General features: G+C 46.2%; 1 protein-coding gene across 1 annotated transcript; it reads left to right on the top strand.

The window, feature by feature from the left end:
* Nucleotides 1-33,799: 33,799 nt before the first annotated feature.
* On the top strand, nt 33,800-70,666 carry cdk4 (cyclin dependent kinase 4). Its single transcript, XM_070869659.1, has 8 exons — nt 33,800-34,013; nt 44,458-44,715; nt 49,302-49,437; nt 54,848-55,015; nt 56,591-56,700; nt 58,967-59,017; nt 59,420-59,555; nt 69,047-70,666. The coding sequence occupies exons 2-8, from the start codon at nt 44,495-44,497 to the stop codon at nt 69,134-69,136; spliced, it is 912 nt and encodes a 303-aa protein (XP_070725760.1). The 5' UTR covers nt 33,800-34,013; nt 44,458-44,494; the 3' UTR covers nt 69,137-70,666.
* The last annotated feature ends 1,423 nt before the right edge of the window (nt 70,667-72,089 follow it).

The following is a 72,089-nucleotide window of genomic DNA, read 5'->3' as shown; positions in this document are numbered from 1 at the left end:
GAACACCTGTAATGTGCAGAATCTGACAGATCGAAAGAGCACCTGTAATATGCTGAAACTGACCGATAGAAAGAGCACCTGTAATTTGCTGAAACTGACAGGTAGAAAAAACAGCTGTCAAGTGCTGAAACTGACAGATAGAAAGAACACCTGTAATGTGCTGAAACTGACAGATAGAAAGCTCACGTGCAATGCGCTGAAACTGACAGATAGAAAGAACACTTGTACTGTGCTGAAACTCACAGATAGAAAGAACAGCTGTAATGTGCAGAATCTGACAGACAGAAAGAGCACCTGTAATGTGCTGAAACTGACAGAATGAAAGAACACATGTAATGGACTGAAACTGAGAGATAGAAAGAACACCTGTAATGTACTAAAACTGACAAGTAGAAAGAACACCTGTAATGTGCTGAAACTGACAGATAGAAAGAACAGCTGTAATGTGCTGAAACTGAGAGATAGAAAGAACACATGCAATCTGCTGAAATTGACAGATAGAAAGAACACCTGTAATATGCTGAAACTGATAGATAGAAAGAACACCTGTAATGTGCTGAAACTGATAGATAGAAAGAACACCTATAATGTGCTGAAACTGACAGTTAGAAAGAACACTTGTAATGTGTTGAAACTGACCGGTGGAAAGAACACCTGTAATGTGCTGAAACTGAAAGATAGAAAGGACACCTGTAATGTGCTGAAACTGACAGATAGAAAGAACACCAGTAATGTGCTGAAACTGACAGATAGAAAGAACACGTGTAATATGCTGAAACTGACAGATAGAAAGAACACCTGTAATGTTCTGAAACTGACAGAATGAAAGAACACCTGTATTGTACTGAAACTGAGAGATAGAAAGAACACCTGTAATGCACTAATACTGACAGATAGAACGAACACCAGTAAAATGCTGAAGCTGACAGGTAGAAAGAACACCTGTAATATACTGAAACTGACAGATAGAAATAACACCTGTAATGTGCTGAAACTGATAGATAGAAAGAACACCTGTGATGTGTTGAAACTGACAGGTAGAAAGAAAATCTATAACGTGCTGAAACTGAAAGAGAGAAAGTACACCTGTAATGTGCTGAAACTGACAGAGTGAAAGAACACCTGTAATGTGCTGAAATTTCAGATCGAAAGAACACCTGTAATGTGCTGAAATTTCAGATAGAAAGAACACCTGGAATGTACTGAAACTGACAGACAAAAAGAACACCTGTAATGCGCTGAAACTGTTAGATAGTTAGAACACCTGTAAAGTGCTGAAACTGACAGATAGATAGAACACCTGTCAAGTGCTGAACCTGACAGATGGAAAGAACAGCTGTAATGTGCTGAAACTGACAGATAGAAAGAGCACCTGTAACGTGCTGAAACGGACAGATCGAACGAACACCTGTAATATGCTGAAACTGATAAATAGAACGAATACCTCAAATGTGCTGAAACTGAAAGATAGAAAGAACACAAGTAATGTACTGAAACTGAGAGATAGAAAGAACACCTGTAATATGCTGAAACTGAAAGATAGAAAGTACATCTGTAATCTGTTGGAACTGACAGATCGATAGAACACCTGTAATGTCCCAAAACTGAGAGATCGAAAGAGCACCTGCAATGTGCTGAAACTGACAGGTAGAAAGAACACCTGTAATGTGCTGAAACTGAAAGATAGAAAGAACACCTGTAATGTGCTGAAACTGATAGATAGAAAGAACATCTGTAATGTGCTGGAACTGATAGATAGAAAGAACACCTGTAATGTGTTGAAACTGACGGGTAGAAAGAACACCTATAACGTGCTGAAACTGAAAGATAGAAAGGACACCTGTAATGTGCTGAAACTGACAGATAGAAAGAACACCTGTAATGTGCTGAAACTGACAGATCGAAAGAACACCTGTAATGTGCTGAAATTTCAGATAGAAAGAACACCTGGAATGTACTGAAACTGACAGATAGAAAGAACACCTGTAATGTGCTGAAACTGACAGACAGTGAGAACACCTGTAATGTGTTGAAACTGACAGATAGAAAGAACATCTGTAATGTGCTGAAACGTACAGATAGAAAGAACACCTGTAATGTGCAGAATCTGACAGATAGAAAGAGCACTTGTAATATGCTGAAACTGACCGACAGAAAGAGCACCTGTAATTTGCTGAAACTGACGGGTAGAAAAAACAGCTGTCAAGTGCTGAAACTGACAGATAGAAAGAACAGCTGTAATGTGCTGAAACTGACAGATAGAAAGCACACGTGCAATGCGCTGAAACTGACAGATAGAAAGAACACCTGTAATATGCTGAAACTGACAAGTAGAAAGAACGCCTGTAATGTTCTGAAAGTGAAAGATAGAAAGAACACCTGTAATGTGCTGAAACTGATAGATAGAAAGAACACCTTTAATGTGCTGAAACTGACAGATAGAAAGAACACCTGTTATGTGCTGAAACTGACAGTTGGAAAGAACATTTGTAATGTGTTGAAACTGACCGGTGGAAAGAACACCTGTAATGTGCTGAAACAGACAGATTGAAAGAACACCTGTAATGTAATGAAACTGAGAGATAGAAAAAAACCTGTAATGTGCTGAAACTGATAGATAGAAAGAACACCTGTAATGTGTTGAAACTGACAGGTAGAAAGAACACCTATAACGTGCTGAAACTGAAAGATAGAAAGGACACCTGTAATGTGCTGAAACTGACAGATAGAAAGAACACCTGTAATGTGCTGAAACTGACAGATCGAAAGAACACCTGTAATGTGCTGAAATTTCAGATAGAAAGAACACCTGGAATGTACTGAAACTGACAGATAGAAAGAACACCTGTAATGTGCTGAAACTGACAGACAGTAAGAACACCTGTAATGTGTTGAAACTGACAGATAGAAAGAACATCTGCAATGTGCTGAAACATACAGATAGAAAGAACACCTGTAATGTGCTGAAACTGACAGATAGAAAGAGCACCTGTAATGTGCTGAAACTGACAGATAGAAAGAACACCTGTAATGTGCAGAATCTGACAGATAGAAAGAGCACTTGTAATATGCTGAAACTGACCGATAGAAAGAGCACCTGTAATTTGCTGAAACTGACAGGTAGAAAAAACAGCTGTCAAGTGCTGAAACTGACAGATAGAAAGAACAGCTGTAATGTGCTGAAACTGACAGATCGAAAGAACACCTGTAATGTGCTGAAATTTCAGATAGAAAGAACACCTGGAATGTACTGAAACTGACAGATAGAAAGAACACCTGTAATGTGCTGAAACTGACAGACAGTAAGAACACCTGTAATGTGTTGAAACTGACAGATAGAAAGAACATCTGCAATGTGCTGAAACATACAGATAGAAAGAACACCTGTAATGCGCTGAAACTGACAGATAGAAAGAACACCTGTAATATGCTGAAACTGACAAGTAGAAAGAACGCCTGTAATGTTCTGAAAGTGAAAGATAGAAAGAACACCTGCAATGTGCTGAAACTGATAGATAGAAAGAACACCTGTAATGTGCTGAAACTGACAGATAGAAAGAACACCTGTTATGTGCTGAAACTGACAGTTGGAAAGAACATTTGTAATGTGTTGAAACTGACCGGTGGAAAGAACACCTGTAATGTGCTGAAACTGAAAGATAGAAAGGACACCTGTAATGTGCTGAAACTGACAGATAGAAAGAACACCAGTAATGTGCTGAAACTGACAGATAGAAAGAACACATGTAATGTGCTGAAACTGACAGGTAGAAAGAACACCTGTAATGTGCTGAAACAGACAGATTGAAAGAACACCTGTAATGTAATGAAACTGAGAGATAGAAAAAAACCTGTAATGTGCTGAAACTGAAAGATAGAAAGAACACCTGTAATGTGCTAAAACTGACAGAGAGATAGAACACATGTAATGTGCTGAAACATACAGATAGAAAGAACACCTGTAATGTGCTGAAACTGACAGATAGAAAGAGCACCTGTAATGTGCTGAAACTGACAGATAGAACGAACACCTGTAATATGCTGAAACTGACAGACAGAAAGAGCACCTGTAATGTGCTGAAACTGACTGGTAGAAAAAACAGCTGTCAAGTGCTGAAACTGACAGATAGAACAGCTGTAATGTGCTGAAACTGACAGGTAGAAAGCACACATGCAATGTGCTGAAACTGACAGATAGAAAGAACACCTGTAACGTGCTGAAACTGATAGATAGAAAGAAAACCTGTAATGTGCAAAATCTGACAGATAGAAAGAGCACCAGTAATGTGCTGAAACTGACAGATAGAAAGAACACCTGTAATGTTCTGAAACTGAAAGATAGAAAGAAAACCTGTAATGTGCTAAAACTGAGAAATAGAAAGAACACGTGTAATGTACTAAAACTGACAGACAGAAAGAACACCGATAAAATGGTGAAACTGAAAGGTGGAAAGAACACCTGTAATGTGCTAAAACTGACAGATAGAAAGAACACATGTAATGTGCTGAAACTGACACGTAGAAAAACACCTGTAATGTGCCGAAACTGACATATAGATAGAACATCTATAATGTGCTGAAGCTGACAAGCAGAAAGAACACCTGTAATGTGCTGAAACAGACAGATAGAAAGAACACCTGTAATATGCTGAAACTGACAGATTGAAAGAACACCTGTAATGTAATGAAACTGAGAGATAGAAAAAATCTGTAATGTGCTGAAACTGAAAGATAGAAAGAACACCTGTAATGTGCTGAAACTGACAGAGAGATAGAACACATGTAATGTGCTGAAACTGACAGATAGAAAGAACACCTGCAATGTGCTGAAACTGACAGATAGAAAGAACACCTGTAATGTGCTGAAACTGACACATAGAAAGAACAGCTGCAATGTGCTGAAACTGACTGATAGAAAGAACACCTGTAATATGCTGAAACTGACAGATTGAAAGAACACCTGTAATGTGCTGAAACTGACACATAGAAAGAACAGCTGTAATGTGCTGAAACTGACTGATAGAAAGAACACCTGTAATATGCTGAAACTGACAGATTGAAAGAACACCTGTAATGTGCTGAAACTGACACATAGAAAGAACAGCTGTAATGTGCTGAAACTGACTGATAGAAAGAACACCTGTAATATGCTGAAACTGACAGATTGAAAGAACACCTGTAATGTAATGAAACTGAGAGATAGAAAGAACAGCTGTAATGTGCTGAAACTGACAGATAGAAAGAGCACCTGTAATGTGCTGAAACTGACAGATAGAAAGAACACCTGTAATGTGCAGAATCTGACAGATAGAAAGAGCACCAGTAATGTGCTGAAACTGACAGATCGGACGAACACCTGTAATATGCTGAAACTGACAGACAGAAAGAGCACCTGTAATGTGCTGAAACTGACTGGTAGAAAAAACAGCTGTCAAGTGCTGAAACTGACAGATAGAACAGCTGTAATGTGCTGAAACTGACAGGTAGAAAGCACACATGCAATGTGCTGAAACTGACAGATACAAAGAACACCTGTAACGTGCTGAAACTGATAGATAGAAAGAAAACCTGTAATGTGCAAAATCTGACAGATAGAAAGAGCACCAGTAATGTGCTGAAACTGACAGACAGAAAGAACACCTATAAAATGGTGAAACTGAAAGGTGGAAAGAAAACCTGTAATGTGCTAAAACTGACAGATAGAAAGAACACATGTAATGTGCTGAAACTGACACGTAGAAAAACACCTGTAATGTGCCGAAACTGACAGATAGATAGAACATCTGTAATGTGCTGAAGCTGACAAGCAGAAAGAACACCTGTAATGTGCTGAAACAGACAGATAGAAAGAACACCTGTAATATGCTGAAACTGACAGATTGAAAGAACACCTGTAATGTAATGAAACTGAGAGATAGAAAAAAATCTGTAATGTGCTGAAAATGAAAGATAGAAAGAACACCTGTAATGTGCTGAAACTGACAGAGAGATAGAACACATGTAATGTGCTGAAACTGACAGATAGAAAGAACACCTGCAATGTGCTGAAACTGACAGATAGAAAGAACACCTGTAATGTGCTGAAACTGACACATAGAAAGAACAGCTGCAATGTGCTGAAACTGACTGATAGAAAGAACACCTGTAATATGCTGAAACTGACAGATTGAAAGAACACCTGTAATGTGCTGAAACTGACACATAGAAAGAACAGCTGTAATGTGCTGAAACTGACTGATAGAAAGAACACCTGTAATATGCTGAAACTGACAGATTGAAAGAACACCTGTAATGTAATGAAACTGAGAGATAGAAAGAACACCAGTAATGTGCTGAAACTGACAGATAGAAAGAACACCTGTAATGTGCTGAAACTGACTGAGAGAAAGAACACCTGTAATGTGCTGAAACTGACAGAGAGAAAGAACACCTGTAATGTGCTGAAACTGACAGATAGAAAGAGCACCTGTAATGTGCTGAAACTGACAGATAGAAAGAGCACCTGTAAAGTGCTGAAACTGACAGATAGAAAGAACACCTGTAATGTGCAGAATCTGACAGATAGAAAGAGCACCTGTAATATGCTGAAAACTGACCGATAGAAAGAGCACCTGTAATTTGCTGAAACTGACAGGTAGAAAAAACAGCTGTCAAGTGCTGAAACTGACAGATAGAAAGAACAGCTGGAATGTGCTGAAACTGACAGATAGAAAGCACACGTGCAATGTGCTGAAACTGACAGATAGAAAGAACACCTGTAATGTGCTGAAACTCACAGATAGAAAGAACACCTGTAATGTGCAGAATCTGACTGATAGAAAGAGCACCTGTAATGTGCTGAAACTGACAGATCGAACGAACACCTGTAAGATGCTGAAACTGACAGATAGAATGAACACCTGTAATGTGCTGAAACTGACAGAATGAAAGAACACATGTAATGGACTGAAACTGACAGATAGAATGAACTCCTGTAAGATGCTGAAACTGACAGATAGAATGAACACCTGTAATGTGCTGAAACTGACAGATAGAAAGAACACCTGCAATGTGCTGAAACTGACAGATAGAAAGAACACCTGTAATGTACTAAAACTGACAAGTAGAAAGAACACCTGTGATGTGCTAAAGCTGACAGATAGAAAGAACACCTGTTATGTGCTGAAACTGATAGATAGAAAGAACACCTGTTATGTGCTGAAACTGACAGTTAGAAAGAACAGCTGTAATGGGCTGAAACTGACAGATAGAAAGAACACATGCAATCTGCTGAAATTGACAGCTAGAAAGAACACCTGTAATATGCTGAAACTGACAAGTAGAAAGAACGCCTGTAATGTTCTGAAAGTGAAAGATAGAAAGAACACCTGTAATGTGCTGAAACTGATAGATAGAAAGAGCACCTGTAAAGTGCTGAAACTGACAGATAGAAAGAGCACCTGTTATGTGCTGAAACTGACAGTTAGAATGAACACTTGTAATGTGTTGAAACTGACCGGTGGAAAGAACACCTGTAATGTGCTGAAATTGAAAGATAGAAAGGACACCTGTAATGTACTGAAACTGACAGATAGAAAGAACACCAGTAATGTGCTGAAACTGACAGAGAGATAGAACACATGTAATGTGCTGAAACTGACAGATAGAAAGAACACCTGCAATGTGCTGTAACTGACAGATAGAAAGAACACATGTAATGTGCTGAAACTGACAGGTAGAAAGAACACCTGTAATGTGCTGAAATAGACAGATTGAAAGAACACCTGTAATGTAATGAAACTGAGAGATAGAAAAAAACCTGTAATGTGCTGAAACTGAAAGATAGAAAGAACACCTGTAATGTGCTAAAACTGACAGAGAGATAGAACACATGTAATGTGCTGAAACTGACAGATATAAAGAACACCTGCAATGTGCTGAAACTGACAGAGAGAAAGAACACCTGTAATGTGCTGAAACTGACACGTAGAAAGAACAGCTGTAATGTGCTGAAACTGACTGATAGAAAGAACACCTGTAATATGCTGAAACTGTCAGATTGAAAGAACACCTGTAATGTAATGAAACTGAGAGATAGAAAGAACACCTGTAATGTGCTGAAACTGACAGATAGAAAGAACACCTGTAAGGTGCTGAAACTGACAGAGAGAAAGAACACCTGTAATGTGCTGAAACTGACAGATAGAAAGAGCACCTGTAATGTGCTGAAAGTGCCAGATAGATAGAACACATGTAATGTGCTGAAACTGACAGATAGAAAGAAAACCTGTAATGTGCTGAAACTGAGAGACAGAAAGAACACCTGGCATGTGCTGAAACTGAGAGATAGAAGGAACACCTGTAATGTATTCAAACTGACAGAGAAAGAACACCTGTAATGTGCTGAAACTGACAGGTAGAAAAAACAGCTGTTAAGTGCTGAAACTGACAGATAGAAAGAACAGCTGTAATGTGCTGAAACTGACAGATAGAAAGAGCACCTGTAATGTGCAGAATCTGACAGATAGAAAGAGCACCAGTAATGTGCTGAAACTGACAGATCGAACGAACACCTGTAATATGCTGAAACTGACAGACAGAAAGAGCACCTGTAATGTGCTGAAACTGACTGGTAGAAAAAACAGCTGTCAAGTGCTGAAACTGACAGATAGAACAGCTGTAATGTGCTGACACTGACAGGTAGAAAGCACACATGCAATGTGCTGAAACTGACAGATAGAAAGAACACCTGTAACGTGCTGAAACTGATAGATAGAAAGAAAACCTGTAATGTGCAAAATCTGACAGATAGAAAGAGCACCAGTAATGTGCTGAAACTGACAGATAGAAAGAACACCTGTAATGTTCTGAAACTGAAAGATAGAAAGAAAACCTGTAATGTGCTAAAACTGAGAAATAGAAAGAACACCTGTAATGTGCTGAAACTGACATGTAGAAAAACACCTGTAATGTGCCGAAACTGACAGATAGATAGAACATCTGTAATGTGCTGAAGCTGACAAGCAGAAAGATCACCTGTAATGTGCTGAAACAGACAGATAGAAAGAACACCTGTAATATGCTGAAACTGACAGATTGAAAGAACACCTGTAATGTAATGAAACTGAGAGATAGAAAAAAATCTGTAATGTGCTGAAACTGAAAGATAGAAAGAACACCTGTAATGTGCTGAAACTGACAGAGAGATAGAACACATGTAATGTGCTGAAACTGACAGATAGAAAGGACACCTGTAATGTGCTGAAACTGACACATAGAAAGAACAGCTGCAATGTGCTGAAACTGACTGATAGAAAGGACACCTGTAATGTGCTGAAACTGACAGAGAGATAGAACACATGTAATGTGCTGAAACTGAAAGATAGAAAGAACACCTGTAATGTGCTGAAACTGACAGAGAGATAGAACACCTGTAATGTGCTGAAACTGAAAGATAGAAAGGACACCTGTAATGTGCTGAAACTGACAGAGAGATAGAACACATGTAATGTGCTGAAACTGAAAGATAGAAAGAACACCTGTAATGTGCTGAAACTGACAGAGAGATAGAACACCTGCAATGTGCTGAAACTGACAGATAGAAAGGACACCTGTAATGTGCTGAAACTGACACATAGAAAGAACAGCTGCAATGTGCTGAAACTGACTGATAGAAAGAACACCTGTAATATGCTGAAACTGACAGATTGAAAGAACACCTGTAATGTGCTGAAACTGATAAATAGAACGAATACCTCTAATGTGCTGAAACTGAAAGATAGAAAGAACACAAGTAATGTACTGAAACTGAGAGATAGAAAGAACACCTGTAATATGCTGAAACTGAAAGATAGAAAGTACATCTGTAATCTGTTGGAACTGACAGATCGATAGAACACCTGTAATGTCCCGAAACTGAGAGATCGAAAGAGCACCTGCAATGTGCTGAAACTGACAGAGAGAAAGAACACCTGGAATGTGCTGAAACTGATAGATAGAAAGAACACCTGTAATGTGCTGAAACTGACAGATAGAAAGAGCACCTGTAATGTGTTGAAACTGACAGGTAGAAAGAACACCGATAACGTGCTGAAACTGAAAGATAGAAAGGACACCTGTAATGTGCTGAAACTGACAGATAGAAAGAACACCTGTAATGTGCTGAAACTGACAGATAGAAAGAACACGTGTAATATGCTGAAACTGACAGATAGAAAGAACACCTGCAATGTTCTGAAACTGACAGAGAGAAAGAACACCTGTAATGTACTGAAACTGAAAGATAGAAAGAACACCTGTAATGTACGAATACTGACAGATAGAAAGAACACCTGTAATGTGCTGAAACTGACAGATAGAAAGAACACCTGTAATGTGCTGAAACTGATAGATAGAAAGAACACCTGTAATGTGCTGAAACTGACAGATAGAAAGAGCACCTGTAATGTGTTGAAACTGACAGGTAGAAAGAACACCAATAACGTGCTGAAACTGAAAGATAGAAAGGACACCTGTAATGTGCTGAAACTGACAGATAGAAAGAACACCTGTAATGTGCTGAAACTGACAGATAGAAAGAACACCTGTAATGTGCTGAAACTGACAGATCGAAAGAACACCTGTAATGTACTGAAATTTCAGATAGAAAGAACACCTGTAATGTGCTGAAACTGACAGATAGAAAGAACACCTGTAATGTGCAGAATCTGACAGGTAGAAAAAACAGCTGTCAAGTGCTGAAACTGACAGATAGAAAGAACAGCTGTAATGTGCTGAAACTGACAGATAGAAAGAAAACCTGTAATGTGCTGAAACTGAGAGACAGAAAGAACACCTGGCATGTGCTGAAACTGAGAGATAGAAGGAACACCTGTAATGTATTCAAACTGACAGAGAAAGAACACCTGTAATGTGCTGAAACTGACAGGTAGAAAAAACAGCTGTTAAGTGCTGAAACTGACAGATAGAAAGAACAGCTGTAATGTGCTGAAACTGACAGATAGAAAGAGCACCTGTAATGTGCAGAATCTGACAGATAGAAAGAGCACCAGTAATGTGCTGAAACTGACAGATCGAACGAACACCTGTAATATGCTGAAACTGACAGACAGAAAGAGCACCTGTAATGTGCTGAAACTGACTGGTAGAAAAAACAGCTGTCAAGTGCTGAAACTGACAGATAGAACAGCTGTAATGTGCTGACACTGACAGGTAGAAAGCACACATGCAATGTGCTGAAACTGACAGATAGAAAGAACACCTGTAACGTGCTGAAACTGATAGATAGAAAGAAAACCTGTAATGTGCAAAATCTGACAGATAGAAAGAGCACCAGTAATGTGCTGAAACTGACAGATAGAAAGAACACCTGTAATGTTCTGAAACTGAAAGATAGAAAGAAAACCTGTAATGTGCTAAAACTGAGAAATAGAAAGAACACCTGTAATGTGCTGAAACTGACATGTAGAAAAACACCTGTAATGTGCCGAAACTGACAGATAGATAGAACATCTGTAATGTGCTGAAGCTGACAAGCAGAAAGATCACCTGTAATGTGCTGAAACAGACAGATAGAAAGAACACCTGTAATATGCTGAAACTGACAGATTGAAAGAACACCTGTAATGTAATGAAACTGAGAGATAGAAAAAAATCTGTAATGTGCTGAAACTGAAAGATAGAAAGAACACCTGTAATGTGCTGAAACTGACAGAGAGATAGAACACATGTAATGTGCTGAAACTGACAGATAGAAAGGACACCTGTAATGTGCTGAAACTGACACATAGAAAGAACAGCTGCAATGTGCTGAAACTGACTGATAGAAAGGACACCTGTAATGTGCTGAAACTGACAGAGAGATAGAACACATGTAATGTGCTGAAACTGAAAGATAGAAAGAACACCTGTAATGTGCTGAAACTGACAGAGAGATAGAACACCTGTAATGTGCTGAAACTGAAAGATAGAAAGGACACCTGTAATGTGCTGAAACTGACAGAGAGATAGAACACATGTAATGTGCTGAAACTGAAAGATAGAAAGAACACCTGTAATGTGCTGAAACTGACAGAGAGATAGAACACCTGCAATGTGCTGAAACTGACAGATAGAAAGGACACCTGTAATGTGCTGAAACTGACACATAGAAAGAACAGCTGCAATGTGCTGAAACTGACTGATAGAAAGAACACCTGTAATATGCTGAAACTGACAGATTGAAAGAACACCTGTAATGTGCTGAAACTGATAAATAGAACGAATACCTCTAATGTGCTGAAACTGAAAGATAGAAAGAACACAAGTAATGTACTGAAACTGAGAGATAGAAAGAACACCTGTAATATGCTGAAACTGAAAGATAGAAAGTACATCTGTAATCTGTTGGAACTGACAGATCGATAGAACACCTGTAATGTCCCGAAACTGAGAGATCGAAAGAGCACCTGCAATGTGCTGAAACTGACAGAGAGAAAGAACACCTGGAATGTGCTGAAACTGATAGATAGAAAGAACACCTGTAATGTGCTGAAACTGACAGATAGAAAGAGCACCTGTAATGTGTTGAAACTGACAGGTAGAAAGAACACCGATAACGTGCTGAAACTGAAAGATAGAAAGGACACCTGTAATGTGCTGAAACTGACAGATAGAAAGAACACCTGTAATGTGCTGAAACTGACAGATAGAAAGAACACGTGTAATATGCTGAAGCTGACAGATAGAAAGAACACCTGCAATGTTCTGAAACTGACAGAGAGAAAGAACACCTGTAATGTACTGAAACTGAAAGATAGAAAGAACACCTGTAATGTACGAATACTGACAGATAGAAAGAACACCTGTAATGTGCTGAAACTGACAGATAGAAAGAACACCTGTAATGTGCTGAAACTGATAGATAGAAAGAACACCTGTAATGTGCTGAAACTGACAGATAGAAAGAGCACCTGTAATGTGTTGAAACTGACAGGTAGAAAGAACACCAATAACGTGCTGAAACTGAAAGATAGAAAGGACACCTGTAATGTGCTGAAACTGACAGATAGAAAGAACACCTGTAATGTGCTGAAACTGACAGATAGAAAGAACACCTGTAATGTGCTGAAACTGACAGATCGAAAGAACACCTGTAATGTACTGAAATTTCAGATAGAAAGAACACCTGTAATGTGCTGAAACTGACAGATAGAAAGAACACCTGTAATGTGCAGAATCTGACAGGTAGAAAAAACAGCTGTCAAGTGCTGAAACTGACAGATAGAAAGAACAGCTGTAATGTGCTGAAACTGACAGATAGAAAGCTCACGTGCAATGCGCTGAAACTGACAGATAGAAAGAACACCTGTAATGTGCTGAAACTCACAGATAGAAAGAACAGCTGTAATGTGCAGAATCTGACAGACAGAAAGAGCACCTGTAATGTGCTGAAACTGACAGAATGAAAGAACACATGTAATGGACTGAAACTGAGAGATAGAAAGAACACCTGTAATGTACTAAAACTGACAAGTAGAAAGAACACCTGTAATGTGCTGAAACTGATAGATAGAAAGAACAGCTGTAATGTGCTGAAACTGAGAGATAGAAAGAACACATGCAATCTGCTGAAATTGACAGATAGAAAGAACACCTGTTATGTGCTGAAACTGACAGATAGAAAGAACACCTGCAATGTTCTGAAACTGACAGAATGAAAGAACACCTGTAATGTACTGAAACTGAAAGATAGAAAGAACACCTGTAATGTACGAATACTGACAGATAGAAAGAACACCTGTAATCTGTTGGAACTGACAGATCGATAGAACACCTGTAATGTCCCGAAACTGAGAGATCGAAAGAGCACCTGCAATGTGCTGAAACTGACAGAGAGAAAGAATACCGATAATGTGCTGAAACTGAAAGATAGAAAGAACATCTGTAATGTGCTGGAACTGACAGATAGAAAGAACACGTGTAATATGCTGAAGCTGACAGCTAGAAAGAACACCTGCAATGTTCTGAAACTGACAGAATGAAAGAACACCTGTAATGTACTGAAACTGAAAGATAGAAAGAACACCTGTAATGTACGAATACTGACAGATAGAAAGAACACCTGTAATGTGCTGAAACTGACAGATAGAAAGAACACCTGTAATGTGCTGAAACTGATAGATAGAAAGAACACCTGTAATGTGCTGAAACTGACAGATAGAAAGAGCACCTGTAATGTGTTGAAACTGACAGGTAGAAAGAACACCGATAACGTGCTGAAACTGAAAGATAGAAAGGACACCTGTAATGTGCTGAAACTGACAGATAGAAAGCACACGTGCAATGTGTTGAAACTGACAGGTAGAAAGAACACCGATAACGTGCTGAAACTGAAAGATAGAAAGGACACCTGTAATGTGCTGAAACTGACAGATAGAAAGAACACCTGTAATGTGCTGAAACTGACAGATAGAAAGAACACCTGTAATGTGCTGAAACTGACAGATCGAAAGAACACCTGTAATGTGCTGAAATTTCAGATAGAAAGAACACCTGTAATGTGCTGAAACTGACAGATTGAAAGAGCACCTGTAATGTGCTGAAACTGACAGATAGAAAGAACACCTGTAATGTGCAGAATCTGACAGGTAGAAAAAACAGCTGTCAAGTGCTGAAACTGACAGATAGAAAGAACAGCTGTAATGTGCTGAAACTGACAGATAGAAAGCTCACGTGCAATGCGCTGAAACTGACAGATAGAAAGAACACCTGTAATGTGCTGAAACTCACAGATAGAAAGAACAGCTGTAATGTGCAGAATCTGACAGACAGAAAGAGCACCTGTAATGTGCTGAAACTGACAGAATGAAAGAACACATGTAATGGACTGAAACTGAGAGATAGAAAGAACACCTGTAATGTACTAAAACTGACAAGTAGAAAGAACACCTGTAATGTGCTGAAACTGATAGATAGAAAGAACAGCTGTAATGTGCTGAAACTGAGAGATAGAAAGAACACATGCAATCTGCTGAAATTGACAGATAGAAAGAACACCTGTTATGTGCTGAAACTGACAGATAGAAAGAACACCTGCAATGTTCTGAAACTGACAGAATGAAAGAACACCTGTAATGTACTGAAACTGAAAGATAGAAAGAACACCTGTAATGTACGAATACTGACAGATAGAAAGAACACCTGTAATCTGTTGGAACTGACAGATCGATAGAACACCTGTAATGTCCCGAAACTGAGAGATCGAAAGAGCACCTGCAATGTGCTGAAACTGACAGAGAGAAAGAACACCTGGAATGTGCTGAAACTGACAGAGAGAAAGAATACCTATAATGTGCTGAAACTGAAAGATAGAAAGAACATCTGTAATGTGCTGGAACTGACAGATAGAAAGAACACGTGTAATATGCTGAAGCTGACAGATAGAAAGAACACCTGCAATGTTCTGAAACTGACAGAATGAAAGAACACCTGTAATGTACTGAAACTGAAAGATAGAAAGAACACCTGTAATGTACGAATACTGACAGATAGAAAGAACACCTGTAATGTGCTGAAACTGACAGATAGAAAGAACACCTGTAATGTGCTGAAACTGATAGATAGAAAGAACACCTGTAATGTGCTGAAACTGACAGATAGAAAGAGCACCTGTAATGTGTTGAAACTGACAGGTAGAAAGAACACCGATAACGTGCTGAAACTGAAAGATAGAAAGGACACCTGTAATGTGCTGAAACTGACAGATAGAAAGCACACGTGCAATGTGCTGAAACTGACAGATAGAAAGAACACCTGTAATGTGCTGAAACTCACAGATAGAAAGAACACCTGTAATGTGCAGAATCTGACTGATAGAAAGAGCACCGGTAATGTGCTGAAACTGACAGATCGAACGAACACCTGTAAGATGCTGAAACTGACAGATAGAATGAACACCTGTAATGTGCTGAAACTGACAGAATGAAAGAACACATGTAATGGACTGAAACTGACAGATAGAATGAACTCCTGTAAGATGCTGAAACTGACAGATAGAATGAACACCTGTAATGTGCTGAAACTGACAGATAGAAAGAACACCTGTAATGTACTAAAACTGACAAGTAGAAAGAACACCTGTAATGTGCTAAAGCTGACAGATAGAAAGAACACCTGTTATGTGCTGAAACTGATAGATAGAAAGAACACCTGTTATGTGCTGAAACTGATAGATAGAAAGAACACCTGTTATGTGCTGAAACTGACAGTTAGAAAGAACAGCTGTAATGGGCTGAAACTGACAGATAGAAAGAACACATGCAATCTGCTGAAATTGACAGATAGAAAGAACACCTGTAATATGCTGAAACTGACAAGTAGAAAGAACGCCTGTAATGTTCTGAAAGTGAAAGATAGAAAGAACACCTGTAATGTGCTGAAACTGACAGATAGAAAGAGCACCTGTAAAGTGCTGAAACTGACAGATAGAAAGAGCACCTGTAATGTGCTGAAACTGACAGTTAGAATGAACACTTGTAATGTGTTGAAACTGACCGGTGGAAAGAACACCTGTAATGTGCTGAAATTGAAAGATAGAAAGGACACCTGTAATGTACTGAAACTGACAGATAGAAAGAACACCAGTAATGTGCTGAAACTGACAGAGAGATAGAACACATGTAATGTGCTGAAACTGACAGATAGAAAGAACACCTGCAATGTGCTGAAACTGACAGATAGAAAGAACACATGTAATGTGCTGAAACTGACAGGTAGAAAGAACACCTGTAATGTGCTGAAACAGACAGATTGAAAGAACACCTGTAATGTAATGAAACTGAGAGATAGAAAAAAACCTGTAATGTGCTGAAACTGAAAGATAGAAAGAACACCTGTAATGTGCTAAAACTGACAGAGAGATAGAACACATGTAATGTGCTGAAACTGACAGATATAAAGAACACCTGCAATGTGCTGAAACTGACAGAGAGAAAGAACACCTGTAATGTGCTGAAACTGACACGTAGAAAGAACAGCTGTAATGTGCTGAAACTGACTGATAGAAAGAACACCTGTAATATGCTGAAACTGTCAGATTGAAAGAACACCTGTAATGTAATGAAACTGAGAGATAGAAAGAACACCTGTAATGTGCTGAAACTGACAGATAGAAAGAACACCTGTAAGGTGCTGAAACTGACAGAGAGAAAGAACACCTGTAATGTGCTGAAACTGACAGATAGAAAGAGCACCTGTAATGTGCTGAAAGTGCCAGATAGATAGAACACATGTAATGTGCTGAAACTGACAGATAGAAAGAAAACCTGTAATGTGCTGAAACTGAGAGACAGAAAGAACACCTGGCATGTGCTGAAACTGAGAGATAGAAGGAACACCTGTAATGTATTCAAACTGACAGAGAAAGAACACCTGTAATGTGCTGAAACTGACAGGTAGAAAAAACATCTGTTAAGTGCTGAAACTGACAGATAGAAAGAACAGCTGTAATGTGCTGAAACTGACAGATAGAAAGAGCACCTGTAATGTGCTGAAACTGACAGATAGAAAGAACACCTGTAATGTGCAGAATCTGACAGATAGAAAGAGCACCAGTAATGTCCTGAAACTGACAGATTGAACGAACACCTGCAATATGCTGAAACTGACAGACAGAAAGAGCACCTGTAATGTGCTGAAACTGACTGGTAGAAAAAACAGCTGTCAAGTGCTGAAACTGACAGATAGAACAGCTGTAATGTGCTGAAACTGACAGGTAGAAAGCACACATGCAATGTGCTGAAACTGACAGATAGAAAGAACACCTGTAACGTGCTGAAACTGATAGATAGAAAGAAAACCTGTAATGTGCAGAATCTGACAGATAGAAAGAGCACCAGTAATGTGCTGAAACTGACAGATAGAAAGAAAACCTGTAATGTGCTGAAACTGAGAGATAGAAAGAACACGTGTAATGTACTAAAACTGACAGACAGAAAGAACACCTATAAAATGGTGAAACTGAAAGGTGGAAAGAACACCTGTAATGTGCTAAAACTGACAGATAGAAAGAACACATGTAATGTGCTGAAACTGACACGTAGAAAAACACCTGTAATGTGCCGAAACTGACAGATAGATAGAACATCTGTAATGTGCTGAAACTGACATGCAGAAAGAACACCTGTAATGTGCTGAAACAGACAGATAATAAAAACACCTGTAATATGCTGAAACTGACAGATTGAAAGAACACCTGTAATGTAATGAAACTGAGAGATAGAAAAAAACCTGTAATGTGCTGAAACTGAAAAATAGAAAGAACACCTGTAATGTGCTGCAACTGACACATAGAAAGAACAGCTGTAATGTGCTGAAACTGACTGATAGAAAGAACACCTGTAATATGCTGAAACTGACAGATTGAAAGAACACCTGTAATGTAATGAAACTGAGAGATAGAAAGAACACCAGTAATGTGCTGAAACTGACAGATAGAAAGAACACCTGTTATGTGCTGAAACTGACAGATAGAAAGAAAACCTGTTATGTGCTGAAACTGACAGACAGAAAGAACACCTGGCATGTGCTGAAACTGAGAGATAGAAGGAACACCTGTAATGTATTCAAACTGACAGAGAAAGAACACCTGTAATGTGCTGAAACTGACAGGTAGAAAAAACAGCTGTTAAGTGCTGAAACTGACAGATAGAACGAACACCTGTAATGTGCTGAATCTGACAGATAGAAAGCGCACGTGCAATGTGCTGAAACTGACAGATAGAAAGAACACCTGAAATGTGCAGAATCTGACAGATAGAAAGAGCACCAGTAATGTGCTGAAACTGAGAGATCGAACGAACACCTGTAATATGCTGAAACTGACAGACAGAAAGAACACCTGTAATGTAATGAAACTGAGAGATAGAAAGAACACCTGTAATGTGCTGAAACTGACAGATAGAAAGAACACCTGTAAGGTGCTGAAACTGACAGAGAGAAAGAACACCTGTAATGTGCTGAAACTGACAGATAGAAAGAGCACCTGTAATGTGCTGAAAGTGCCAGATAGATAGAACACATGTAATGTGCTGAAACTGACAGATAGAAAGAAAACCTGTAATGTGCTGAAACTGAGAGACAGAAAGAACACCTGGCATGTGCTGAAACTGAGAGATAGAAGGAACACCTGTAATGTATTCAAACTGACAGAGAAAGAACACCTGTAATGTGCTGAAACTGACAGGTAGAAAAAACATCTGTTAAGTGCTGAAACTGACAGATAGAAAGAACAGCTGTAATGTGCTGAAACTGACAGATAGAAAGAGCACCTGTAATGTGCTGAAACTGACAGATAGAAAGAACACCTGTAATGTGCAGAATCTGACAGATAGAAAGAGCACCAGTAATGTCCTGAAACTGACAGATTGAACGAACACCTGCAATATGCTGAAACTGACAGACAGAAAGAGCACCTGTAATGTGCTGAAACTGACTGGTAGAAAAAACAGCTGTCAAGTGCTGAAACTGACAGATAGAACAGCTGTAATGTGCTGAAACTGACAGGTAGAAAGCACACATGCAATGTGCTGAAACTGACAGATAGAAAGAACACCTGTAACGTGCTGAAACTGATAGATAGAAAGAAAACCTGTAATGTGCAGAATCTGACAGATAGAAAGAGCACCAGTAATGTGCTGAAACTGACAGATAGAAAGAAAACCTGTAATGTGCTGAAACTGAGAGATAGAAAGAACACGTGTAATGTACTAAAACTGACAGACAGAAAGAACACCTATAAAATGGTGAAACTGAAAGGTGGAAAGAACACCTGTAATGTGCTAAAACTGACAGATAGAAAGAACACATGTAATGTGCTGAAACTGACACGTAGAAAAACACCTGTAATGTGCCGAAACTGACAGATAGATAGAACATCTGTAATGTGCTGAAACTGACATGCAGAAAGAACACCTGTAATGTGCTGAAACAGACAGATAATAAAAACACCTGTAATATGCTGAAACTGACAGATTGAAAGAACACCTGTAATGTAATGAAACTGAGAGATAGAAAAAAACCTGTAATGTGCTGAAACTGAAAAATAGAAAGAACACCTGTAATGTGCTGCAACTGACACATAGAAAGAACAGCTGTAATGTGCTGAAACTGACTGATAGAAAGAACACCTGTAATATGCTGAAACTGACAGATTGAAAGAACACCTGTAATGTAATGAAACTGAGAGATAGAAAGAACACCAGTAATGTGCTGAAACTGACAGATAGAAAGAACACCTGTTATGTGCTGAAACTGACAGATAGAAAGAAAACCTGTAATGTGCTGAAACTGACAGACAGAAAGAACACCTGGCATGTGCTGAAACTGAGAGATAGAAGGAACACCTGTAATGTATTCAAACTGACAGAGAAAGAACACCTGTAATGTGCTGAAACTGACAGGTAGAAAAAACAGCTGTTAAGTGCTGAAACTGACAGATAGAACGAACACCTGTAATGTGCTGAATCTGACAGATAGAAAGCGCACGTGCAATGTGCTGAAACTGACAGATAGAAAGAACACCTGAAATGTGCAGAATCTGACAGATAGAAAGAGCACCAGTAATGTGCTGAAACTGAGAGATCGAACGAACACCTGTAATATGCTGAAACTGACAGACAGAAAGAGCACCTGTAATGTGCTGAAACTGACTGGTAGAAAAAACAGCTGTCAAGTGCTGAAACTGACAGATAGAACAGCTGTAATGTGCTGAAACTGACAGGTAGAAAGAACACGTGCAATGTGCTGAAACTGACAGATAGAAAGAACACCTGTAACGTGCTGAAGCTGACAGATGGAAAGAAAACCTGTAATGTGCAGAATCTGAAAGATAGAAAGAGCACCAGTAATCTGCTGAAACTGACAGATAGAAAGAACACCTGTAATGTGCTGAAACTGAAAGATAGAAAGAAAACCTGTAATGTTCTGAAACTGAGAGATAGAAAGAACACGTGTAATGCACTAAAACTGACAGACAGAAAGAACACCTATAAAATGATGAAACTGAAAGGTGGAAAGAACACCTGTAATGTGCTAAAACTGACAGATAGAAAGAACACATGTAATGTGCTGAAACTGACACGTAGAAAAACACCTGTAATGTGCCAAAACTGACAGATAGATAGAACATCTGCAATGTGCTGAAACTGACAAGTAGAAAGAACACCGGCAATGTGCTGAAACAGACAGATAGAAAGAACAACTGTAATGTGCTGAAACTGACAGATAGAAAGAACACCTGTAATGTGCTGAAACTGACAGAGAGAAAGAACACATGTAATGTGCTGAAACTGACAGAGAGAAAGAACACATGTAATGTGCTGAAACGGACAAATAGAAAGAACACCTGTAATGTGCTGAAACTAACAGGTAGAAAGAACATCTGTCATGTGCTGAAACTGACAGATAGAAAGAACACATGTAATGTGCTGAAACTGACAGGAAGAAATAACACCTGTAATGTGCTGAAACTATCAGATAGAAAGAACACCTGTAATGTGCTGAAACTGTCAGATTGAAAGAACACCTGTAATGTGCTGAAACTGACAGATAGGTAGAACATCTGTAATGTGCTGAAACTGACAGATAGAAAGAACGCCTGTAATGTACTGAAACGGACTGATAGAAAGAACACCTGTAATGTGCTGAAACAGACAGATAGAAAGAACACCTGTAATGTGCTGAAATGACAGATAGAAAGAACACCTGGAATGTGTTGAAACTTATAGGTAGAAAGAACACCTGCAATATGCTGCAACTGACAGATAGAAACAACACCTGTAATGTGCTGAAACTGACAGATAGAAAGTGCACCTGTAATGTGCTCAAACTGACAGATAGAAAGAGCACCTGTAATGTGCTGAAACTGTCAGATAAAAAGAACACCTGTAATGTGTTGAAGCAGACAGAGAGAAAGAACACCTATAATGTGCTGAAACAGAAAAGGCTAAAAAACACCTGTAATGTGCTGAAACTGACAGATAGAAAGAACACCTGTAATGTGCTGAAACTGACAGATAGAAAGAACACCTGTAATATGCTGAAATTGACAGATAGAAAGAGCACCTGTAATGTGCTGAAATTGACAGATAGAAAGAGCACCTGCAATATGCTGAAACTGACAGATAGAAAGAACACATGTAATGTGCTTAAACTGACAGGTTGAAAGAACACCTGTAATGTGCTGAATACTGACCGATAGGAAGAACGCCTGTAATGTGCTGAAACTGACAGTCGAAAGAACACCTGTAATGTGCTGAAACTGACAGATAGAAACAACACCTGTAATGTGCTGAAACTGACAGATAGAAAGAACACCTGTAATGTGCTGAAACTGACAGATAGAAAGAACACCTCTAATGTGCTGATACTGACAGATAGAAAGAACACCGTAATGTGCTGAAACTGACAGACAGAAAGAGCACCTGTAATGTGCTGAAACTGACAGATAGAAAGAACACCTGTAATGTGCTGATACTGACAGATAGAAAGAACACCTGTAATGTGCTGTAACTGACAGACAGAAAGAGCACCTTTAATGTGCTGCAACCGATAGATAGAATGAATAGATGTAATGTGCTCAAACTGACAGATAGAAAGAGCACCTGTAATATGCTGAAACTGACAGATAGAAAGAACACCTGTAATGTGCTGAAACTGACAGATAGAAAGAACACCTGTAATATGCAGCAACTGACCGATAGAATGAACACCTGTAATGTGCTGAAACCGACAGGTAGAAAGAACACCTGTAATATGCAGCAACTGACCGATAGAATGAACACCTGTAATGTGCTGAAACTGACAGATGGAAAGAGCACCTGTAATGTGCTGAAACTGACAGATCGAAAGAACACCTGTCATGTTTTCAAACAGAGAGATAGAAAGAACACCTGTAATGTGCTGAAACTGACAGATAGAAAGAACACCTGTAATGTGCTGAAACTGATAGATAGAAAGAACACCTCTAATGTGCTGAAACAGACAGAGCGAAAAAACACCTGTAATGTGCTGAAACTGACAGATTGAAAGAACACCTGTAATGTGCTGAAACTGACAGATAGAAAGAACACCTGTAATGTGCTGAAACTGACAGATGGAAAGAACACCTGTAATGTGCTGAAACTGACAGATAGAAAGAACACCTGTAATGTGCTGAAACTGACAGATAGAAAGAGCACCTGCAATATGCTGAAACTGACAGATAGAAAGAATACATGTAAGGTGCTTAAACTGACAGGTAGAAAGAACACCTATATTGTGCTGAATACTGACCGATTGAAAGAATGCCTGTAATGCGCTGAAACTGACAGTAGAAAGAACACCTGTAATGTGCTGAAACTGACAGGTAGAAAGAACACCTGTAATGTGCTGAAACTGACAGGTACAAAGAACACTTGTAATGTGCTGAAACTGACAGATAGAAAGAACACCTGTAATGTGCTGAAACTGACAGATAGAAAGAACACCTGTAATGTGCTGAAACTGACAGACAGAAAGAACACCTGTAATGTGCTGAAACTGACAGATAGAAAGAACACCTGTAAAGTGCTGAAACTGACAGGTAGAAAGAACACCTGTCATGTGCTGAAACTGACAGATAGAAAGAGCACCTGTAATGTGATGAAACTGACAGATAGAAAGAACAGCTGTCATGTGCTGAAACTGACAGGTAGAAAGAACACCTGTAATATGCTGAAACTGACAGCTGGAAATAGTGCCTGTAATATGTTGAAACTGACAGATAGAAAGAACACCTGTCATGTGCTGAAACTGACAGGTAGAAAGAACACCTGTAATATGCTGAAACTGACAGCTGGAAATAGTGCCTGTAATATGTTGAAACTGACAGATAGAAAGAACACCTGTAATGTGCAGAAACTGACGGGTTGGATATCCTCAGTACATGGAGGACCCTGCTAGGTCGGGGCATGAGTGCAGCGTGCGGGGAGCTGGGGAATGTGTGAAATGTCCATGACTCTGCCAGCTTGAGTCCTGGGTCATTTTAACTCCATGTTACAATTTTCCAGGACTGAATCCCGCCCCAAGCCGGTGTGAATGATGAGGAGGCTGGTGGGCGGGAGTGGGATTTTGTGTGACAAAAGGCTGTCACCAGGGACCCGGAGAATGGTCCAATTAAAATTGCACCCATTTAGCAGTGACTGTAGTTTACAATAACAACAACTTGCATTTATATAGCGCCTGTAACTTAGTAAAACGTCCCAAGGCGCTTCACAGGAGAGTAAATTGAACAGAATTTGACACTGAGCCACATGAGGAGATATTAGGGCAGGTGATCAAAAGCTTGGCCAAGAGGTAGGTTTTAAAGAGCGTCTTAAAGGAGAAAAGAGAGGCGGAGAGGTTTAGGGAGGGAGTTCCAGAGCTTGGGGCCCAGGCAACAGAAGACACGGCCACCGATGATTGAGCGATTATAATCAGGAATACTCAAGAAGGCAGAAATAGAGGAGCACAGATATCTCGGGGAATTTTGGGACTGGAGGGGGTTACAGAGATAGGGAGGGGGGCAAGGCCATGGAGGGATTTGAAAACAAGGATGGGAATTTTAAAATCAAGGCGTTGCTTAACGGGGAGCCAACGGAGTGATGGGTCGGTCACATCCAGTGGGGAAGAGAAGTCTTGGCGGCAGAGAAGTTCGGTAAATTGGAAGATAGATTTGAGTGGAATTCCGGTGCTCACTGATGGAGGTAAAGAGCAGGCATGGTTGGGGGATGGGCAGTGGACTCAGGTAGCTGACCTTGCAGCAAGGAATCGCACTTAGGACTAAAAAATGCACCCACTATTAGGGCCAGGGGAACTTACATAAAAACATAAGAAATAGGAGCAGGAGTAGGCCATTTGGCCCCTCGAACCTGCTCCACTATTCAATAAGATCATGGCTGATCTGATCATGGACTCAGCTCCACTTCCCTGTCCGCTCCCCATAACCCTTTACTCCCTGATCGCGCAAAAATCTGTCGATCTCCGTCTTAAATATATTCAATGACCCAGCCTCCACAGCTCTCTGGGGCAGAGAATTCTCTGGATTTATAACCTTCTGAGAGAAGAAATTCCTCCTCATCTCAGTTTTAAATGGGCGGCCCCTTGTTCTGAGACTATGTCCCCTCGTTTTAGTTTTCCCATTGAGTGAAAATATCCTCTCTGCATCCACCTTGTCGAGCCCCCTCATTATCTTATAAGTTTCAGAAGATCACCTCTCATTCTTCTGAACTCCAACGAGTATAGACCCAACCCATTCAACCTATCTTCATAACTTAAACAGTGGAAGGGAAGAGATTGGGGGAGAAAGAGTGAAGGATGGTGACGAAAGGCCAGGGATAAAGTCGTTCAGCAGAGCAGCTCCCTCGGGAGCTGCCACCCTGGGAGCCATCTTGGAATACCACATGCCCGACACGAGACTCCCAAAGCAAGCGCTTTACTCGGAGCTTCGACATGGCAAGCGAGCTCCAGGTGGGCAGAGGAAACATTACAAGGACACCCTCAAAGCCTCCCTGATAAAGTGCAACATCCCCACCGACACCTGGGAGTCCCTGGCCAAAGACTGCCCTAAGTGGAGGAAGTGCATCCGGGAGGGCGCTGAGCACCTCGAGTCTCGTCGCCGAGAGCATGCAGAAAACAAGTGCAGGCAGCGAAAGGAGCGTGTGGCAAACCTGTCCCACCCACCCCTTCCCTCAACAACTATCTGTCCCACCTGTGACAGGGACTGTGGTTCCTGTATTGGACTGTTCAGCCACCTGAGAACTCATTTTTAGAGTGGAAGCAAGTCTTCCTCGATTTCGAGGGACTGCCTATGATGACGATGGGTGAGCGGGACTCGGTGCGAGTTAGGACAAGGGGGCAGCCGAGTTTTGGATCACCTCTAGTTTACGTTGGGTAGAATGTGGGAGGCCGGCCAGGAGTGCGTTGGAACAGTCAAGTCTGGAGGTAACAAAGGCATGGATGAGGGTTTCAGCAGCAGATGGGCTGAGGCAGAGTCAGACGATGTTACGGAGTTAGAAGTAGGCGGTCTTAGTGATGGCACAGCAATGAGGTCGGAAGCCCATGTCGGGGTCAAAGAGGACACCAGGATTGCAAACAGTCTGGTTCAGCCTCAGACAGTTGCCAGGGAGAGGGATGGTGTCAGTTTGGTGAGGCATACTCTCTGTTCTGGTGTTGTTGGCATAACTATTGCCCACTGGAGGCCCCGACCTGCGTAGGAGCACCAGCGGCAGGCCGGGGACATAAAAGGAGCGGCGTGGAGGCCTTGGGACCAGCGTGGAGGCATACTACTCCAGGGAGCAGTGCGAGCTGGTGCAGGGGGGCGACGGCAGCGAAGAGTGACGTCATCAAGGTCCAGGTCGGTGATTGGAGCGTGAGCGGCAAGGTCAGGGCGAAGGAGCGGTGAGAGACTGTGGAGGGGCCCAGGAGAGGCGTGAGTTCAGGGCCCAGAAGAGGCAAGGACCCAGGGGCAGCACGGGCCAGCCCACACTTCGATATGTGTGCACACTAGGTCCGTGCAGCAGAACTGGTCTCCAGTTGTCCTGGTTAACCCTTGCCACTGGACCAAGACCTAGCTCTGTCAAGCCCGTGTGGTCACTGGTGTGCAATGGTCACCACACGTTAAAAAAATCCACGCACAGGCATCTTCCACCCTTCAGGATGTAGTTCAGGATCTGGAATATTAGGTCCTTCATTGAAACATCTGTGAACTCATCCTTTTTGGGCGTGGAAGCAAGTCATCCTCGATAGAGGGACTGCCTGTGATGAAGATGCCCACTGATGTTAGTTCCCAGGGCAATAGTATAACCTGTTTGCTCACATGTAATGGTCTTCACCCCAAAAGACATGATCAAACATTCGGGGAAAAATTCACATCAAGTGAATTGCAATATGATTAATGCGTGAGAGAAAGCAAGCAATGAACTTGCATTTGATTAGCACCTTTCACATTCTCAGGATGTCCCAAAACATCTCACAGCCAATGAAGCACTTTTGAAATGCAGTCACTGTTAAAATGTAGGCAAACTCTGAATTCCATTGCTGGGTGGGTGGGGGTTAGTGGGTGGGGGGAGGGTAGTGGTGGGGGTGGGGGGTATTGGGTGTGTGTGTGGGGGGTGGGTAGTGGGTGGGGGGGTTAGTGGGTGGGGGGCTAGTGGGTGGGGGTAGTAGGTGGGGGGGTTAGTGATTGGGGGGTAGTGAGTGGGGGGTAGTGGGTGGTGGTGTGTAGTGGTGGGGGTGGGGGGTATTGGGTGGGTATGTGGGGGGTGGGTAGTGGGTGGGGGGGTTAGTGGGTGGGGGGGATAGTGGGTGGGGAGGGGGTAGTGAGTGGGGGGAGTTAGTGGGTGGGGGGTAGTGGGTGGGGGTAGTGAGTGGGGGGAGTTAGTGGGTGGGGGGTAGTGGGTGGGGGTAGTGATTGGGGGGAGTTAGTGGGTGGGGGGATAGTGAGTGAGGGTGTATTGAGTGGGGGGGTAGTAGGTGGGGGTTGGGTAGTGGTGGTGGGGGTGTAGTGGGTGAGGGTGGGGGAGTTAGTGGGTGGGGGGAGGTAGTAGTTGGGGGTGGGTAGTGGGTATAGGGTAGTGGGTGGAGGGAGTTAGTGGGTGGGGGGGTAGTGAATGGGAGGTAGTGGGTGGGGAGGTAGTAGGTGGGGTGGGTAGTGGGTGGGGGGAGTTAGTGGGTGGGGATGGGGTAGTGAGTGAGGGTGTATTGAGTGGGGGGTAGTAGGTGGAGGTTGGGTAGTGGTGGTGGTGGTGTAGTGGGTGAGGGTGGGGGGGGTAGTGGGTGGGGGTGGGGGGGTAGTGGGTGGGGGGGTTGTGGGGAGGGGGGTCGTGGGTGGGAGGGTTAGTGGGTGGGGGGTTAGTGAGTGGGGGGAGTTAGTGGGTGGGGGGGTTTATTGGGTGGGGAGTAGTGGGTGGGGGGGGGGTTAGTGGGTGGGTGGGGTGGGATGGGGGGGAGTCAAATGGAATAGGAAAGGGATAGCTGGAGTTGTACTTGATGCAATGGAAGATTGTGGTTGTCCGAAGCCAGTCTTCACAGCCCCGGGAGATGACTGGAGGAGTTCCTCGGGGAATTGTCCTTAGTTCAATCATCTTCGTCAATGACCTTCCTTATTCTGGGCCTCCCCAGCCAGGGGAAATTGCTTCTCTGGCCTTCATTGCATGGGGGATGGAGTATAAAAGCAGAGACGTCTTATTGAAACTTATAAGATAATGAGGGGGCTCAACAAGGTGGATGCAGAGAGGATATTTCCGCTCATAGGGGAAACTAAAACTAGGGGGCATATTCTCAGAATAAGGGACCGCCCATTTAAAACTGAGATGGGCAGGAATTTCTTCTCTCAGAGGGTTGTAGATCTGTGGAATTCTCTGCCTCAGAGAGCTGTGGAGGCTGGGACATTGAATATATTTAAGGTGGAGATAGACAGATTTTTGAGCGATAATGGATTAAAGGGTTATGGGGAGCGGGCAGGGAAGTGGAGCTGGGTCCATGATCAGATCAGCTATGATGGTATTAAATGGTGGAGCAGGCTCGAGGGGCCGAATGGCCGACTCCTGCTCCTATTTCTTATGGTCTTATGTTCTCTCCATTGACCCTATCAACTCCTTTAATCATGTTAAACACCTCGATCAGTTCAAACCCTTAATATTCTGTACTCGAGGGAATACAAGCAATGTTCTCTTTAATATATTTAAAGTAGTTGGTAGAAGGATTAGAGGGGAGATGAGGAAATAAAATGTCACCCAGAGAGTGGTGGGGGTCTGGAACTCACTGCCTGAAAGGGTGGTAGAGGCAGAAACCCTCACCACATTTAAAAAGTACTTGGATGTGCGCTTGAAGTGCCGTAACCTACAGGGCTACAGACCGAGAGCTGGAAAGTGGGATTCGGCTGGGTAGCTCTTTTTTGACCGGCGCGGAATTTTTCTATGATTCTATGATGCTAATTTTTTTCCGGGGTGCGTGGCCCCTTTAAGGGGCTGCGCGGCCTGTTCAAATTACCGCGCGCGCACGGCGTTTCCTATTTAAAAGCCGGTGAGCTGGCGGTATGAGTGCTGCAGAGTGCAGCTTATAGGGAACAGCGAATGTAAGCCGAGGCTATGCAGCCTGTCCTCATAATTTCACCAAGGAGAAAATAAAACAATTTGATTACTTTGCGAAAGAATGCAGAGGTTTAATAACCTTCGGGTCAATTCTGTTGCCGTCTTATTTGCACGAAAATGATTGACGTCCTCAAATGATGCAAAAGGCACACAACTGACCGTGTCCCTTTCATCCACTGCTCTGGTTAGGCCCATCACTCAAGAGCTGTCAGCCCGAGATTGTATATATCTGTGTACAGCCTTGACAACAAATACCGAGGTACAGAGTGCACAGCCGATAACTCCAGACTCGACCAGTCTGTTATTGGTGTGTACTTTCCATTAACAATTGATGAATGCAGGATGTCATGATAACAGCACAGTCTCAGAGCTAAGAACTCAGTTTGTGTTAATTACAACTCGCGTTCTGACACTTAACATGTTTTATTTTGGCTGACAGATTTAAACAGCAAGGGCTTCCTTATTACAATACTTCACCAGCACTTGAATGAATAAGAACATAAGAACATAAGAAATAGGAGCAGGAGTCGGCCATTTGGCCCCTCGAGCCTGCTCCGCCATTCAATAAGATCATGGCTGATCATCGGCCTCAACTCCACTTTCCTGCACTGTCCCCACATCGCTTGATTCTTTAGTTTTCAAAAATGTATTGATTTCTGGCTTAAGTGCCTTGATGTCAGCTGTGGCTCAGTGGGTAGCACACTTGCCTCTGAGTCAGAAGGTTGTGGGTTCAAGTACCACTCCAGGGACTTGTACATGAAAAATTTAGGTTGACAGTGCAGTGCTGAGGGAGTTCTGGTGCTGTCGTTTGGATGAGATGTTAAACTGAGGCCCTATCTGCCCTCTCAGGTGGATGTAAAAGATCCCATGGCACTATTTTGAAGAAGAGCAGGGGAATTATCCCCGGTGTCCTGGGGCCAATATTTATCCCTCAATCAACATAACAAAAACAAATTATCTTGTCATTGTCACATTGCTGTTTGTGGGAGCTTGCTGTGCGTAAATTGGCTGCCGCATTTCCCGCATTTCCCACATTACAACAGTGACTACACTTCAAAAGTACTTCATTGGCTGTAAAGCGTTTTGAAACGTCCAGTGGTCGTGAAAGGCGCTATATAAATGCAAGTCTTTCTTTTTGAATATACTCAACGACTGAGCCTCACAGCCCTCTGAGGTAGAGAATTCCAAAGATTCACCATGTACATTTAGTAACGCAGGTTGCAATCAGCTTTTCCCTTGCTCCCCACTGAAGTTTTTTTTCTATATTTCCATCTCAGATTCGTTCGTGAACCTTCTCGTTTCATCTTTAAGTGCTAGATTGACTTAAGCGGTAGCACTCTACCCTCCGAGTCAGAAGGTCATGGGGTCAAGCCCCCACTCCAGGACTTGTGAACATAATCTAGACTGACATAAATAGAGAGAAACTGTTCCCATTGGCAGAATGGCCGAGAACCGGAGGACACAGATTTAAAATGATTGTAAGAACCAAAGGCGACATGAGGAAAAACTTGTTTACGCAGCGAGTGGTTAGGATCCGGAATACACTGCCTGAAAGAGTGGTGGAGGCGGATTCAATTGTGGCTTTCAAAAGGTTCGATAAGCATCTTGGGACAATTTACTACAACAACAACAACTTGTATTTATATAGCGCCTTTAACGTAGTGAAACGGTCACGATGCTTCACAGGAGTATTATGAGACAAAAAATTAGTACACCGAGCCACATAAGGAGAAAGTAGGGCAGGTGACCAAAAGCTTGGTCAAAGAGGTAGGTATTAAGGAGTGGCTTGAAGGAGGAAAGAGAGGTAGAGAGGTGGAGAGGTTTATGGAGGGAGTTCCAGAGCTTAGGGCCTAGCCAGCAGAAGTCACGGCCACCAATGGTGGAGCGATTATAATCAGGGATGCTCAAGAGAGCAGAATTAGAGGAGCGCAGACATCTCGGGGGGGGCGGCGGGGTGGGGGGGGGGTGCTGGAGGAGATTACAGAGATAGGGAGGGGCGAGGCCAAGGAGGGATTTGTAAACAAGGATGAGAATTTTGAAATTGAGGCGTTGCTTAACCGGGAGCCAATGTAGGCCAGCGAGTACAGGGGGTGATGGGTGAACGGGACTTCGTGCGAGTTAGGACATGGGGGCAGCCGAGTTTTGGATCACCTCTAGTGGACCATTTCCCATACCTCGGGAGCCTCTTATCAGCAAAAGCAGACATTGATGTGGAGATTCAACATTGCCTCCAGTGCGCCAGCGCAGCCTTTGGCCGCCTGAGGAAAAGAGTATTCGAAGACCAGGCCCTCAAATCTACCACCAAGCTCATGGTCTACAGGACTGTAGTAATACCCGCCCTCCTGTATGGCTCAGAGACATGAATCATGTACAGTAGACACCTCAAGTCGCTGGAGAAATATCATCAACGATGTCTTCGCAAGATCCTACAAATCCCCTGGGAGGACAGACGCACCAACATTAGCGTCCTCGACCAGGCCAACATCCCCAGCATTGAAGCACTGACCACACTTGACCAGCTCCACTGGGCAGGGCCACATTGTCTGCATGCCAGACATAAGACTCCCAAAGCAAGTACTCTACTCGGAACTCCTTCACGGCAAACGAGCCAAGGGTGGACAGAGGAAACGTTACAAGGACACCTTCAAAGCCTCCCTGATAAAGTGCGACATCCCCACTGACACCTGGGAGTCCCTGGCCAAAGACCGCCCTAAATGGAGGAAGTGCATCCGGGAGGGCGCTGAGTACCTCGAGTCTCGTCGCCGAGAGCATGCAGAAATCAAGCGCAGGCAGTGGAAGGAGCGTGCGGCAAACCAGTCCCACCCACCCCTTCCCTCAACGACTATCTGTCCCACCTGTGGCAGGGACTGTGGCTCTCGTATTGGACTGTTCAGTCACCTAAGGACTCGTGTTTAGAGTGGAAGCAAGTCTTCCTCGATCCCGAGGGACTGCCTATGATGATGAGTTTACGTAGGGTAGAATGTGGGAGGCCAGCCAAGAGTGCGTTGGAGCAGCAGTCAAGTCTAGAGGTAACAAAGGCATAGATGAGGGCTTCAGCAGCAGATTAGCTGAGGCAAGGCCGAAGACGGTGTTAAAGGCGCCATATAAATGCAAGTTGTTGTTGTTGTTGACTACTCTGCGCAGCAAGGAGGTTAGAATCTCACCCAGATACGCCAATTGATCCCAGAAGCACAGCACAAGGAGAACCAACAAGATCGAATCCACTTAAACAATCAGTCTGTGACACAGCCTGACTGGGTCCTGCACCCACAGATATCATTCCAAATCAGCAAATTGATATTGCAGGGGAGTTTTCAAAAGAAGTAAAACAGTGTTCATTTCAGATGGAATTTATTAGCTATGTGTCATCCAAAAATTGTTTGGCAAAGGAACCATTTATGACACAGTGGCCATCAAGTGGGAGGATGACACAGAATTTACATCATTGCATTGTGCTCAGTTGGTAACCTGCTTGTTCCTCAGTCAGAAGGTTGTGGCTTCAAGCGTATAATCTAGGCCGACACTCCCAGCGCAGTACTGAGGGAGCGCCACACTGTCGGAGGGGCGGTACTGAGGGAGCGCCGCACTGTCGGAGGGGCGGTACTGAGGGAGCGCCGCACTGTCGGAGGGGCGGTACTGAGGGAGCGCCGCACTGTCGGAGGGGCGGTACTGAGGGAGCGCCGCACTGTCGGAGGGGCGGTACTGAGGGAGCGCCGCACTGTCGGAGGGGCGGTACTGAGGGAGCGCCGCACTGTCGGAGGGGCGGTACTGAGGGAGCGCCGCACTGTCGGAGGGGCGGTACTGAGGGAGCGCCGCACTGTCGGAGGGGCGGTACTGAGGGAGCGCCGCACTGTCGGAGGGGCGGTACTGAGGGAGCGCCGCACTGTAGGAGGGGCGGTACTGAGGGAGCGCCGCACTGTTGGTGGGGCAGTACTGAGGGAGTGCTGCACTGTTGGAGGGGCAGTACTGAGGGAGTCCGTCACTGTCAGAGGGGCAGTATTGAGGGAGTGCTGCACTGTCGGAGGGGCGGTACTGAGGGAGTGCTGCACTGTTGGAGGGGCAGTACTGAGGGAGTCCGTCACTGTCGGGGGGGCAGTATTGAGGGAGTGCTGCACTGTCGGAGGTGCCGTCTTTCAGATAAGATGTTAAACCGAGGCCCCGTCTGCTCTCTCAGGTGGATGTTAAAGATCCCATGACACTATTTGAAAGAAGAGCAGGGGAGTTATCCCTGGTGTCCTGGCTAATAACTATCCCTCAACCAACATTACTGAAAAAAACAAATAAAATGGTAATTATCTCATTGTATTTGTGGGATTTGCTGTGTGCAAATTAGCTGCTACATGTTATAATGCATAACAGACACTACAATTCACTGTGTGACGTTTTTCGGGACTTTTCCAAGGGTCTTGATAATGTGTTTTATATTGGGGTTTTTTTTCTAAATGAAGATGGTTGCCCCCTTCAAGCAACCTCCATAAACTCGGCAGAAATTGAGAATGACAACAATTATAATCAATTTCCACCAATCAGGCCACACAATCCGTAAAAACAGCGGCAAGGCGCCAGCCAGTCAGCAGAAGGAAGGCTTATTGCTAACTGGAATCCACCAATAGGAGACAGCAGAAAGGAGTCAATTTCTCCTGTCAATCATGGCAGGCGGAAGGATAATGCTCTGGGAATGACCTCATGTGACTGAAGTTTGTTAGTTACAGTCAGTTTCAGCGGGAGCTTTTAACCTTATTTAACTTTTTTTTTAAAAAAATAAGCATTTTAAATATTTATTCGGTGCAAGGAGTCATAAAAATAAATTCTGCAGCACCAGCACGCGAAAGATTATGATTTTATTTTGCGATTGATTGAGTTTCTTTCGGAAATTCTGGGAACTCCATTGAAAGTTTGCGGTGCAGTGTAAGTATTCATGTTGGATTTTTCGTTCACTTTGCAATTTGCAAAGTGGGGACTTGGAGTTAAATGGAAAATTGCGAACAGTTGGAGATCGCGGGGGGGAGGGGTGGAGGAAAGTGATTTCTAAACGGCCAGCTCAGCGCCTGTGCGCGGGAAAGGAAAGTGATTGATTTTGAAGAATATTTGTATATATGTAATATATCTTGCCACAATGAATTGCAACCTCGAAGTGGGTGGGTGTGTGTGTGTTTCAAAAGACCAGCTGCTTTTTGCGGCGCCGAAGCGTCTGTTAAAAGGCTGACAAAAGGATTGCTTTCTGCGGCCACGTGCGAAGAGGCTGCACGGTTTTATTGAACTTTCTAAAAAAAATCTCATTAAACTTCGGATCTCCGGTCTGATATCTCGCGGGTCTCTCGCCTGACCCAAACCAGGGGAGGTTGAAGTGGTGTTCCCCCCCCCCCCCCCCCACATTTTTTTTTAACCCTTTGAAACTCCAAGTTTGCAATTATTTCTGGAGAAAAATAACATTGGAATTTTATCGCAGCGCTGCGATAATTCGGAATGGAAGTATTTTCTCGAGATCGATCTGCCTCACTGGGACTGGAGCAGCTCACGGTTTAGCTGGTGGGGGTTGTGTCTGGCAATGGTCAAGATGGCAGCAGCCTGCTCAGTCTTGTACTTTTTTTCATCAGCAAATACTCTCTGGATCTGCCACGGTCTTTATTTTAAAAAAAAGGATGTGCTGATTTTAAGCTCGCAGCGTTTGCTCACTTGCATATCTGTAGCGTTCTTTGTATAGTCTGGAAACAAAAAGTGTACACTGCTTAGGGGGAAGAGAAAGAAAGACTTGCATTTCTGCAGCGCCTTTCATGACCACCGGGCTTCCCAAAGCGCTTTACAGCCAATGAAGTACTTTTGGAGTGTAGTCACTGTTGTAATGTGGGGAAACACGGCAGCTAATTTGCGCACAGCTCCCACACACAGCATTGTGATAATGACCCAGATCATCTGTTGGTTGAGGGATAAATATTGACCAGAACACCGGGGAGAACTCCCCTGCTCTTCTTCAAAATAGTGCCATGGGATCTTTTACATTCACCCGAGAGAGCCAACAGTGCAGCACTCCCTCAGTGCTGTCCCACTGCTCCGGCAGTGCGGTGCTAGCTCGATACCGCCCCTCTGACAGTGCGGTACTCAGTCAGTACTGACTCTCCCTCAGTGCCGCCCCTCTGACAGTGCGGCATTCCCTCAGTACTGCAGTGCAGTGTCAGCCTGGATTTATGTGCTCAAGTCCCAGGAGTGGGACTTGAACCCACAACCTTCTGACTCCGAGGCGAGTGTGCTGCCCACTGGGCCACGGCTGACACAGGGAGAGGGCCGGGAGCAGTGGAAGAGCAGGGTCTTTTGGTGATGGGTGGAGCTCCAAGAGGCTGGGACAAGAGCAACCACTGGAGCGGAGTGTGTGGAGCAAGAGATAGGTTGGAGTCACGGGACTGTGAAAGGGAAGCGATCGTCGTTAATGTGATGAGACCAAGTTTGAGGCCATGGAGGCGACAGTTGGACCAGGAGAAATGATTCGGGATGGAGGATTATCCAGGATCTGGTGACCACAAGCGTGTCAAAGGAGGCCAGGCTGTTATTGAAATGAACGAGATGTGAAGTCCTAGAGCTGGAGGTTGGAGTGCGAGAGGCCGGCGGGGTGGATGGTGATGGTTGAGGAAGTGATTGAGACAGCCCGTTGGTTAAAGGAACTTAAGAGTTCTGAAGGGCATGTGTGATGAGGAAGTCAAGCTGTGGTGGGGGTTTGTGAGGGAGAGTCAATGCGGAGGATGAGGTTGAAGAAGGAAGGCAAGGAAATTGCCGGGGGGGGGAGGGGGTGCAGTGGCAAGTTAAGGTGGACGTTGAAATCACCAAGGCATTGATGTAATCCAAGTGAATGGTCCAGAGCGGGGAGATGTTTCAGCGTGGGGATTTTGAGACGGGGAATGTGTGTTGTGGGAAGTTCCCTGTTTTTCTACCATAGTGGGTGGGGTGGGAGGGAGGAGGACTATGGAAAATACATGGTGAAAAAGGTGAGAGAGAGAGAGACCCCATAGTGTTGTCTTTCAGGTATTGAAGGCCCCTTGAGATGCCGAGAGGTTGTTTTCCTCTGACTGACTGGGGAGTCTAGAACCAGGGGTCACTGTCTCAGAATAAGGGGTGGGCCATTTAGGACTGAGATGAGGAGGAATTTCTTCACTCGGAGGGTGGTGAATCTCTGGAATTCTCTGCCCCAGAGGGCTGTGTATTCAAGACAGAGATTGATTAGATTTTTGGGCACTGAGGGAATCGAGGGATCTGGGGATCGGGTGGGAAGGTGGCGTTGAGATCGAAGATCAGCCATGACATTGAATGGCGGAGCAGGCTCGAGGGGCCAAATGGCTTATTCATGCTCCTAATACTTATGTTCTTGTGTTTACATTGTACCTGACTGCAGCTCTAACGTCAGGGCAGCACTGTACATTCAGTGAGATGGTGTGTGGGACGCAAGAGCTGACTTTTTCGAGTGCCTCTGAAGGCGCTGTTACCACCAGCGTCAGACTGACCGCAGTCAGCGTTTGTTGGCTGTAGCTGGGCTTGGCAGGGGCTTGGCAGGCCCTTGGTTGATGCAGGCCGGCAATGGGCCTTTCCGCTTGCCGACCTCTGCTCATGCAGCGGCTAGTGTTGCTTGCTGCTCTTTGCGAAATCCGAGTAAACTGGGCGGGTGGTAGAATTGCGTGGCTTGAACGGGATTCCTTGGGCACGTTCATTGATGCAGAAGGTTGTCAAATCCAACAACAACTTGTATTTATATAGCGCCTTTCACAGTGAAATGTCGCAGGGCACTTCACAGGAAGATTGAGATTAAAAAAATTTGACACTGAGTCACATGAGTAGAAATTAGCGCAGGTGGCCAAAAGCTTGATCAAAGCGATCTGTTTTAAGGAGCGTCTTGAAGGAGGATAGAGAGGCGGAGAGGTTTAGGGAGGGAGTTCCAAAGCTTGGGGCCCAGGTAACAGAAGGCACGGCCGCCAATGGTGGAGCGATTATAATCAGGGATGCTCATGAGGCCAGAATTTGAGGAGCGCAGACATCTCGCGGAGGTGGGGGTGGGGTTTGGATCACCTCTGGTTTACGTCGGGTAGAATGTGGGAGGCCAGCCAGGAGTGCGTTGGAATAGTCAAGTCTGGAGGTAACAAAGGCACGGTTGAGGGCTTCAGCAGCGGATGAGCTGAGGCAGGGGGCGGAGACGGGCGATGTTACGGAGGTGGAAACGAATGGTTTTAGTTATGCTGCGTATATGTGGCTGGAAGCTCATTTCAGGGTCAAATATGACAGAGGTTGCGAACAGTCTGGTTCAGCCTCAGACAGGAGTTGGGGAGAGGGCTGGAGTCAGAGGCTGGGGAACGCAGTTTAACAAGCTGTCTATTAAATTTTAAGACAGAGATAGACAGTTTCTAAACCGATAAGGGAGTGAAGGGTTATGGGGAGCGGGCAGGGAAGTGGAGCTGAGTCCATGATCAGATCAGCCCTGATTTTATTAAATGGTGGAGCAGGCTCGAGGGGCCGAATGACCGACTCCTGCTTCTATTTCTTATGTTCTTAAAACACTAGGTGAAAGAAATGGAGTGAGTGGTTCTGTGCAGTCCTGAGGGTCTGGGTTTTTTTTAAAAAGTCAGTGCTATGCAAATTGTCAATGCTTCCATGTAAATCATTGGGTTCCTGGAACTTTAAATATAAAATTCTCTCTTCCTCCCACCCTGTTCATTTTGCTTTTAACACCACCGTAAATGGAAAGATCTGCATGCCAATCAGATAAGACTTCTGCTCGTTGGATTTTTGCTGCCAGTATTGAGCTAGTCTCTGGTTAAAGCCAAGGGTTGCGTTTGGTTTTGTGTGTGGGGTGGGTCACTTTTGTCTCGTCTCTTGTGAGATGATGTTTTGACTATGTTGCCGTTTGTGTGACAGCAGAAGACTTGAGGCTGTCTGATCCACAATATCCTGCCCCATGTTTCTCCAAGGCTTATCAGCAGCTCACTTAAAGCCTTCTCTTAAAATGGGGGAGGGGGGAAAAGGGGGAGAGAGATTTATATCGCTGGGTCACAATCTTGGAACTCCCTCCCTAACAGCACTGTGGGAGCACCTTCACCACACGGACTGCAGCGGTTCAAGAAGGCCACTCACCACCACCTTCTCGAGGGGCAATTAGGGATGGGCAATAAATGCCGGCCTTGCCAGCGACGCCCACATCCTGTGAGCAAATTTTAAAAAATGTAACTTCTCAGCTGGATTTATGAATCAGCTGACCTCTGCTATTTTGTTTGTGATGCCTAGTGAAGTCATGAGACTGATGGTAAGAAAATGTTGAAATCTCTCCTCCTTTCCGCTTCTGTCTTTCTGACAAGGAAGGGAGGAATGCAAGAATGAAAAGAAAGCGAAATACTGGAAATCGGAAAAAACCCCAGAAAATGCTGGAAACACTCGGCAGGTCAGGCAGCATCTGTGGAGAGATCGAGCGAGATCGATGACCTTTGCTCAGAAAGACTTGCATTTCTATAATGTGACAATGACCAGATAATCTGTTTGTGATGTTGATTTGAAGGATAAATATTGGCACAGGACACTGGTGATAATTCCCCTGCTAGTCTTCGAAATAGTGCCATAGGACCTTTTATGTTCACCTGAGGGGGCAGACGGGGCCTCGGTTTAATATCTTATCCGAAAGACAGCACCTCTGACAGTGCAGCGCTCCCTCAGTACCGCCCCGCCGACGGTGCAGCGCTCCCTCGGTCCCCTTCTTTTCCCCCCCCCCTGCACTTGGGAGCGTCAATTAGATTATATGCTCTAGTCTCTGGAGTGGGACTTGAACCCACACCCTTCCTGACTCGGGTGAGATTTGCCACGGCTAACATCATCTAACCTCCCTTGCCTCATAGAACACCCTGTATTCTTCTCCCAGTCCACATTTGCATACCAGTTTGTGGTCTGCTCACAATGGCTTTAGCAGTTGGCAGATGGCTCCCTGCTTCTCCATCTCTGGGTCATGGGCGGGTGCCTGGATTCCCTGAATGAGCTGATCTTAATAATGACTGAAGATTTCCTGTGTTAACTGGCCTGCACAGACCTGATAATGGGGTTACAAAGTACTTGCAGCACAGAAACCGGCCAATCGGCCCCATGGGTCCGTGCCGGTGTTTATGCTCCACACCAGCCTCCTCCCTCCCATCTAGCCCCATCGGCATTAGTTCGATTCCTTTCTCCCCCATGTGTTTATCCAGCTTCCCCTTAAATACATCGATACTATTCGCCTCAACCCCTCCCTGTGGCAGCGAGTTCCACATTCTCACCCCGCTCTGGGTAAAGAAGTTTCTCCTGAGTTCTCTGTTGGATTTATCAATGAGTATCTTATATTGATGGCCCATCAGCATTGGAGTTCAGAAGAATGATAAGGGGTTGTGGAGCTGAGTCCATGATCGGATCAGCCATGATCTTATTAAATGGCGGAGCAGGCTCAAGGGGCCAAATGGCCTACTCCTGCTCCTATTTCTTATGTTCTTATGTTATCCCTTTTGTGTCTCTCATCTCTCCTGCCTCCCACCCTATCACAGACCTCCCTTTTTGTTATTTCCTGCCCTCCCCCTTTTTACTGCCCCTGCACTTCCTTAAGAACCTGTTACATCTCGAACACACTCCAGTTTTGAGGAAGGGTCATCGACCCGAAACGTTAACTCTGTTTCTCTCTCCACAGATGCTGCCTGACCCGCTGAGATTTCCAGCATTTTCTGTTTTTATTCCAGATTCAAGCATCCGCAGAATTTTGCTTTTGTGTTCTGTTGATGGCCCCCTAGTTCTGGTCTCCCCCACAAGTGGAAACATCCTCTCTACATCGACCCGATCCAACCCCTTCATCATCTTAAAGACTGCAACCAAACTGTTGGGCTTGGACCCATTGTTGGCATTAATTGAATTTAAATCTGACTTGTGAATCAGGAGGGTTAAGGTAGCACATTCGGATTGAGACATAACAGGGAGTGTTGCTTGGAGCTTGGATACTCTGGTCTGGTTTCCAGTTGGCCTAGAGCGCACATTTAACCAGCTTTAGCGGCGTCGAAATGAGTACTTCACTAAGGAAAGCTGCTAAAATATTCTTCCATTTCTGTTTTTTTTTAAATGGAACCTTGGGATTGAGCAGATACTGTTTCTCTGTTGCCTCTGGCACTGAGCTGCTGATAACAGAACAGACACACTGTTGCCATAGTGACGGCATTGGCTGCAGGACACGAGGCGGACAACTTTTATATTTAAAAAAAACCCCCTGAAATGTAGTTTATTTGAAAGCCCTGCAAATTTTTCCCTATGTGGAAAGGGCTGGGGGGGGGGGAAGACTAATTGGATCGCTCTTTCAAAGAGCCGACACAGGACGATGGGCCGAATGGCCACCTCCTGTGCTGGTTTTAATTGCTCCACCATTGGCGACCGTGCCTTCAGCTGCCTGGGCCCAAAGCTCTGGAATTCCCTCCCTAAACCGCTTCCCACCTCTCTCTCGTCCTTTAAGACGCTCCTTAAAACCTCCCTCTTTTGGTCACCTGCCCTAATTTCTCCTTATGTGACTCGGTGTCAAATTCTGTCTGATTTACCTTGGGATGTTTTACTACATTATCGGGGACTTTATAAATCCAAGTTGTTGTTGTTGTATAAATCTCTGATTCTAGTTAAAAATCTGCAGGATGGCTTCTGTGAGAATTGAAGCCATTTTCAGCAGCATTCATGTTTTAGTGCTACAACCAATTCCACAAGACCATCTGGTGCAAGTTTCTGTCTCTCAGCAGTAGAGCGAAACTGTGTTTCACAACCATCACCTTGCGTTCTCATTCCTCACACTCCTTCCCCTCCCGCACCACACACAACACACCCAGGACTTTGGCAGGGCTTTGGTGATACAACTGTGTTTAAGTTGAAAGAAAAGAAAGACTTGCATTTATATAGCGCCTCTCACGGCCTCCGGACATCTCAAAGCGCTTCACAGCCAATGAAGAACTTGGGAGTGCAGTTGTAATGTGGGAAACGCGGCAGCCAATTTGCGCACAGCAAGCTCCCACAAACAGCAATGTGATCATGACCCAGATAACTTGTTTTTTTTACTGATGTTGATTGGCCAGGACACCAGGGATAACTCCCCTACTCCTCTTCGAAATAGTGCCATGGGATTTTTTACATCCACCTGAGAGAGCAGACGGGACCTCAGTTTAATGTCTCATCCTGAAAGACGGCCCCTCCGACAGTGCAGCAAAGCACCTGGTGAACTGTATTTCTGAACGGAGTGGTGTCCTCGAGGAGATGTTTTGGGGAGGGGGGGGCGGTTGCAGAATATAAACCACCCCATAGCTGCTCACCACTGCTAGGTGGGACAACTCGGCCCAGCTCTGAGCCTCGTCCACAGTGTCTGGGTTTTTATGCAGTGATTTATTTTTCTCTGGGTCTGTTGGCTGTCGGGTGGGGCAGTTCGTTTGCCACCTGCGGCAAGATAATCCACTTGTGAGTGTGTAACCTTTTCCGGCCCTACGTCCCACCCAGTGCCTCCAGTCCTCTGACTGTTGTCCTCTATAACCGCATCTTCTCTCTTTCTGTTTCTCCCCCCCCCCCCCCACCCCACTCCACCATTGGCAGTGCTTTCAGCCATCTTGGCTGTACTCTGGGGCTACCTGCCTGCCGCTCCCCATCTTAAAAACCTCCAAGAACTATTGTCTTGCTTTTGGTCATCACTAGTGCTAGAGGTGTCTTGAAATGCCTTGGATGTTTGCTATGTTAAAGGTGATTTATAAATGCAAGTTTATGGGCAGTCTATTTGACTGTATAAGGCATCACAGCTGAGCCTGATCCTGTCCGTGCCCTTTCTAGAAGGGGTATCTGGCTTGCAATAAAGACTGGAAGCCCTGGCTGTTTTTTGTTTTTCCTTTTCTTAGTCCCTCCCCACCCTCCCACTTCACACTCTGGGGCAGTGTGGTAGCCTGGTGATTTGTTCCTTGAGTAGTAATCTGCCCGGTCTAAATCCATTGATGTGTGGGTTCAAATCCCACCACGACAGTTTGAGAATTTAAATTCGGTTTTAATAAATTCAAAAATATCTAGAAATAAAAATCTGATCTCTGTTGAGGGGGGGGGGAAAAAAACATTTGGTTCACGAATGGCCTTTAGGGAAGGAAACCTGCCCACTCTGGGCCTAAATGTGACTTCAGTCCCACACCAGCCAAACTCTCAATTGCCCTTTTGAAGTGGCCCAGCAAACCACTCCGTTGTCCAATGACTTTCTCAAGGGTGACTCTGGATTGGCCACAGCGGCCAGCGACGCCCACATCCTGGGAATGATTTCAGAAGCTCGCCACATCAAGGCTGTTCTCTTGATAATTCGATATAGACGGAGGATCTTTATCTGCCAGGTTCAGGCCCTATTAGGCTGTGTTTGTGAAGCATCTTCATTCTTGAAGTTACTTGCTCCCTTTCCGTCCCCTTCCCCCTGTCTCCGACGCAGTGTACGCGATTGCAGGAAGATGAACCGGTGACTCCGATAGGAGGCCCGAGTTAGCGTTACTCGGCCTCCATCTTCCCACAACTACACCGCCCAGATCAGGAGCTCGGCGCCTGAGGGATCGCTGGTGTGGAGTCCCTGCTGGAGCCTGAGGGATCGCTGGTGTGGAGTCCCTGCTGGAGCCTGAGGGATCGCTGGTGTGGAGTCGCTGCTGGAGGCTGAACGTGCTCCGACCCAACACTAGGCTCGCGGTGGTTTTTACAAAATTTGTTCATGTGTGGGCGTTGCTGGCAAGGCCGGCATTTATTGCCCATCCCTAATTGCCCCTGAAAAGATAGTGGCGAGCTGCTACCTTGAATCGCTGCAGTCCGTTTTGTAGCCGTTTGGTCCAAGGATCACGAGGCTATTTCAGTTCAGAGTTAATCACGTTGCTATGGGTCTGGAGTCACATATAGGCCCAGACTGGATAAGGGCGGCAGATTTCCTTCCCTAGAGGACATCAATGAACCAGATGGTTTTTTGCAGCAATCTGATTGTTTCACCATTACTAATACTGTTTTTTTTATTCCTGATTTTATTTAAATAATTGAATTTAAATTCCCCAGCTGCCGTGGTGGGATTTGAAGTCTTGTTTCCTGATCATTGGTCCAGGCCTGTGGATTATTAGTCCAGTAACAGAACCACTATGCTACCACCCACCAATCCCAGCGTATTGCCCTCGAAGGCAGTGATGAGCCACCTTCTTGAACCGCTGCAGTTCGTGTGGTGAAGGTACTCCCACAGTGCTGTTAGGGAGGGAGTTCCAGAATTATGACCCAGCGACGATGAAGGAACAGCGATATATTTCCAAGTCAGGATGGTGTGTGACTGGGAGGGGAACGTGGAGGAGGTGGTGTTCCCATGCGCCTGCTGCCCTTGTCCTTCTAGACGGGTAGAGGTTGCGGATTTGGGAGGTGCTGTCGAAGAAGCCTTGGCGAGTTGCTGCAGTGCATCTTGTAGATGGTACACACTGCAGCCACGGTGCGCTGGTGGTGGAGGGAAGAGTGGCAGAATTACAATTGGTCTTGGCATCCCTGGTAAATGAGGGCAAAATTAGACAGGATTCCTGCTCCTGGTCACTGTCCAGCGACCCCTGTCTGGAAAATGTGTGTGTGTGTGTGTGTGTGTGTGTGTGCGTGCATCCGTCCTTCTGGCTAGGGCTCGGCTGTGAGGCTTCTCATGGTTAAATAGCTTTATACTCGCTGTCGAGGTTCGACCGTGAACAGTAGCTGTTCTGGGCAAGATGCTGGAGGGTGGCTCGAACTGTCCTCCAGCAGAGGAGACGACTTCCCAGATTTCTCCAGAGGACGAACCAAAGTGAGCCCGTTGGTAAGATTAGGATCATGGGTCACATATCCAAAGGGTCTTCGGAGTTATAAGGCATTTTATTAAGCGAGCAGTGGTTCAAATATAGTCAAACACGACACACAAGCAGGATAGACATATGACCATGACCATGACCAGTAGCTGGTACTAGTCCCAATCGGACAGAACGGCTGGTGGCACGAACCATTCTTATCTTCACCGTCTGCCCTGAAACGCCTTCTAGGTCTTTCTTTTATTCTCTCTCTTTTTTAGGAGTGGGCTTGGAGTAAGATATTGGCAGGAACATTTAACCTATGGCATGTTGAGTTCTTTGTCTCAACTCTTGGGTGAAACCCTCCTTCACATTTACCCTCCCAAGCTTGGCCTTTAGATGTTTGGAGCTGCCTGTTATCAGTTATTTACGTTCATGCTGTTCCAGTAGCTTTAGCTATTGTACCAGAGAGTGAATCCTTCAATTACAACACCAGTCTGAAGAGACTTTTTGGTCTTGAGTTTTCTTGCAATTCACAATTTCTTACATGTTCTAATTTTTTCCAGGCGATTGTCGGGAGGGGGAAGGGCCGTGTGTTGTGGGATGATGGAGCAGAGTTCCGTGACTCAGTACGAGCCCGTGGCAGAGATCGGAGGAGGGGCGTATGGCACTGTCTACAAGGCCCGAGACTCGCGGAGCGGCAAATTTGTCGCCCTTAAAAATGTGCGGGTCCAGCGGGACGAAGATGGCCTGCCGCCGTCCACCGTGAGGGAAGTGGCCCTCCTGAAGCGACTGGGGCACTTTGACCATCCCAACGTTGTGAGGTGAGGGTGCCTGGACTGGGGAAGGAGGGGGGGCCTGGGGAGTTCCATCTTTCAGTAGGCCCCAGCTGGAGTACTGCGTGCAGTTCTGGTCACCACATTACAGGAAAGATGTGATTGCACTGGAGAGAGTACAGAGGAGATTTACCAGGATGTTGACTGGACTGGGGAATTTTAGTGATGAGGCAAGATTGGCTAGGCTGGGGTTGTTTTCTTTGGAACCGAGGAGCAGACACACATTGAAGTGTATAAAATTATGAGGGGCCCAGATATAGCAAAGGGGTCAACAACCAGGGAGCATAAATTTAAAGTAATTTTGGGGGGGGGGGGGGGGGGGAGGATTTAAGAACAGATTTGAGGGGAAATGTTTTCACCCAGAGGGTGGTGGGGGTCTGGGGCGGAGCTCACTGCCTGAAAGGGTGGTAGAGACAGAAACCCTCACCACATTTAAAAAGTACTTGGATGTGCACTTGAAGTGCCATAACCTGCAGGGCTACGGACCGAGAGCTGGAAAGTGGGATTAGGCCGGGTAGCTCTTGGTCGGCCGGCACGGACACGATGGGCCAAAATGGCCTCCTTCCGTACTGTAAATTTCTGTGATTCTATTTCTGATTCTTTACGCACAAGCCTAGAGTGCAAGTGCCGGAGGCTATTCGGCTGCGGGAGGCCGCCAAACCTGAACTGTTTCCAGCAAGGATCACTGGCGAGTGATGGGGGAGCGGGAGTCCCTGATCGCCTCTCCCTAACTGGGGGCCAATGATCTGGCGTGGCCAAGCTTGGCTCAGTCAGCACAGCCTTGGAGCTGAAAGCTGGCTCCTTGTGATCCATGGGGCTCAGTACCACACACATCGAACTGACCCTATTTTGTTTTGATCATCGGCAGGAATTGTGGGTCGATTTCACATCTCTCTGCACTTGCCGTGGCTCTGGGTCGCACTCTCGCCTGAGGTTGTAGGTTCAAGTCCCACTCCAGAGACTTGAACGTACAAATCTAGGCGGACACTCCAGTGCAGTGCTGAGGGAGCGCCGTACTGTCGGAGGGGCAGTACTGAGGGAGCGCCGCACTGTCGGAGGGGCAGTACTGAGGGAGCGCCGCACTGTCGGAGGGACCATCTTTCAGATGAGACGTTAAACCGAGGCCCCGTCTGCTCTCTCGGGTGGACGTAAACGATCACAAGGCACTATTTTGAAGAAAGTTCTCCCCGATGTCCTGGTCAATATTTATTCCTCAACCAACATCACTGAAACTGATTATCAGCTCATTGTCACGTTGCTGTGGGAGCTTGCTGTGCACAAATTGGCTGCCGTGTTTTCCACATTACAACAGTGACTGCACTCCATAAAGTACTTCATTGGCTGTGAAGTGCTTTGAGATGTCTGGAGGCCATGAAAGGCGCTATATAAATGCAAGTCTTTATTTTTATTTTCTGGGCAACTGCTCCGTACCGTTCCCTTTAAGCACACGCAGGACACGACACAATGACATTCCTACGGCCTGGCTCATCAGGTCTGACTGACAACGGAACTGTCCCATTGGCCCAGGCTCTGGCTGCTGTCAATCCACCTCCAGCTCCCCATCGTTGACAGGATGGGAGAGTTCAGGATTCCCAACAGGAAATGGGCATTTACACAGCCGACACGTCGCCCGGCCCTACGTCACACTTCCTGCAGGAGAAGGGAAAGGTTTGAGATCTTTCATTCTGCTCTGCAGCAGAATTCAATTCTTAATTACAACAAACCACTCGGGGTGTCACTGCAAGTCAAAAAAAAATGTGCATTTATATAGCACCTTTCACAACCTCAGGACGTCTCAAAGCACTTTACAGCCAATGAAGTACTTGTTGAAGTGCAGTCACTGTTGTAATGTAGGAAACGCAGCAGCCAATTTGCACACAGCAAACAGTAATGTGATAATGACCAAATAATCTGTTTCTGTTACGTTGTTTGAGGGATAAATATTGGTCCCAGGACACTGGGGATAACTCCCCTGCTCTTCTTCGAAATAGTGCCATGGGATCTTTTACATGCACCCGAGAGAGCAAATGGGGCCTCAGTTTGACGCTCCCTCAGCACCGCACCGGATTGTCAGCCTAGATTTTGTGCTCGAGTCCCTGGAGTGGGACTCGAGCCCACGACCTTCTGACTTCGAGGCGAGAGTGCTACCCACTGAGCCACGGCTGATCACTCCATGCACTCTCAGGCACCCTGTGGCCAAGACACACTCGGGGTTGAATTGAGGGTTGTTGCATTGCACTGTGGGCCTCCTCCACTTTGAGTGTTTTGACAATTGAGGCAAACTGTTTTTAGAAGCGGTGCACCAAATCCCAACCTCAGTTTGCAGAACTTCCTAGTACTGTCCTATCCTAGCAGGATGCCTAGTAAAGCTCTTGCGAGTCTGAGGGAGGCGTATATCAGCCTGAAAGAAAGGAATGGATCATTTTCTGGCTGGCAATAACCTCACTTATTACCCAGATTACACTTTGTGCCAACTACCAATTAGCCGCCCTTGAAGTGAACTAATAAATTGCTGGGCTTTGAAACCAGAAAATCCACAGTCAACAAAGTGGTTCCCACAAGGGCACTTCCAGATACAGGAACACAAAAAAACCCTCCCCTCTCAAGTGTCCTTGAACCAACAAGTGGCTTCCAATCCATCTCCATCACATGTAGAAACCTCACTGCTAAAGTGTAGGCGGTTTGAAGTGTTTTTAAGCAATAAAACAGACCAAACCCACCAATCTCTCTGCCATGCCATCGTGGCCAATGAGGCCTGGCTCTCCACACAGCGGGTTTGGCCGAACACGTTCCCCGTGAAGTCCTGAGGTGTTCGGTTTAACAAAAGCAGGAACTCCCATTTGTACAGCGCTTTTCGTGGCCTCCGGACGTCTCGGAGTGCTTCGCCGCCAATGAATGGCGTACTTTAAGTGTAGTCATTGTTGTAATTGGGCCCAGGGGCAGCACGGGCCCAGCCCACACTGCGATATGTGTGCACTCTAGTCCCATGCAGCAGAGCTGGTCTCCAGTCGTCCTGGTTAACCCTTGCCACTGGACCAAGACCTGGCTCTGTCAAGCCCGTGTGGTGGCTGGTGTTCAACGGTCACCCCACGTTAAATAAAATCCACGCATCTTCCACCCATCAGGATGTAGTTCAGGACCTGGATTTAGGTCCTTCATTGAAACACCAGCGAACTCGTCCCTTTTTTGGTGTGGAAGCAGGTCATCCTCGCTACAAGGGACCGCCTATGATGATGTGGGAATAATAAGTTTATCACAGGAGCAAGTGCCCCCATGACTTGGCAACAGCACTGGCAAGGCCGGCAGGATTTCCGGTGGGAGAAATAGGAAAACAATGCCACGATTGGCGTAGTCGAGGGGCCTCTTCTGGTGGGGTGGGTGGGGGGGGGGGTGGTGAAGCCATGTCGTTTTGAGTCCTTGGTCGTCTTGGGGGGGGCCAATGAGAGGCGGCATGGGAGATCAGCTAGTGGCGCGGCAATTCTTGCACACACCCGCCGTTCAGGCTCTTGTGGCCAGGCCTGTGTGTGTCGTGGTGTCTGTCCTCGTCCCTCGCCCTTATGTTTACACTGCCCGGGACATCTGTGCTCCAGTGTCTAATTGAGGCATTGGTGTTCAAACCCATCGCTGTGGTTCTTTGCCTCATCTCTCGCCGCCCACATCCAGCCAGGCATTTCCTTTACAGCCGGATGTTTTTGTGTGTCTGTCTCTCTCGTCCAAAAAGAAATGCATGGAATGTTCTGAGATTGTTCCAATTTTGGTAACTGGGTCACAGTTGAAGCTGCACTCCACAACAATCTCATTTTAACCCCTTTTCATCTGTTTCCCCTCCTCCCACCACACCCCTTCCTCCTGTGAGCCACCTAACACTGGGAGTACCTTCACCGCACGGACTGCGGCTGTTCAAGAAGGTGGCTCACCACCACCTTCTCGCGGGCAATTAGTGTTGGGCAATAAATGCCGGTCTTGCCAGCGACGCTCACATCCCATGAATGAATTATTTAAAAAAAATTATATACAAAGGCTGGTGACGGGGCTCTGAGCCCAGGGCTCGCACTCACCTGAGTCAGAAGGTTGTGGGTTCGAGCCCCACTCCAGGGATTGATCACAGAAATCTAGGCTGACACTCCAGGGCAGTGCTGAGGGAGTGCTGCACTGTCGGAAGGCCAGTCTTTTGGATGGATGTAAAAGATCCCATGTCACTATTTTGAAGAGCAGGGGAGTTCTTCCCGGTGTCCTGGGGCCAATATTTATCCCTCAACCAACATCACTAGAACAGATTATCTGGTCATTGTCACATTTCTGTTTGTGGGAGCTTGCTGTGCGCAAATTGGCTGCCACATTTCCCACATTACAACAGTGACTACACTCCAAAAGTATTTCATTGGCCGTAAAGCGCTGAGCCGTCCTGAGGTTGTGAAAGTCGCTATATAAATGCAAGTCGTTTTTTTTTTTAAGTTCTTTTGGGGGGGGGGGGGGGGGGTTTGTCTTGCCAACAACTGGTCTTGATCTGAGGGTTTGTCCTTGTTGGGCTGCGTACTGTAATCCTCTTGTGACTGTCTCTCCTGTTGCCATAGGTTGTTTGACGTGTGCGCGACGATGAGGGCGGACCGAGAAACCAAAGTCACCCTGGTGTTTGAGCATGTTGACCAGGATCTGAAGACCTACCTGGAGAAGGCCCCATCGCCTGGGCTACCAGCAGAGACTGTGAAGGTAAAGCCACCTGACGAGGCAGGCCTGCAGCCTTTCTGACCGCCTTTCTGCCCTGGCTACTTTCTCCAGTGGCAAGGCGGGGGTGACCGTTGAAACAGAGTTCTGATACATGGGTTACGAACAGATGAACAATGACGACAGGTAAAGACCATCTGATCCAACATAAGAAATAGGAGCAGGAGTAGGCCATTCAGCCCCTTGAGCCTGCTCCACCATTTAATAAGATCATGGCTGATCTGATCTTGGCCTCAACTCCACTTCCCTGCCTGCTCCCCATAACCCTTTATTCCCTTACCGCTCAAAAATCTGTTTATCTCCACCTTTTAAATATATTCAATGACCCAGCCTTCACAGCTCTCAAGAGAATTCAGAAGTTTCATGACCCTCAGAAGAAATTCCTCCTCATCTCCGTCTTAAATGGACGACCCCTTATTCTGAAACTATGCCCCCTAGTTCTAGATTCCCCCATGAGGGAAAACATCCTCTCTGCATCTATCCTGTCAAGCTCCCTCAGAATCTTCAGTTTCAATAAGAACATTGCTCCATTGCTAGAATGGATGATGATTACCAAAGGAAAAGTGTTTGTGTGTCATTATTAACAAAACATTGGAAGCATGTGGAAGCTGTTACTAATGGGGGCAAGTAATTCACTTCTGGAAGATTATTTGATTATACATCAAACAGATTATTTTAACCCTGTATAACTAATCAGTAAGAATTTAGAATGATAGCTATGCACTATCTTCAAAATAACGTTGTTACATTGACGAAGAGTGATGGGGATGAATCTGCATCTTATGGCTCCAAGTTATTAATACTTATAGAACTGATTAAAAAGCAAATAAACTGCAGAGATTGGAATCAGCATCTGTGGAGAGAATAGACAAGTTAATGCTTCAAATGAGGAGCTTTTTACCAGAACTGGAGAAAATTGGGGTTGAACTACTTTTAAAGAGGAACAGGAGATGGGGAAAGCAAAGGGGGAGGAAACACACACAAGCCCGTGCTTGCAAATATTGCACCACCATACCTACGCCGCAAATATGCAGTCTCCAGAGAGTACAACCACTACACCAGCCAAGACATGCCATTCCAGGCCGACTTGGAAAAACCTGCCATCAACCCATCTCAAATCTCGAAGGCCATTTTGGACCGTCACCGAAGCCCTTCAGCAATCTCCCCTCAGCTTTGATGACCGTTGGCGAAATGCTCGGAAGAACTGCGACATATGGAATGAATTCCTTATAGAGGACCCCACAGTACAACCTGAAGGATCAAACCTTCCTCGCAAACAGTGGACAACCATCTACCGCCTCAGAACCGGTCACGGTCGATGCTGCCACCTTCTCCATAGGTGAAAGATTAAAGCCTCCCCATCATTCAGACTGATTACCGGGATGGCGGGACTGACATATGAGGAGAGACTGGATCGACTGGGCCTGCATTCACTGGAGTTTAGAAGGATGAGAGGGGATTTCATAGAAACATATAAAATTCTGACTGGACTGGACAGGTTAGATGCAAAAAGAATGTTCCCAATGTTGGGGAAGTCCAGAACCAGGGGTCACAGTCTAAGGATAAGGGGTAAGCCATTTAGGACCGAGATGAGGAGAAACTTCTTCATCCAGAGAGTGGTGAACCTGTGGAATTCCCTACCACAGGGAGTTGTTGATGCCAGTTCGTTGGATATATTCAAAAGGGTGTTAGATGTGGCCCTTGTGGCTAAAGGGATCAAGTGGTATGGAGAGAAAGCAGGAATGGGGTACTGAGGTGAATGATCAGCCATGATATTGAATGGTGGTGCAGGCTCGAAGGGCCGAATGGCCTACTCCTGCACCTATTTTCTATGTTTCTATGTTAGTCTATAATTACCCGTTTTCTCTCTTCCCTCCTTTTTTAAACAGTGATGTTACATTAGCTACCTTCCAGTCCATAGGAACTGATCCAGAGTCGATAGCCTGTTGGAAAATGATCACCAATGCATCCACTATTTCTACGGCCACTTCCTTAAGTACTCTGGGATGCAGACTATCAGGCCCCGGGAATTTATCGGCCTTCAATCCCATCAATTTCCCACTTTATAAGGATATCCTTCAGTTCCTCCTTCTCACTCGACCCTTGGTCCCCTAGTATTTCCGGAAGGTTATTTGTGTCTTCCTTCGTGAAAACAGAACCAAAGTATTTGTTCAATTGGTCTGCCATTTTTTTGTTCCCCATTATAAATTCACCTGAATCTGACTGCAAGGGATCTACGTTTGTTTTCACTAATCTTTTTCTCTTCCCATATCTGTAGAAGCTTTTGCAGTCAGTTTTTATGTTCCCAGCAAGCTTCCTCTCATATACTCTTTTTCCCCCTCCGAATTAAACCCTTTGTCGTCCTCTGCTGTATTACAAAATTCTCCCAGTCCTCGGGTTTGCTACTTTTTCTGGCCAATTTATATGCCTCTTGCTTGGATTTAACACTATCCTTAATTTCCCTTGTTAGCCACGGTTGAGCCACCTTCCCCGTTTTATTTTTACTCCAGACAGGGATGTACAATTGCTGAAGTTCATCCATGTGATCTTTAAATGTTTGCCATTGCCTATCCACTGTCAACCCTTAAGTATCACTTGCCAGTCTATTCTAGCCAATTCACGTCTCATACCATCGAAGTTACCTTTCCCCAAGTTCAGGACCCTAGTCTCTAAATTAACTGTGTCACTCTCCATCTTAATAAAGAATTCTACCATATTATGGTCACTCTTCCCCAAGGGGCCTCGCACAACAAGATTGCTGATTAGTCCCTTCTCATTACACATCACCCAGTCTAGGATGGCCAGCCATCTAGTTGGTTCCTCGACATATTGGTCTAGAAAACCATCCCTAATACACTCCAAGAAATCCTCCTCCACCGTATTGCTACCAGTTTGGTTAGCCCAATCAATATGTAGATTAAAGTCGCCCATGATGACTGCTGTACCTTTATTGCACACATCCCTAATTTCTTGTTTGATGCTGTCCCCAACCTCATTACTACTGTTTGGTGGTGTGTACACAACTCCCACTAGCGATTTCTGCCCTTTGGTATTCCGCAGCTCTATCCATACAGATTCCACATCATCCAAGCTAATGTCCTTCCTTACTATTGCATTAATTTCCTCTCTAACCAGCAACGCCACCCCACCTCCTTTTCCTTTCTGTCTATCCTTCCTAAATGCTGAATACCCCTGATGTTAAGTTCCCAGCCTTGGTCACCCTGGAGCCATGTCTCCGTGATGCCAATTACATCATATCCGTTAACTTCTATCTGCGCAGTTAATTCGTCCACCTTATTCCGAATACTCCTTGCATTGAGGCACAGAGCCTTCAGGCTTGTCTTTTTAACACCCTTTGCCCCTTTAGGATTTTGCTGTAATGTGGCCCTTTTTGCTTTTTGCCTTGGGTTTCTCTGCCCTCCACTTTTACTTTTCTTCTTTCTATCTTTTGCTTCTGTCCCCATTCTACTTCCCTCTGTCTCCCTGCATAGGTTCCCATCCCCCTGCCATATTAGTTTAATCCATCCCCAACAGCACTAGCAAACACTCCCCCTAGGACATTGGTTCCGGTCCTGCCCAGGTACAGACCGTCCGGTTTGTACTGGTCCCACCTCCCCCAGAACCGATTCCAATGTCCCAGGAATTTGAATTCCTCCCTTCTGCACCACTCCAAGCTATGTATTCATCTGAGCTATCCTGCGATTCCTACTCTGACTAGCACGTGGCACTGGTAGCAATCCTGAGATTACTACTTTTGAGGTCTGTCTTAATTTAGCTCCTAGCTCCCTAAATTCGTCTTGTAGGACCTCATCCCGTTTTTTACCTATAGCGTTGGTACCTATATGCACCACGACAACTGGCTGTTCACCCTCCCTTTTCAGAATGCCCTGCAGCCGCTCCGAGACATCCTTGACCCTTGCACCAGGGAGACAACATACCATCCTGGAGTCACGGTTGCGGCCGCAGAAACGTCTATCTATTCCCCTTACAATTGAATCCCCTACCACTATAGCTCTTCCACTCTTTTTCCTGCCCTCCTGTGCAGCAGAGCCACCCACGGTGCCATGAACTTGGCGGCTGCTGCTGCCCTCCCCTGATGAGTCATCCCCCCCCAACAGTACCCAAAGCGGTGTATCTGTTTTGCAGGGGGATGACCGCAGGGGACCCCTGCACTACCTTCCTTGCACAGCTCTGCCTGATGGTCACACATTCCCTATCTGGCCGTGTAACCTTTACCGTTCACATCATTCTCAGCATCGTGGATGCTCCAGTGAATCCACCGACAGCTCCAATGCCGCAATGCGGTCTGCCAAGAGCTGCAGCCCGATGCACTTCCCACATAGTACAGGAGGAACATAACACGTGTCTGAGCTCTCCTGCCATGACTTAACCCCTAGATTAACTTAATTTGGCAACAACAATGCTAAAGGTTGCTTACTGATAAAAAGAAAAAAAACTACTCACCAATCACTTGGCTGTGACGTCACCTTTCGATTTCTTTCTACTTTTTTGCCTTCTTTCCCTGCTGCAGCTGCATCAGCTAGCCCTTATAGGCCGCTCCGACGTCCCCAAACTCCCACCTCTCCGACTGCCACTGGGCCTTTATAGGCTGCTCCGACGTCCCCGAACCTCTTGCTGTGACGTCACACTTCGGTTTTTTTTCCTCCCAGGTCAGGGAGTCAGCACTAGTGGGGAAAACAAGACAAAGCAACAACACCTGCTCCCACTTGCCTGAACTCTCCCACTTACCAAACTCTTACCTTTGCACTCTGACCTGCCGCTGCACTCCGGAGCACGAGTTGGCCATACGGCCCCTCGAGCCTGCTCTGCCATTTAATATGATCATGGACTCTGGTCCACTTCGCTGCCCGCTCCCCATAACCCCTCATCATTCTTCTAAACTCCAATGAGTATAGGCTCAACCTTTCCTCATAAGACAACCCCTTCATCTTGGGAATCAAGTAGATGGAGACCATCGAGCCTGTCCCACCCAATTGCGATACCTTGTGTATCACAACATGGACACTCCGTCCCACCCGAAACCATGTGATCTCCTGGGAGAGGCAAAAAAAGATTGTTTTGAAAAAACCCAGGCCAATTTGAGGGGCAAACATCTGGGAAATTACACTCCGACCCGTCTAGGCGATCAAAACTAGTCCAGGAGACTCTTGTTTTCTACTTCTAATCATCTTGGACTTTCTTGATGAAAACCCCAAACTGCCCAACTAGGGTTTGTGTTCACCACGCAATGAAGCTTAAATGCCCCTGTCGTTAACTCAACCGGGGAGGTATTCAGTAACTTGGTTAGCCAGAGTGGTGGGGGGGGGGGGGGGGGGGGGGGGGCAGTCCTTGTGTGAGACCTCTCCTAATGGGATTGTCGTCGTTTTTTGGACAGGATCTGATGAACCAGTTGCTGAGCGGCCTGGCATTCCTTCATTCCCACAGTGTGGTGCATCGGGACCTCAAGCCGGAGAACATCCTGGTGACCAGCCGGGGTCAGGTGAAGCTGGCTGACTTTGGCCTGGCTCGTATCTACAGCTGCCAGATGGCCCTCACTCCAGTGGTAAGCAGGAAGCTGCAGGCCGAAGATTGTTGCAGTCCAGCCTCGTTGAGGGGACCGTTTAACTGGCATGATAGCATGGTGGCTACATTACTGGGGCTAGTAATGCAGAGGCCTGGGCTATTGATCCGGAGACCGGGTTCAAATCCCACCACGGCAGCTGAGGAATTTAAATACAGTTAATAAATAAATCTGGAATAAAAAGCTGGTATCAGTAATGGTGACCATGAAATCACCGGTTTGTCGTTAAAAACCCATCTGGTTCACTGATGTCCTTTTTTAGGGAAGGAAATCTGCTGTCCTTACCCGGTCTGGTCCTATGTATGACTCCAGACCCACAGCAATGTGGTTGAGTCTTAACTGCCCCCTCCAATGGCCCAGTGAACCACTCAGTTGTACCAAACCACTACAGCAAAGTCAGAATTGTGTGGGTACAATCACCACACGGACTGCAACGGTTCAAGAAGGCGGCTCTTAAAGGGCAATTAGGGATGGGCAATAAATGTCAGCCTTGCCCGTGACGCCCACATCCCATGAATGAATAAAATGAACTACCTTGCAGATGGAACAGGTGACTGGGTACTGAGCCATCCAGACCAGGAAAGTTGAGGTTTGGTTTTATTTCCCTGCCCTGGGCTGGCTGTGCAGTTGGGCATTTGGTTTCTGTACCCATGAGCCAAGGTGGGAAATGCCATGTTGCCACTCCTGATTGCTATCCAATGGCGCTCCCACTGGAACTGTGTATGTGGCTATCGTGTGAGCACAGGATCCGGATTGGCCGTGGTGTCCCCCGTGGCTGTCTCTACCTGCTGCTACTGACTGGATTTGCACATGACGAGGTGGCCACGGGGGGGAGAGATACTGTTGGGCATCCGCTGCCCATGGAAGCAGAGCCTGGCATGAATCATAGGAACAGGAGGAGGCCATTCAGCCCCTCGAGCCTGTAACATTAGGAACAGGAGGAGGCCATTCAGCCCCTCGAGCCTGTTACATTAGGAACAGGAGGAGGCCATTCAGCCCCTCGAGCCTGTTACATTAGGAACAGGAGGAGGCCATTCAGCCCCTCGAGCCTGTTCCGCGATTCAATCAGATCATGGCTGATCTGTACCTCAACTGGGACTAAATTGGATGACTCTTTCTTTCAAAGAAAGATACTGAAAGATTCTATGATTCTAACTCCATTTACCTGCAGTCACTCCATAGCCCTGGACACCCTTGGCCAATAAACAAAAATCTATCCATCTTGAAAGCTCAAAGTGACTCATAAGGACATCAGGAATAGGAGCAGGAGCAGGAGTTGGCCATTCGGCCCCTTGAGCTGCTCCGCCATTCAATGAGATCATGGCTGATCTGATCTTGGCCTCTGGTCCACTTCCCTGCCCGCTCCCCATAACCCTTTATTCCCTTATTGCTCAAAGCCTCGGGAGAGTGGGAGAGTGGGAGAGTGGGAGAGTGGGAGAGTGGGAGAGTGGGAGAGTGGGAGAGTGGGAGAGTGGGAGAGTGGGAGAGTATGCTCCAGTCCGTGTGATACTTTGCTTTACACTTGATTGCAATCTGATGTGTGTCTGCCCCTGCCAGGTGGTGACCCTGTGGTACCGTGCCCCGGAAGTACTATTACAGGCAACGTACGCTACTCCTGTTGACCTGTGGAGCACAGGCTGTATCTTTGCGGAGATGTTTCAAAGGAGGTCAGTACTGGAGTGGCACTTTTTTTTGGTGCAATCGGATATTTTATCTGGCACTCGAAGACGTCCCAAAAGTAGTGTTAGTTGAAGTATTTGACTCCCGTAGTTTGGAAGGGGAAAGGCGGAGGAGTTTTGCAGTGTCAGGTGTGCGAGCTGGCTGGGTGGCCTTCCTGACGGAGCAGGAGGGGATGTGTGGCGGAGCCACTGAGGAGGGTGGCCTGCCTTGGGCTTTCCCTCGAGAGCCGTCGGGTGTAGTGTTCGGTTTGGGCCTGTTTGGGAAGCAGTTCCTTGTTTCCGGGTGGCGTGTTGTGGCCTGTTGCTGTCTGCGAGCGACTGTGATCTGGGCAGCATTCCGCCCGCCTCGTTCTGCTTGTGAGCTGAATCTGGTGGACTTGCTCTTTAACAGCGAGGGCAGCAGCAGCTGTTCGTCCTCGGTATCTTGAGGTGGCTGCATGGGAGGGGGGGGTTGTGTCTCTTTCACTAGTGAAATGGATGGGGTATTGTTTACGTTTACCTCTGGGCTCTGCCTATCACGTTAAACCATCTACTTTGATCTAGAACATAAGAACGTAAATAGGAGTAGGCCACACGGCCCCTCGAGCCTGCTCCGCCATTCAATAAGATCATGGCTGATCTTCTATCACTTTCCTGCCCGATCCCCATTTCCAACTAAACAGGGCACCAGTGTGGTGAGGTTCAGACATAAGAACATAAGTATGAGTAGGCCATTTGGCCTACATTCAATAAGATCACGGCTGATCTTCGACCTTAACTCCACTTTCCCGCCTGATCTCCATATCCCTTGATTTCCCCTAGAGTCCAAAAATCTATTGATCTCAGCCTTGAATATATTCAGAGACTCGGCATTCACAGGCCTCTGGGGCAGAGAATTCCAAAGATTCACCACCCTCTGAGTAAAGAAATTCCTCCTCATCTCAGTCCTAAATGGCCGAGCCCTTATCCTGAGACTGTGACCCCTGGTTCTAGACTCCCCAGCCCGGGGGAAACTTCCTCCCTGCATCTACCCTGTCAATCCGCCTCAGAAGCTTGTATGTTTTAATGAGATCACCTCTCATTCTTTTAAACTCCAGAGCGTATGGGGCCCATTCTACTCAATCCTTCCTCGTGGGACAGCCCTCTTATCCCAGGGTTCCATTTATTGGGTCGTCTGACTGCAAGCTGTCTGGTTTTTCAATGAATTGTGTTTGGTACACAGCATGTGCTTGCTTGGCATTCAGCTGTGCCTTAATACAAACCTCCAACCTGCACCGTAGGCCAAACCTCTGACCCACACCATAACCTGCACCAGCATGGGATCATTTGATTCCTCCTTTACCCTTTATTCTGATCTCCTGAACCATGTGAATGTGCGGCAGTCGGGGCAGCTTCTGGCTGTGCACATGTGCTACCTGGGACCCGACTGCCCTTTCACTTGGGGTCCTCGGTACCCAGAAGAGCGCAGACTTGAACTGACGTTTCCCCCAACACCCTGGTTAGCTCTGTCCCTGTTTCTGCTGAGCCATTGCGATCGCCCTGAATAGAGGCAGATTGGAGCCAGCACATTGCAAGTAAATTGCACGAGTCTCCCCGACAGCACCAGGGTGAGCCTCGAGGGGAACCAATTTGTTTTCTCTCTCTCCCACCACCTGAAATGTGAGTACCTGTGAGTATGCTCACAGATTGGTAGAGCTGTTGAGTTGGGAGTGGCTTAGCCAGTCACGTGATAGAAACATGGAAATTTACAGCGCAGAAGGAGGCCAGTTTGGCCCATCATGTCCGTGCCGGCCGACAAAGAGCCGCACGGCCCTCGGTCAGCAGCCCTGAAGATTACAATATAAACCTATGAACAATGACGGAAAGGTAAAGAGCACCCAGCCCAACCAGTTTGCCCCACACAACTGCGACACCCCTTACAACGAAACATTCTACACTCCACCCCAACTGGAGCCGTGTTCACAAGACTCCATAAAACCCCAGCCAGTTGGGTTCGGGGGATACACGATGGGGCAGGTGGTTGTGAGCCTGGTGGATGAACTGGTAATGTGCAGTGTGATAAACCTTTGTTACCAGTTATTAATAGCGATGTGTTGCTATGAATGAAGCAAAGAACCCATGAAGCAAATACATTTACCCCCCCCCCCCCCCCCCCCAAACAAAAAAAAATGTTCACTCCATGGGCACTTCATACCGTGAAGGGAGGTACGTTGAGCTAATGGGGTTTCAGTGTTCAAGTGATGTGCAACTGACTTTCTTCTTTGTCTTGTTACAGGCCCTTGTTTTGTGGGCAATCGGAGGCTGACCAACTGGGAAAGATTTTTGAGTAAGTGTGCCAGTGGATCTCAATTTCCATCGTGGGCAGGGTGGGCCTGGGGGCGGCCTAGCACAACCAGGGGAGCACTCTGGGGATAGGAAAGAGCGATCCCGGCTGGAGATTGTACAGTCGCACCTACCAGGGTGGGGGAATGGCTGAAATGTTTCCAATTGGCTACGAGTTTGTGACGTCTTGGCTGATTTGCGGTTTGGCCCCTTCTCCTCCCCCTCCTTGCTGGAGGGCCCTGTTGACGAACGACATCGGACCAATGAAATCTGCAAACGATTGGCGCACATGCATTGGCTAAAGGCGCAAAGCTTTTTGTTCTAATCGAATCTTCCGAGTTCTTGCTTGTTTTTAGCACGGCTGAGCGACACTGCTAACTGAGAATGGGAACTTCTCTGCTTTCAGCATGACCGGGCTACCGGCAGAGGAAGATTGGCCAGAGGACGTGACCCTTCCACGTAGCGCCTTCACCAACCGGTCTCCGCAGTTGGTCAAGACCTATATACCTGAAATCGATGACTTGGGAGCCAACCTGCTGCTGGTGAGATGGACTCTTGGGCAGATTATCCCCAAATCCCCAATTTAAAATGCAATGCTAGGATCGGAAGAGTAAAAATACAAACAAGCGCCAATTTAAAAGTTATTTTTTTATTTTTTACTTGCATTTTCTGAGAATTCATTTCTGCCTCAAAGTAGTTCGATTCCATATCCCAGGAAATGCATTGAGGGAGGGTAGATGTCTTTTTAAAAATTCGTTCCTGAGTTGGCCTTCATCTGAGGTACAATTCTAATCATCCAGTAATACACTGACTTAAAAAAAAAAAAAAAATTAATTCACGGGATGTGAGCGTCCCTGGCAAGGCTGGCATTTATTGCCCATCCCTAATTGCCCCTTGAGAAGGTGGTGGTGAGCCGCCGCCTTGAGCCGCTGCAGTCCGTGTGGTGAAGGTGCTCCCACAGTGCTATTAGGGAGGGAGTTTCAGGATTGTGACCCAGCGACGATGAAGGAACGTCCAAATCCGGGTGATGTGTGACTGGGAGGGGAACGTGGAGGTGGCGGTGTTCCCATGCGCCTGCTGCCCTTGTCCTTCTAGGTGGTAGAGGTCGCGGGTTTGGGAGGTGCTGCCGAAGAAGCCTTGGCGAGTTGCTGCAGTGCATCTTGTAGATGGTACACACTGCAGCCACGGTGCGCCGGTGGTGGAGGGAGTGAGTGTTGAAGGTGGTGGATGAGGTGCCAATCAAGTGGGCTGCTTTGTCCTGGATGGTGTCGAGCTTCTTGAGTGTTGTTGGAGCTGCACTCATCCAGGCAAGTGGAGAGTGTTCCATCACACTCCTGACTTGTGCCTTGTAGATGGTGGAAAGGCTTTGTGGAGTCGAGAGGCGAGACACTCGCCGCAGAATACCCAGCCTCTGACCTCTTGTTGCCACAGTATTTGTGTCTGGTCGTTAAGTTTCTGGTCAGTGGTGACCCCGCAGGATGTTGCTGGTGGGGGATTCGGTGATGGTAATGCCGTTGAGTGTCAAGGGGCTGTGGTTAGACTCTCACTTGTTGGAGATGGTCATTGCCTGGCACTTGTGTGGCATGAATGTTACTTGCCACTTATCAGCCCAAGCCTGAATGTTGTCCAGGTCTTGCTGCATGCGGGCACGGACTGCTCCATTATCTGAGGAGTTGCGAATGGAACTGAACACTGTGCAGTCATCAGCAAACATCCCCACTTCTGACCTTATGATGGAAGGAAGGTCATTGATGAAGCAGCTGAAGATGGTTGGGCCTAGTACACTACCCTGAGGAACTCCTGCAGCAATATCCTGGGCCTGGGATGATTGACCTCCAACCACCACAACCATCTTCCTTTGTGCTGGGTATGACCCCTGCCAGTGGGGAGTTTTCCCCCTGATTCCCATTGACTTCAGTTTTACTCTTGACCTGAATGAACTTCAAGATGGCTTTGGAATTGAAATATATTAGTCTATTTTGCCTCTGTTCTCTTCATACCCCCTGCCAGTCTGTGGTTGAGGGCAGAGGGACAACTGATTCCCAAGCCTCTGCCATTCCCACTTTTGACAGCACATGGCAGCTCCTGGGTACTGCCCGGCCTCAGTACAGCATCTCCTGACGGGGATTTGCTTGAGCTTTGGGATCCACTGGAGCGGCGATGGAATCTGTGCACCAGCTCCTTGGCCTCGTGTTTGCGCACCAACACAATATTCCCTTGTCGCTACCTGTAAATATACTTGGTTAGAAGAAATGAGGGGCAGAGACACGATGAGTTACTGGTCCATGTACTTGTTTTTCAGGCCAGATCGAACTGAGCATGCTCATACCAAACCATGTGATTTTTTTTTAAGGGGGTAGGAATGTAATGCATGTATTCCCCTCAAGTACAACAAAACTATTGGTCCCACCTTTCCCAGCATTGCATGTACCGCATAACAAAAACTGCCTTTAAAAAATTTTTAAATGAACTACAAATCCAGTTTGAGAACCGGTTTGTGAGCCTTCCTGATCTCCTGACAGAAGGTTTTGGTGTTGAACCAATTTTTGGGTTTTGTTTTGGTTCTGAACTCGAAGATGATCTGGTTTCTATCCCCCAACTTTGAACCTGGTACTTCAGTTACTGAAGTCTGAACTGAGTCAATCTCGCATGTGTGTTCACGATCCAAGTGGTTCCCGATTAATGTCCTGGTTCGTCTCTAGCAGCGATCATTCGATCTACATGAACACTTCAGATTGAGTCACCAATTTCAATCAACCTCGTATTGTGGTTCCTACACCCCACTTGTGTGAACTCGACTTGCCAAAGGGACTGAACATGAGCAGACTTGTTATGTTTGAAACGGTGTTCTTTCTGATTGGTATCATCATGTTTCTGGCTCAACTGTTTCTGTTCACCTCTTGAGGCCAAATTCAATTGAACAAGACTCGATCATATTCTCAATCTCCTCTTCAAGCGTTCTGCTGGGGTATATCCAGTTGTCGTGTGCAGGGTAGTACTGTACTTCAGCAAGAAATTTGGCAAACATTGCTTCATGCCGAGTCGCGAACAGCCTGGCAACACTTGCTCTTTGAAAGCTTCTTTCACTATTCTGACTGACCTTTCAGCTGCTCTGTCTGAAGCTGGGTAATGTGGTGGAAGGAGAGTGTGTTTGATACCGTTCCATTTCATGAACCTTTTGGACTAGAGTAGAACGGAACTGAGGGCCAGTGTCGGAGACAAGTTCTTCAGGTAAGCCATGACATGCAAAGATAGACATCAACTCACCTATGATGTGTTCAGTTGTAGTATTTGAACCCATGTGTTTCACTTCAGTCCACTTTGAGTGACTATCTACAAGTACCAGGAAATAATTTGCTTTCTCATAGAAGTCTACATGTACTCTCTGACCAGGTCTATTGGCCATGACCTAGGATGTAGTGGAGTTTTGGGTGGTTTGTTTCTGCACTTTTGGCAAATGCTGCATTTGCTGACAAGTGATTGAAGATCACTGTCCAATCCAGGCCAGTCAACAAAGCTTCTTGCAATTTATTTCAAACTGACAATCCCTGGATGTTCAGTATGAAGTTCGGCCAGACTTCTCTCTCTCTCCTCTCTCTCTCTCTCTCTCTCTCTCTCTCTCTCTCTCTCTCTCTCTCTCTCTCTCTCTCTCTCTCTCACACCACTCTCTCACACCACTCTCTTTCCCCACTTGATGCAAGCTTGCTCACAAGACAATTCAGTATGACCGTTCTCGCATGGTTTCAATTCTGTGCCGATACACTGATCAGTCCATTCATTCGAGTTACTTTGTAGTACTGAGTCCTTTTGAGTCTCCTCTGCAATCTCCGTTGCATTCACAGGAACGACTGTGTTACCTGCACCTAACATAAAAATCGCATCTTCACACTCGAGTCCTCATGTGGCGATATTCAATCGTGTAGTCACATTGTGACAACATCATCACAGGCAGTCCCGCGGAATCGAGGAAGACTTGCTTCCACTCTTAATGAGTCGTGAGGTGGCTGTACAGTCCAATACGGGAACCACAGTCCCTGTCACAGGTGGGACAGATAGTCGTTGAGGGAAGGGGTGGGTGGGACAGGTTTGCCGCATGCTCTCGGTGACGAGACTCGAGGTGCTCAGCGCCCTCCCAGATGCACTTCCTCCACTTAGGGCAGTCTTTGGCCAAGGACTCCCAGGTGTCAGTGGGGATGTTGCACTTTATCAGGGAGGCTTTGTACAGTTTCCACTGCCCACCTTTGGCTCGCTTGCCAAGCGCTCTACTCCAAACTCCTGTGACAACAGCACTGTCCAACGTTGCATTCTTGATGCGACCAGTGCAGGGATGGTAGATTTGGGCCACAATGTTGCTTGGGAGCGGTTTGTGACCGATTGTCAGGGTAAACTTTCTGCAAATCGGGAACTGCTTAAAATTTCTTGATTCCGAACACTATGGTAAGTGCTTCCTTGTCAATTTGCGCGTAGTTTCTTTCGCTCTGAGGGTTCGCAATGCGATCGCGATTGGTTTCTCTTGGCTGTCATCCATTACGTGCCTTATGACGGCTCCCACACTAGAGCTAGGAGCATCGCACACTAACTTAAGCTCACGCTCTGTCATAGTGCAAAAGTAGAGCATTGCTGGAGAGACTTCTCTTACAAACGTCGTAAACTTCCTGTTGCGCTTTCGTCCACATCCGCTGGACATCCTTCTTAAGCTCGTGCAATGGGGCTAATGTGGTCGCTAACTCGGGTAAGAAAGATGCGTCGTAGTGGACCATTCCAGGGAACGATCTTAACACTCGTTCTGTGGCTTTGGAGCATTAATGATTGCAGCAACCTTTTCTCTTCACTAGTTGCAAGTCAGACCCAGGTACACAACCTCAGGCTGTACAAAAGCCCATTTGCTCCTTTTCAATTTGACATTGTGGGCATTCAAGCTTTGAAGCACTATATCTAACGCTTTTAGATTTTGTCCCTCGCTGCTTGTTGTGATCAGCACATCATCGCCTTGATTGCGTAAGCAATTTGGAACTCCTGGCAAAATCTTACCCATCGTAGCCTGGGAGATTTTTGTGGGGGAAACACCATAGGGTAGCTTGGTGTATGAGTACACTCCTGTGTGTGTGTTGATGGTGAGATACTGTTGACTCCCTTTGTCAACACTCAGCTGAGCGTAAGCGTGCGACAGGTCAAGCTCTGAGAAAAACTTTGACCCAGAGAGTGCTGCATATAAATCTTGCGACGTAGGTAATGGATCATCATTGTCATAGGCAGTACCTCGAAATCAAGGAAGATTTGCTTCCACTCTGAGTTCTCAGGTGACTGTACAGTCCAATACGGGAATTATAGTCTCTGTCCCACCTGTGACAGACAGTGATTGAGGGGAAGGGGCGGGTGGGACAGGTTTGCCGCACGCTCCTTCTGCTGCCTGCGCTTGATTTCTGTATGCTCTCGGCGACGAGACTCGGTGCTCAGCGCCCTCCCAGATGCACTTCCTCCACTTAGGGCGGTCTTTGGCCAGGGATTCCCAGGTGTCAGTGGGGATGTTGCACTTTATCAGGGAGGCTTTGAGGGTATCCCTGTAGCATTTCCTCTGCCCACCTTTGGCTCGTTTGCCGTGAAGGAGTGCCAAGTAGAGCGCTTGTTTTGGGAGTCTCGTGTCGGGCATGTGAATAATGTGGCCTGCCCAGCGGAGGTAATGGGTACTGCATCGTCAACTGCTTGGTTGATAGTAACTTTGCAGTCGCCGCACAAGCATAGAGTTTTGTCTGCTTTGGGCACTACCACAATCGGGGGTAACACATCCACTTCTGTCAGTTTTTACGAGCACTCTTCTCTCTGACTTCAACGCCTGGGGACCGACCTTGCCTTACAATAAGGACTTCACGGACTTGATGTGGATATGTGTGTCACACCCAGTGATGCCCTCGTGAACATGCTTTCGTACTTGTTCAGCATTGTGTCGAGTCATCTTCTACACAGATGTTTTTCCAGTCTACTTTTAACTTTCTCAACCAGTCTTTGCCTTTCCGCCATTGTTCATAGGTTTATGTGTCACCTTTTAGGGCGGCTGACCGAGGGCCGTGCGGCTCTTTGTCAGCCGGCGCGGACACGATGAGCCAGAATGGCCGCCTCCTTCGCTGTAAATTTCTATGTTTCTAGGTAGCTTTACTGACTGGCCATTGTGCTGAACTGTACATTCCTTTTGTCCACATGTCTCTAGGATTTCTCCACAGTAGGTTTTTAACTCTACGGTACTCTTTGTAAGTGATACTTGATTAAACTTGCTCTCGTGTGGTGTTAGTTCTGATCGAGCAGTCCACCGCTGTGTTGATGCACAATCAACATATTGCTCGTTGATCGAAAGTTTTGTATGGAAGTCTTTCTCGAGCATTGCCGCTAGTGGCACAGATACTGTTTGCCTAATTCATCAGGTGTGTTCACTTCAATATTGTGAACTCCTCCCTTTTGTTGCTGCTTTGCATTGCCACTAGAATGGTTCTTCCTGCTTTAGATCGTGCTCTGCAAGCTGTTGAAATATGGCCCTGCTTCTGGCAGTGAAAACCCTTCACATTTCTGTATTGGCAGGACTGTGGTGAGTGATTTCCATTGCAGCGATAACAATTCACAGAACTGCTGTCACGGACATGCTTTTGAGTCAGTCTCTCGGCTTTAGGCTTGGCGGTGACTTTGACTCTAGACCTCAGCTGCACTAGTCCCTCGAGTTGGACAGAACTCCCTAACATTCTTAAACGCTATCTCTATCGATGGGGCAACTTTGCATGCTATGTCAAACATGAGCTTCGGAGTGTTCAGTAACTTGGACTGTGTGCGCTCATCCACCAGTCCACAAACAAACTTATCTCAATGCACGATGCAAAAATGTGCCGAAGTTACAATGTAAAGACGGGTTCTTAAGAACGACAATGTACTCACTGATGGTTTCAATTTGTTTCTGATACCAAACCTATAACGCTCTGCTATTTCTAATGGCTTTGGGTCGAAATGATCCTCCAGCTTCTCGACAATGTTTTCAACCGATGCATCCTTCGCTTTCTCTGGCACGAGTAGGTTTGTCGATGTTCCATCGACATCCGGCCCGATCTCCGTTAGAAACATTGCTATCTTCTGTTCACGAATTACTTAATATTGAGCTTGAACATTCTCATCCGCACCTTCGGTCTCAATAATGTTATCGGCCCTTTAAAAAAAACACTTCTCTATTTGCTCAATGTAAGAACTGAATGGTTCACGAGCTCGGTCATACCCGCTGAGGCTTCCCAGAGACGCGGCCAAGATGGTCCCGATCCCGTCGAGCAGTAACTCTGCTCACTACCTGTGTCCCTGTGAGAATCCAGGCCGCTGTTGCTATGGATACAGACGCATGAAGGCAAAGCACAGACGATTCTCCATGAGCAATAATGGAAAAGATTACAAAAATTCCATTTAAGTGTGTCAAATTCACCTTAAACTTGTCCACTCGAAGGTCCTTCCATGATCCCTAAAGATGGCTTTAGGACCCCATCCTCATCGCCAAAATGTAATATATGTGGGTGGAACAAATGAAAGACCGACAGGATGAGTTGCTAGTCCATGTGCTTGCTTGTTAGGCCAGAGCGGCGATGATACTACTTTTTTAACCTGTCTTTAAAGAATTGTGTCCTTGGCTCCTTGCGTATTCTCCTGCTGAGGAACAGCAGTTGATAAAGGAGACAGTAATCACATTGTACAAGAATAACTCTGGATACCTGAAGGTTGAGTCATTGACTGTAGATTGTCACTAGATCAATACAGATGAAAGCCGTTTAGCCCATAATTTATTTGCCTTTTTCTAGTTTGAACCTGTGCCCCGCCCCACTATCCTGCACTCTGTTTTCGGGCTTTACTTTCTCCGTGCCATTTATTGTATACCTCTGCAAGGTCACCTCCTTTTGAGGCTGAAAAGCCAAGTTTCTCCAGTCATTCCTCACACCTCCAGTCCTCTGATGCTAAGAAAGACAGACTTGCATTGATACAAGACCATTCACCACCTCAGGACGTCGCAAAGCGCCTTACAGCCAATGAAGTACTTTTTGAAGTATAGTCACTGTAGGAAACGCGGCAGCCAATTTGCGCACAAGCAAGCTCCCAGAAACAGCAATGCGATAATGACCAGATGCTATCTCTTTTTTGTGATGTTGATTGAGGGATAAATATTGGCCAGGACACCGGGGTAACTACCCTGCTCTTCTTCGAAATAATGCTGCGGGATCTTTTACATTCCACTTGACAGAGCAGACGGCCTCGGTTTAACGTCCTATCCCTCAGCACCGCCCCTCCGACAGTGCGGCGCTCCCTCAGCACCGCCCCTCCGACAATGCGGCGCTCCCTCAGCACCGCCCCTCCGACAGTGCGGCGCTCCCTCAGCACCGCCCCTCCGACAGTGCGGCGCTCCCTCAGCACCGCCCCTCCGACAGTGCGGGACTTGAACCCACAACCTTCTGACTCGGGCGAGAGTGCTACCCACTGAGTCACGGCTGATGCACAAAATCAGCCGTGTGGCTCTTCCCCTGAGCTGCTGCCTGGGGTTGAATGTCTCCCTTGTGTTCTGGTGACCAGAGATGGGCACGGTCCTCCAGTTATCAAACTCGTGCACAGTCCCGCTCACCCATCACCCCCTGTGCTCGCTGACCTACGTCCTACGTTGGCTTCCGGTTAAGCAACACCTCGATTTCAAAATTTTCATCAGTGTTTACAAATCCCTCCATGGCCTCGCCCCTCCCTATCTCTCTCATCTCCTCCAACTCCACAACCCCAGAGATCTCTGCACTTCTCTAATTCTGCCCTCCTGAGCATCCCTGATTATAATCGCTCCACCATCGGTGGCCGTGCCTTCTGTTGCCTGGGCCCCAAGCTCTGGAACTCCCTCCCTAAACCTCTCCGCCTCTCTTTCCTCCTTCAAGACGCTCCTTAAAACCTCCCTCTTTGACCAGGCTTCTGGTCACCTGCGCTAATTTCTACTTGTGCGGCTCAGTGTCACATTTATCTGTTGTCTTGTAACACTGCTGTGAAGCGCCTTGGGACGTTTTACTACGTTAAAGGCGCTATATAAATATAAGTTGTTGCCATCTGACCAGAGCACCGTACAGTGGGAGCACGACTCCCTCCCAGTTGTATGGCGCTCCTTGGCCAATTTTCTTCAGCCTTCGATTTGCTTTGTTGCTTGTGGGCTCCACAGTGCCTGGGTGTGTTTGGCTGTTCCGAAGCAGGTTGAAGGGTTGAATTGGCTGCCATTCATTGAGCGGCTGGTTCCGGGCACTGACTTTCCGAGCTGGATGCTCCCAGTGATGGACAGGCCAAGGCGAACAGAAGCAGCCGGGCAGCCAGCTGTGAAGAGAAAAAGCCGGGCTGCATTTCTGGTGCGTGACCCTTCATCCGAATGGGAAGGCTGAAAGTTGAGCTGTAATTCGGCATAATGGAGGGAGGGGAGGGAGGGAGGGGGGGGTGGTGGTGGGGGGGGGGGGGGGGAAGGAGAGGAGGAGGAGGAGAATGAGACGAGAATCAACTCCAATCAGGAAGAGGGAGTTAATGGCTGATGGTACGGTAGTGTGGTGGTTATGATACTGACCTCGTAATCCACAGACCGGGAGTTCAAATCCCCACCATGACCGTTTGAGAACTTCAATTCCGTTTTTTGAAAACAAAACTTTGGCGTCAGTAAAAGTGACGACGAAGCTGTCTGATTGTTGTTGAAACCCAACTGGTTCACTCACCCTTGGCCCAATGCCCTTACCTGCCATCCTCACCTGGTCTGGGCCTACACGTAACTCCAGTCCCACATCCACGTGGTTGACTCTGAACGGCCTTCTGTAGCGGGCGACACGGTTGTACAAGGTGGCAAAATAAATGCTGGCCTTGCCAGCGACACCCACATCCAGTGAATGAATTTGTTTTGGAAAAATGAACTGTTTAATCCAAATGCACGTTTGATCTGGAAGGTCTGTCGGTGAGGTATATTTTACTGATCTGTGAATATTCAGGCGAGTTACTGAAGCTTTGTTTTCTCTTTCAGGAGCTGTTGATGTTCAGCCCCTATAAAAGGATCTCTGCCTTTGACGCCCTGCGACATCCTTACTTCCAAGGCCAGAGTCCTGACGTTTAAGGCGATCGGTGGTGACCCGTGGAAAGGGAACTGCACCTGGCTTTTCTGGCACATCAACTCTGGGGTGCTCCTGGCACAGCTGTGTCCAACAGTAGTGCACCGGTGGAGGGGGGGGTGGGGGAGGAGGAAACTGAACATAAATCAACTGAGGGCGTTCCATCGTGTTTTTTCTTTTTTCTCTTTTTCGCGTTGACTTGTGTTTCTTTTCCCAAAGAAGGTGAAGCTTGGAAGATGTCACCGGGCCGGTTCTTTGGCCTGGTTCTTGGCCCTTGACAGCCGCAGACTTTTATTGAGGTATCGGCTCTACGTATGGCATCACTTTCTTGACGTGCCCGTCCACTTGTGTGCCAGCCTGCTGGCAGTACAACGGGCACTGTCACCAGTGTTCAGAATTTGGTGCCATCTGCCCCTCCCCCTCTGCCTTGCTCCCTCCGTCCGTGCCCATGCCCCTTCCACCCCGCTTCTCCAATTGATAGGTTGGAGCATCTTGGGCTGCGAAGGGTGGGCAGTGACTATTTTTCAAAACTGAGCAGCAGCTGAAGATTTGCCCAGAGGGGTGTTTTCACACCGAGACTGCGCGCTGCCCAACACTACCTGGCAACTGAGAGAAATGCGGGGAAAGTAATTGCCTGCCTGCCTGCCTCCCTCCCTCCCCTAGCTGCTGCTATCTTCCGTACGCTGGTAGCAAAGCAAATCAACGGTCAATATCCATGTCAGATATCCAGGCCAAAGCTCCCGGTGTAACAGCGTGGATATCTTGTAGGCTGCCTGCACATTCCCTCTGAGGGAAATGGCCCATTGATGTGCTCCAGGGTCTGATTTGGAGCTCCACAGTCGCTTTAATCTGCCACCAATGGAGACGGTGGTCGATAGTTGTCCACTGTTTACGAGGAAGGTTTAATCCTTCGGGTTGTACTGTGGGCTCCTCCTGTAAGGAATCCATTCTGTATGTTGCAGTTCTGCCAAGCATTTTGCCATCGGTGGTCACGGCTGAGGGGAGATTGCTGAAGGGCTTGGGCAGCGGTACAAAATGGCCACCTAGTTTTGAGACTGGTCGCTGCTATTTAACAATGTGTTGAACTTCTTAAAGGAGCCATACCCCATAATTCCTGGGTGCTGAGATATTGAAGTTTCTGTTTGACCAATCATTGGCAAAATCTTTTATTTGGAAAGGTTTTCTTGGCCTGCTGTCTGTGTGTGTGTGGCCATTTTTAAAGCAGTCCCTTGATATCGTGTACCAGGGGGACTAGGTTTACAAAACATTGTTTTTAAAATCAGCATTTTTTTTTTCCCAAGTTGCTGGAATATTGGGCCAAATACTTCCCCCACCCCCACCCCTTGCCTTTTCAGCTAAAATGCTTCACCTGGTTACGGTGATGCGTAGAGCCCTCACGGGTGAATAGTATGCTGCTACAAATAGTCCTAGGCATGTGTAAATCTTCAGCGGGAGAGGAAGGGGAAGAGTAGCAAAGCCCGTAAAGAAAGAAAGAACTTGCATTTATATAGCCCCTTTCATGACCTCTGGACGCCCCCCCCCCCCCCCCCCCCCCAAAGCACTTTACAACCAATGAAGTACTTTGGGAGTGTAGTCACTGTTGTAATGTGAGGAAACGCAGCAGCCAATTTGCGCACAGCAAGCTCCCACACACAGCAATGTGATAATGAGCAGATAATCTCATTTTAGGTGTTGGTTGAGGGACAAATATTGGCCCCAGGACACCGGGGGGAACTCCCCTGCTCTTCCAGTAGCGCCGTGGGATCTTTTACGGTCCAACAGAGAGGGTAGACAGGGCCTTGGTTTAACGGCTCATCCGAAAAATGGCATCTCCGACAGTGCAGTGCAGCACTGCACTGGGAGTGTCAGCATGGATTTTGTGCTCAAGTCCCTGGAGTGGGACTTGAACCCACAACCTTCGGACGCGGAGGCGAGAGTGCTGCCCACTGAACCATGGAAATATGCTTGCAATAGTGGTCTGACGTCCAGCAGGAAGTGTTTTCTGCGCAAATCTATCTTTCCCCCCTCTCCCTGTTCTAAGCTTTGTTTTCCTAGCCCAGTTACCTCTGCGGCCTGCTTTGGAAGTCTGGAGGACCAGCGAGTGGGGACAGCCCAGTCTGCCGCTCAGCCCCTTCACACTGAACAGCGAGAGGCATGTTCAGCGAGAGTTGGGAAGGTGATTACTGGGGCTGAAATGCATTTGATTCACGAAGTTTGCTCGATTTTGTTTACATTTTGCCCTTGCCGGTCACCCAGTGAGATGACTCACGATTGCAGAACTCAATGCTATGAATGCGCGATTCTGACACACTGAAAGCACCGTGCCAAACCTCCTGCTTTTAGCGGTGTACGGGAGCCACTTGTTCAGAGTTCAATTGGAGAATTGTGAACCTTTGCGTGTGTTTATCAATTTAACGGCAAAGTTTGGTGGTCGCGGGGGCACTCTGATGTCTTTGTCAGCCGCTGAAGTGTGTGTAGATTTGTTTTTTATGATACGTTCTATGATAAGAGTTTTATGAATGGTTACAGCATGGAAGGCAGCCATTCGGCCCGTCGAGCCCGTGCTGATTCTCAGCGAGTCCCACTCCCCTGCCCTTTCCCTGTAGTCCTGCAATTTTTTTTCCTTCAGATACTTATCCAACTTCCTTTTCAAGCCACAATTGAGTCTGCCTCCACCACCCTTTCAGGCAGTGTATTCCAGATCCTAACCACTCGCTCCATAAACAAGATTTTTCTTGTGTCTCCTTTGGTTCTTCTGCCAATCACCTTAAATCTGTGTCCACTGGTTCTCGACCCTTCTGCCAATGGGATCCAGATCCCTCATGATTTTGAACACCTCGATCAAATCGTGCCTCAACCTTCTCTGCTCCAAGGAGAACAACCCCAGCTTCTCCAGTCTATCCATGTAACTGAAGTCTCTTATCCCCTGGAATTATTCTTGTAAATCTTGATAGATTA

The sequence above is a fragment of the Pristiophorus japonicus genome, chromosome X (genome assembly GCF_044704955.1).
Source record: "Pristiophorus japonicus isolate sPriJap1 chromosome X, sPriJap1.hap1, whole genome shotgun sequence".
In the NCBI taxonomy this organism is placed as follows: domain Eukaryota; kingdom Metazoa; phylum Chordata; class Chondrichthyes; family Pristiophoridae; genus Pristiophorus; species Pristiophorus japonicus.
This window is presented reverse-complemented; position numbering and strand designations above follow the sequence as displayed.

What these genes read in the sequence shown, in the direction of transcription:
- cdk4 (XM_070869659.1), top strand. Translation starts at nt 44,495, where the DNA reads ATGATGGAGCAGAGTTCCGTGACTCAGTACGAGCCCGTGGCAGAGATC. An exon ending in GACCATCCCAACGTTGTGAG is followed by an intron (nt 44,716 to 49,301) that starts GTGAGGGTGCCT and finishes CTGTTGCCATAG; the next exon opens with GTTGTTTGACGTGTGCGCGA. An exon ending in CAACTGGGAAAGATTTTTGA is followed by an intron (nt 59,018 to 59,419) that starts GTAAGTGTGCCA and finishes CTCTGCTTTCAG; the next exon opens with CATGACCGGGCTACCGGCAG.